Source organism: Meriones unguiculatus, chromosome 19 (genome assembly GCF_030254825.1).
Source record: "Meriones unguiculatus strain TT.TT164.6M chromosome 19, Bangor_MerUng_6.1, whole genome shotgun sequence".
Classification (NCBI taxonomy): domain Eukaryota; kingdom Metazoa; phylum Chordata; class Mammalia; order Rodentia; family Muridae; genus Meriones; species Meriones unguiculatus.
In genome coordinates this window covers 43,390,565-43,462,653 of record NC_083366.1, presented here as the reverse complement: position 1 = coordinate 43,462,653, position 72,089 = coordinate 43,390,565, and the positions used below count along the sequence as shown (strand labels likewise).

General features: G+C 38.0%; 1 long non-coding RNA gene across 1 annotated transcript; it reads right to left on the bottom strand.

The window, feature by feature from the left end:
• Positions 1–19,910: 19,910 nt before the first annotated feature.
• On the bottom strand, positions 19,911–53,743 carry LOC132649252 (uncharacterized). The gene is made up of 3 exons (XR_009587688.1): positions 53,557–53,743; positions 38,338–38,386; positions 19,911–21,444 (listed from the first exon to the last, which is right to left on the bottom strand). It is a non-coding gene; the product is annotated as an uncharacterized LOC132649252 (long non-coding RNA).
• Positions 53,744–72,089: the final 18,346 nt, after the last annotated feature.

Below are 72,089 nucleotides of genomic sequence, written 5' to 3'. Positions count from 1 at the left end.
CCTGAGAACAAGTTGATGTTTTTCCATGGCATTTGCCACAGCCAAGTAAGTGAGCTCTTTCTGGCAGTCCCTCTAAGTCTGTGCATGTGGTTCTTCATTGTGTTGAGTATTCCCTGAAAAGTTTAACCAATAGTTTGTTTTGAGTGTTCTTGACATACTAACATATGAAAATACAATCATTCTAAACTTTCTTTTAAAGCCATGTGTAACAATTTAAAATGATAAACCTTGATGTTTAATTAGCATATTTCTTCAAAAGCAAAATTTAAAGAATAGGTATATGTAAGAACAAAAAGAAAATGAGCAAAACCACAATAACTCCTTAAATTATCACTTGGTCCTATTTGGAAAAGCTTTGAAAAGAATGTATTTATTTTAGTTATTTTATGTTCTATGTGTGTGTGTGTAGCATAATTATGATTCAGGCACACATGTATTAAGATCAGAGGACAATTTATGAAAGTCAGTTCTCCCCACCACATGGGTCCAGAAGTTAACTCCAGCTGTCATGCTGAAGAAAAGTTTCTTTTACCTGCTGATCTGTCTCCCTGGATCATTGTCTTAGAATTTTAAAGTAGGTTTATATTTTAAAAAAATATATTTATTATATATATATGTGTGTGTATGTGTGTACCTGTGTTTATGTATGTACACATACACACACACACACACACACACACACACACACACACACACACACACATACACGGGCACTGGTACCTACAGAGGCCAGAGAAGGGTGTCAGTTACCCTGGAGCTGGAGTTACCTGCAGGTGTGAGTCTTCTGATATGGGTGCTGAGATACAAAGACAGGTTCTTTGCATGAACAGCATGCACTTTTAACTGTTGATCTTTTGTTCTATCCGGATTGGTCTGGCCCATGTGATGGTGTGTGATCTATGATTAAAGTTAGTGTTTATCTTCTGTGTAATTTTAGAGGTAAAGATAATATAACTGCAGTTAGCAGTTATATTATCCCTGGCCAAAGTACTGAAGAGAAGCTGGGCAGGAGAAGACTCTAAGCAGTTTCCTAACTTCTCATGCTCGCAGTGTTCACTGCATTCAGTGGAAGAAAAATTTCCTCACCATAAGTTAAGTGTGTAAATGTTAAAATATAAAATTGAGGAAAGGTCCATATGACAAACATAAAGAACCATTACTTTTCTGTTTTGCTCAGGCTAACATTTATAATAAAAATATTTCTGAGAAAAAAAAAAGCGTGAAGAAATTCTACAATACACATTCCATAAAAGGTTTCAGAGCATGTGAAATCTGTGCCTAATGTGATAAAAAAAAAACAAACCTTTAGTTTTGTGCCCAAATAATTTTTAGCATTTTAACTCAATGCAGCTTAGCTTACACAAAATGATTTTGTTTTATTTGTTAAAACAAGAAATAGAACAAAAAAAATAGTTCCCCTTTTAACTCTGAGGATAATTTGCTTTCTCTGAAAACCACATGGTAGCAGATGCACAAAATGTATTTTTATTTCCAAGTACAATGAAGAAAATGTGGTTGTTTAGACTAAGCAGGAGGAAGACCATTTCCTCAGAACAAAGTATGCAAGTTTTGGTTGGTGAATAACATGACATGTTTTTATTGGCTCATTGCTGTGTAGATCCTGAATTGACTAGTGATGAGAAAGAATAGATCTTAGTAATATAGTTATGTAGTTGGTAAACATTTTGTATTCATTTATGTATAGTACCTGGAATTCCATTCACTGTCTGCTGTGGTAGATATGTGAAGATCCATTTCACCTGAGGTGTCAATCTAGTTATTAGTGTCAGGAATGTAGAGTGTCTGTAAGTGCAAGCAGGAGATGAGGAGATTAGAATGTCTAGAAACCATGATTGAAGCACTGTCTTTGAAACTCTGATTTTGCACAGTCCTCATTATAGTCATGACTCTGACACAGGCAGATGACACGGGTTATGAAAATAGGCATCTAAGCTTAAATCCTATTTTCTTATGCCATCCTTTCTCATATAAGTTCTGAAATGTTGGGCACAATACTTGGCTACTCCAAATCATGTTAAATAAAACAGGAGTAGCTGTAGCTTTGGCACTTAGAGCTGTTCTAATAATAAAATGAAATTATATTTATAAACGTTTATATCAGTATCCTTTATAGACTAACAGTGGCTATCACTTTCTAGATGCCTAATATGTTTCTGTGCATAGATTATACAATGCATTTGTCTGTATATACTTATTCGGAAGTCTGTGTTCCCAAGGTTTATCTGGCCTGATCCTCTGTGATAATTATACTATGAGTTATTTATTTAAGGGGCATACTATAAATATTATCGGTTAAGTTTTGGTAAAGTCACACAAGGCTGAGCTATAGGGAAATACACATAACAATGTACTAACCAGAATATGCATTACATCTTATCAGGAAGTGGTTAGAGTAGACGGATGCTGGTGATAGACTTTCAGTGTAACTTTGGTATAATAAATAGTTGAGGGCTTCCTACAGGATGTTCCTTCCTGGTTTGGGCTACTGGAGACTACACGATTGTTTAGGAGCTTTGCCTAACTAGTCTTGTCCCTTGCCCAGTCACCACCAGGAGCTGGACCTGGTGGTGGTGGTAGTGTGAGTGAGCTGGTCCTAGGAGCATGAGTGAAGAAGAGCTGGCCTTACTGCTACACTGGCATGAGGTGACCTAGCTACCTGAGGGAACGAGGAAAGCTGAGCTGGGGGATAAGAGAGCAGGTGGGCTGTCCGCTTTCTCATGTGCAGCAGCACTCCGGAGAATGGGCCCTGTACTTCCCCTGAGCAGCACAGTAGGGGTGGCCCTGACCTAGGGTCACAGGTGAGCCAGCCTCTAGGGTAGGAGCACAGGAGAAATCTCCCTGCCAGTCATCTGATGTGAGGTGGCATGGATGTGGGGGCAATGTTTTCCTCTTTCCCCTACCCCCCACCCCTGCCACCTATAAAACTGGCCCTGGGATCATGAGAGGAGGAGCACTTGACAGACTCAGCCCTGTACCCTTGCCTGGGCAACATAGTGGACCTGGCTCTGATGGCGAAGGTACAGGTAAGCCAGTCCTAAGGGTATGGGAGCAAGAAAGCTGCCCCAGGCCCACACAGGCTGTAGCACTTGGGGGAGTGGGCTCTGAACCTTTGCTTGGCAGAAGTTAAGCCAGCCTACGGGCATGAGACCATGAGAATTGACCTGCCTCCTGCTGAAAGCAGCATTGGGTGGCCTAACCAGAGCAGTACTAGAGAGCTTGCTCTGGAGGTGCAGATAAGGGAGAGCTGGTGGGCTAACTGGGTCAGCTACCACCCAGGCCCATACCCAGACCTAGGGCTCTAAATTTGCCCATCCCCAAATCAATATTATCTACAAATGGTTGAGATGTTTGAAAAAACAAGTCCTGCTGTTCCAAAGGTATAGGTTCCCCATGACAAAAGGCAACAACAGAATAACCAAGAGGAGTCAGGACTCCTCTGTGATGGTGTCACAGAAGCCAGAGATCTTAAACCATGCCAATGACTCATTGCAATGAACATTTACAAGTGAAGATATATGGACAGATATACTGTGGGGTACACTGTGACATACTACAGCTTCCACAATGAGATATTTGCTTTCTTCCTTTCTTCCTCTCTTTCTTCTTTCTTTCTTTCTTTCTTTCTTTCTTTCTTTCTTTCTTTCTTTCTTGTTTGTTTTTGTTTTTGAGAAAGTGTTTTTCTGTATAGCCTTGGCTGGCTCATTTGTAGATCAGGCTGGCCTCCAACTCCACCTGTCTCTGCCTCCCCAAGTACTGGGATTACAGGCATGTGCTACCACACCCAGCTCTATGAGATTAGATGCTCTTTGTTCATTCATTCATTCATTCATTCATTCATTCATTTACTTATTCATTTATATATTTTTTACAATTTATTCATTTTATATCCTAAATATAGCCCATAGCCTCCTCCCTCATCTCCTCCTGTTCTCACCCTCCCTCTCTCCTCCCTCCTCTCTGCTTCCCCTAGTCCACGGAAAAGGGGAATCCTACTCCCCTGCCATCTGACCCTAGCTTATAAAGTCTTATCAGGACTGCTTGATTTGTTTGTACTTTGTGTTTTGTTTTGGAAGGAGGTTGTGAAGGCAAAGGGTGGATATGAGGGGAGGGGAAGATGAACGGGACTCTGTGCATTATTTGAAACCCACAAATAATAAATAAAAAATTTAAAAAGAGTTTTTATGAATTGCTTGTGACCAGCAAAATCTAAAAGAAACAAGATTAAGAAATTCCAATTAGCTTTAGTTTCTATGAAGATAGTATGTGATACAATAGACATAATTTTCCTGTATGTTAGACTCAGGTAAGCCTTTAATGATGTCAACTGATCTTGATAATAACCTTCTTATATGAGATATTTAAAGACCACACCAGGATCTTTCTGGTATCATGTATCATTTCAGAGAGAGTAACAAATTATTCATAATTTTCTTATTTTCTCTAATATTTGTGCAACATTAGACTTGATTTTTAAGAAAACAGCTAGGAAGACTATGTAAATATTACTAATGCGAGGACCAAGGAACTAATAAATTCACGTAAAATTACAATGCAATTTTTCCCAAACCAAAACTAAGTTGTGAAGCATTGTAGCAATACCCAAATTGTGTTCCCTTGACCGTAAAATGGAGTACACTGGCATTTATAACCCACAGCATAAGCTTCTTTGAATTCCACATTGTACTTGATCTACCTGATCAGTTTCCAAAACTACTTATTGAGGCCATTTCTGGCTATGACTGAAATAAAAAACACCGAAATACTGAAATAGAACTACATGTTATTTTCGCCAAACAGAGAATAGGAAATGTTGGCATGATTGTAAGAATCGTCTTGGATAGTTTCCTACTGGTTTCCAAAGAGAATGGATAAGCAGTAGATAAATGCCCAGACATTCAGATTTTCCTTTTCACAAAACTCATATACAAACTTTTGAAATACTGTCTACAACTTAGTCATCTACACAATGCATTTGAAAGCAATAAAGCAAAGTCAAAGATATATAGATTTGGTGTATAAAAGAACCTAGATTCAACCACTGGCTTTGAATATCTGTGCTGTTGAGACTTGGCCGGGAGATGAAAGCTGGAGAGGATGCGAGAACTTGAGCTACATGTTGTTTTTATGGGACTGGAGGGGCTTGATTTGTGGAGAAGAGTCTCCAGCCACAGATCAAGATGCGTTGTGACCCTAATCATCTGAGCTGATAAAATAGCTGTCACATGTGTGAAGGATGTCATATTCTGAGATGTATTCTCAGTACTCCACGGTACATGAAAAACAAATCAATTTAGATATAAACATCTCCTAAAGAAGAAAAGGTTCTGTAAGTTCATTATGCTTCTTCACTCAAGGGCAGTGAATGGGAGCAGTTAGAAATGGAAAGAGACTTCTATGTCTACAAATCTATACAATTCAGACAGCTCTTTAATTAGACATGCTATCAAATATTTAGATCTGAATCATATCACTAACTTCATTTTCAGGTCACCATTTACATACAATGAATGTTCTGCCTATAATTTTTTAAATTATAGGGTAATTTGCCAATATGAATTATAATGCTGTTAATGTTCATATGGTTTGAGTTTGTAGAATGAGTGTTGACATGATTGATTGTTATTGACTTAATTCTGAAAAAAAATCTTGTTGACTATACTCTATATTCTCACTAAGCTATATTGTAGTTACCATATGCTCTCCATAAAAATACCTTTTGGGATATGGTTTCAATTGTCTAAATGTCTGTCAACTTAGCGAGGGTAAATACAGGTTACTCAGTTAAATAGAAAACATTTAAATTATACCAATATGTTAAAGCACAAATGATATTTCTTCAGTGTTGGAATCATATTTGTAGAGTCTGCTTTCATACAGATTTATTAAAATAGTGTATTCTTGCTCTCTCTATATGTATATATATAATTTTATTTTTTACTTTTTATAATTTATTCACTTTATATCCCAGTTGTAGCCCCCTCTCTCATCTCCTTCAGGTCCATCCTCTCTCCTACCCTCCCCATCTACCTCCCCTAGTTCACTGGAAGGGGTAGTCTTCCTCCCCTACTATCTGACCCTAGTCTATCAAGTCTCAACAGGACTGCCTGTATCTTCTTCCTCTGTGGTCTGGCAAGGTAGCCCTTCCAAGAGGAAATGATCAAAGAGCAGGCAACTGAGTTCATGTGTGAGACAGCCCCTGTTCCCCTTACTAGGGATCTCATATTGAGAATCAGTTGCCTGTAGGCTACATCTGAGCAGGGGGTCTAGTTCCTCTCCATACATGTTCTTTGGTTGATGCATCAGTCTCTGCAGGAGGACCTGGGCCCAGATTTGTTGGCTTTGATGGTCTCCATGTGGAGCTCCTGTCCCAGCCAGGTCCTTCTATACCCTCCTTCTTCCATAAGACTCTCTGTGCTCTGCCCAAAGTTTGGCTATAAATCTCTGCATCAATGTAATCCACCATTTAACAAACTAAAAAAAAAAAAAAAAAAAAAAAAAGAAAAGAAAAAAAAATACTTGATTATCTCATTAGATACCTAAAAAGCATTTGACAAAATGCAACAACCATTTATGTTTAAAATCTTGGGGAGATCAGGGTACAAGACCTAAACATAGCAAAAGCAGTAAACAGCAAGTCAAACTAAATGGAGAGAAACTTGAATCAATTCCACTGAAATTAAGAAAAAGTCAAGGCTGCCCACTCTCTCCATATCTCTTCAACATAGTACTGGAAGTCCTAGCTAGAGCAATAACACAACTGAAGGATATCAACAGGATACAAATTGGAAAGGAAGAAGTCAAAGTATCAGTACTCTCAGATAATATGATAGTATACATGAGTGACCCCCAAAATTCTACCACCGAACTCCTACAGCTAATAAACACCTTTAGCAAATTGGCTGGATACAAAATTATCTAAAACAAACAAACCAACCAGTATCCCTCCTGTTGCTCTTAAACTCACAAGAATTATTTTATTTGCTCATTTAATAATTATTTATTGAGAAAATACAAATGCCATATAAAACAGAGATAATTCATTGACTTACAGAGGTTATATTTGGTGGCAGGAAAGAAATAACTGTGTCCACAGAGATATTAATTCATGACCAGCTAAGACTCAGGATAGGATGAACAGGGAATAATACACTAAAGACTATGGGTGATACAGAAAACAAGCAAAAAGGTAACAGGAGAGAAGGCATCTGAGATACTCTTATCAGTGTGAGAAGATACCTGATAAAAATGACTTCATTGAGGAAAGTTTGGTTTGGCTAATGGTTTCTGAGCTTTCTATCCACGATCAGGTGGATTTACTATTTCTTGTCTTGTGATGAGAAGAGAATCATTGAAAGCAGGAGTGTTTAAACATCTTTCTAACAGTACAAGTTCTTTTGTGAAGCACAGTAACAGTGACCCTATGTATTTTTCATCAAATACTAGCCTTTTAGAGTTCTATCTGCTAGGTATTGTTCTGCCCAGTACACGAACCCCAAAAGACCAGGAATAAACAGACTCCACTGTAAATACATGAGGTTCTTTTTATTATAAATTACAAGCTGCAGCTTGGGCCCACACCCCCCAGGGCCCACACCCCCTACCACCACCAAAGCGGTGAGAGCTGAGTGCGAAGTTCCCAGGTTAGTTGGGTGATATATAGATTCTGGTCCCTCCCAGCATGCCCAAGGCAGGGGCAATTCCTGCCTGGCAAGATCTTTTGGTCAAAATGCTACATTTTGAATTGATTGGCTATAGGAAGGTCCCCAGACCATAATGACCTGGTGTCCCTCCCTTGGGGGAATGGGCCAGTTTCCTAGCAACTGTTATCTCTAGTGGGTGGGGAAAGAATGCAGTAAGGTGGTCCTTCCCCTCAGGGCATTACTAGACTTTTCCACCCACATAGTTCAGGCCTTAATTAGTAATAGCTGCTAATTTTTAATCTTTTTGGTCTCTCAGTATCTCATCCAGTGTCCAGATTAGACCACCTGAGTCCCTTGGTTTGGTCCAAATCTCATCCCCTTCATGTCATCCCTGAGGCTGAGGTTGTGGAGGTAAATATCAAAACTTTGTTTACTTCCGGAGTGGATTGCATTTCCCAACTTCCACTATATCATTCACTATTCTGTAATTAATGCATATGCAAAGAATGTGAATGGCAGTGCTGTGTTGGGGGTTGGTCTGATGCTTGTATTTTAAAGCTAATTACTGGCCCATAACATCTGGTTACTGCCTAGATACACCTATCCTTGTTGTGTAAAACTGCCTAAGATATTATTCTTAACTGATTGATTAAAAGACATAGAACCTGGGCACGGCAGATTGGAGTAGGCATGGCTAAGGTTCCCAGGCTTTGAAAACAGGAGAATCACAAGAAACAGAGACAAAAAGGAAGAATGAAAGAAAGAATAAGCCAGGTTGGGTAAGCATAGAGAAGAACCATGTGGGCCAAAAGGAAGGACTCCAGAAATGTCATGGAAAGGTCCAGATGAAGAATACAAGCAAGTATTTGTAAGATTATGGATGGAAGATAGCCAGATAAAGATGGTTAAGCTACATGGCATTGGATGAGGGCTGGGAGGTGGATGGTGAGGTTATTGAGACAGTGTAGGTAAAATATCCTCCCAGCCCAAGATAAATAAGGCAATTATAATATGTAACAGATATCTGTGTCTTATTAACTGTGTTATTGGGTTAAATAATACTACTGTGATAATCATAAGGCTAATAATAAACACTACATTGCCTAACACCCATTTTATCATCAACAACAAATGGTGCTCAACTAATTTTTTGTATCTACATCCTTAGTATACTACTTTATCATAATTTGGCATGGGGGATAAATTACCAGCAAGACAATCCAAGCTTAGAACCTAAAAACTCCCCAGTCAAAAACTTTCTCCTTATGTCTCTAAGAAAAACTCTTAAATATTCCCACAAACAAAAGAAAGCCTAATGTGAGAAGACAGGAGACAAACTAAATGCTTGTAAAACATAATTGCTTGCTGTTAAGGTATACCGAGGAGACACAAGCCATTTTCAAACTTTAACTAAAAAAAAAAAATAAAGGAGGGGGAGGAGGGGAATGATTCCTTAGCAAAGATGGCTTTATTCCCCAAACCTTATGAGGTTGCAAGCACACAGATTAGCAAACATGCCGCTGTGGAGGGTATCACAGACACAACTGCTACCTGCAAACTTTTAATAAAAGGCACTTGCCACAGAGGAAGGATTTTCGACGAGCTTAAGAGAAATATTCCAATCAGCTCACACAAGGATACGGGGGACACTCAGGAACACCTGAGGACATCCTGGGACAGCCTAGTTTTGAGTCCACATGCGGAATAAAATGCAGGGAACTGAGAATAACACAAAAATGAATTATTCATCTATATTCTGAGTAGCCTAACAATTTTCTAATGTGGAGCTTCCATAAACCTACTAAAATCAGTATAACTAAAGAAACTAATCAAGAGAGAGGACCCTGACTAAAATGCTCAATCCCCATCCTGAAAGGCAAAGAGGAAGGACATCAGAAGAAGAAGAAAACAGGAAACAAGCTAGAAACCCTCCACGGAGGGCCTCTGAAAGGCTCTGCCCTGCAGACTATCAAAGCAGATGCTGAGACTTATGGCCAACTGTTGGGCAGAGTGCATGGAATCTTATGTAAGAAGTGAGAAATAGTAAGATCTGGAGAGGACAGAAACTCCACAAGGAGAGCAACAGAACCAGAAATTTGAACACAGGGTTCTTCCCAGAGACTCGTACTCTAACCAAGTACCATGCATGGAGATAACCTAAACCCCTGCACAGATGTAGCCCATGGCAGTTCAATGTCCAAGTGGGTTACATCGTAATGGGAAGAGGGACTGCCTCTGACATAATCTGATTGGCATGCTCTTTGATCACCTCCCCCTGAGGGGGGAGCAGCCTTACTAGGCCACAGAAGATGACAATGCAGCCACTCCTGATGAGATCTGATAGACTAAGATCAGAAGGAAGGAGAGGAGGACCTCTCCTATCAGTGGACTTGGGGAGGGGTATGCATGAAGAAGTGGGTGGGAGGGTGGGATCAGGAGGGGAGGAGGGAGGAGCTTATGGGGGGATACAAAATGAATCAAGTATAATTAATAAAATTAAAAAAAACTAAAGGTAATTTAATCAGCACTAAATAAATGGTACAAAAAATTAATTAATACTTAGAAAAACCCATATTTCACAAAAGCCAATAGGAACTCTAACTAACATAAAATAATTAACTAAAGCCTTTAACCCCACCCCTTGGGAAAGAGGCAGAGCCAGGGCTACACAGGAAAACCCTGTCTCCATAAAAATAATATCACCTCTATAAAACAGTATATTTGAACTCCTTACACTCCTATTCTAATTTATCAACATAAAGATGTTTATATATTCAATAATAATGTTATTTACCCTCTTTGGGAAAAATAAAAAAAAAACACACCTGAATAAAAATTGGACTGCTAAACTGGATCACTCTTTGCTTACAACAACTTCATACTGGAGGACAGAGGCTATATTATGTTAGAAGTAAAGCTTTATGTTTATGGTAACAGGAAAAAAAAAGGGCTTTGGACTCTACACAGAATAATAAGGATCAGCTATGACAGGGGAGAATTCCTGAATATCTAGCTACAAGAGCATCAAAACTTAATATGTTATTAAAATTGGTTTACAACCCATACTTGCTTATGAAAAAGTGCCTGCTTTCTGATCATACAAAGAGCAGAAAATGATCCTTAGTTTATGTGTGCATATGCACATCTCATACATTTGTAATTTTAGGACTGTTTAATGTTTGTGAGAAATTATATTTTTCAGAACAAAAGAACCAGACACCAGTGACACTGGATCAAACCTAATAGGATTCATCTTTCCAGCATGCTGAAATGCTGACACATCTATTCCAGAATCCTCAATCAAGCACTGATGCTGTTCCTCATTAAAGGATCAATGCCTGCTCCCAAAACACCCTCAAAAAAAGGTACTGATCTCAATGGTCCAGCATTTCAGACTGTTCCAAATCAGACTTCTGAAATTTCTCAACATTTAGAGACTGTACCACAAATGTTAATGATATCTTACTTAACCATTTTACCCAATTTCCTTTGGGCCCCAGATAAGATTCCTTCTCCCCAAAAATCAGTTAACAGAAACCCATGAGAACAATGGTTAAAGAGGGAGGATTGGTTCTTGGTTGTTTTCTTGGGGTATTTTCCTTGGCTTTTATTTTCATTGGGAGTTGGTTATAAGTTATTATTGGTCTTATTCAGAGAAAAGTAAGGTTAGACACAAGGATTTCTATTCTTTTTTTTCTTTTCTCTTTCTTTCTTACACAAGGAAAAAATGGTTGAAAAGAAAGAAAGGTGAAAATAGGGATAACTTATAGGAATGAGAAGACAAAAGGTAGATTTTTGAAACTACTCTTCAACTTAAGATATTGTTATATTTAAGTGAGGTTATTTAGTGACATTGGTATAAATTTTGTTATATTGATACAAATTTAAGGTTTACTTCCAATACTTTTAAAATTGTTATTATAAGCTATTTAGGATATTAGGTAATGCAAGTTAATTGTTAGTTAACCAACTCATGGTCATATCAGACACTAGTCTAATTTATCTTAGGAATATACATCCTAGGTTCAGCAGATAGATATGATTCTATAGATAGATTATGTAAAGTTAAAGAGGTATATAAGTCCTTTTAAATTTTTATTTTATTTATTTTATGTGCCTTGGTGTTGTATGTGCATGTATGCCTGTGTGACCTAGAACTAGGAGTTACAGACAGTTGTGACTGCTTTGTGAGTACTGGGAATTGAACCCAGGTCCTTTGGAAGAGCAACTGGTGCTCTTAACTGTGTAGCCATTTCTCCAGCCCCTGATAAATAAGTCTTCAAAACCCTCAGAGACCTACAGAATGTGGCATTAAAATATTTTTTATTATTATTTTAAGGATTCTTTGACAGAGACATATCATCTCTCAGCAGCACCCAGACTACCTCAAAGAAGATGATGAGCATCAAAGAACCTCCATATGGAAAATGGCTTCAAATTGGTAAACCAGCAACCTGAACGAAGAAAATGTCCTTGCTTCTATGACAGACAGAATTCTTCCTAAAATGGGAAAAGCTTACATGCAGGACAAGTCGACTGCCTAGCTCTTTCATAACAGGGCAAGCATGTCCTAAATTGTGCCTGCTTCACATATATGTGTCAAAGGTACTGGACCAAAAGGCTGAAGATGATGCTCCAACATTATTAGAATGTTTTGGATGGCTGTTTATGCAGCAAACTGTCATTTATGTGTTTATTTATTTATTTATTGGAAGCAGCCAGCATATACTTTCTATTTATTCAAATAACTAATTTTATGCCTTCTCAAGTTTCTGGGGTTGAAGACCAGATAGTCATAGTTCTACAATTATCTTAGTTGCTTAGGAATTAAAGATATGTTTTATGTATAGATAAATGTTTTAGGTTTTATATACAAACTATAATAAAAATAACTTAGATACAAAATTTTAGACCCTCATAGACAGGATATTTATTTTCTTCAAGACTGCCAAATACATTTAGTCTAGACATCACATATATGTCTTACCTATTGGTTTTTGCAACTGTTTCATAATTTTTCTTACTGTATAAAAAAGCCTTTTTATTTAAACAAAAAAAAGGTGAATTGGTGTGGGTTGGTCTGATGCTTGTATTTTTATACAGTTATTGCCTAGAGACACCTATTTCTTGTTGTGTAAACCTGACTAAGACATTATTCCTAATTGGTTGATTAAAAGACTTAAAACCTGGGCAGTGCTGAATGGAGTAGGTGTGGCTAAGGTTCCTAGGCTTTGGGAACATGAAAATAATGGGAAACAGACAGTTGGGAAAAGAGGAGGAAGGAGGATGCCAGGATGGGTTAGCATGGACAGGGAACCATGTGGGCTAGAGAAAAGACTCCAATAATGTTGTAGAAAGGCCCAGATAAAGAATACAAGCAAGTACTGTACAATTATGCGTGGAAGGTAGCCCAGATAAAAATGATTAAAGTAGATGGTATTGGATGTGGGCTAGGAGATGGACAGTGAGGTTATGAGAGAGTGTAGGTGAAATATTTGCCCAACTCAAGGTGAAGTGCAAGAAGACAATTACAAAATTTAGCAGTTGTCTATATCTTATTCATTTTGTTAGCGGCTTAGATAATACTGCTACAATAATTATAGGGCTAAATTATGGCAGCCATTTTGGAGTTAATGGGAAATTTGAAGTTAATGGCATCTGAGCAGTGGAATTCCACCTCTTGGTTCTGGCTACTTTCCAAAGTCCAGTCTCTCATAGACTGACCTTGGTGGTCCTACGTTCTACAGTGGATTGCTCTGACCCTGAGAAACTCTGTGCAACCATAGTAACCAGACAGCAGGCTCTGTGTAACCTTGAGTAAGCCCTCTTGTGTTTTGGCTAAGTAAAATTGCCTGCGTGAGAAACTGCTTGTACTTTTTTGTCTACTTACCTGTTAACCTGACATACATTAAATCAACACTTTGATCAGCATGTAGACTTGGTTTCCTTCTCTGTGTCGCCCTGTCCCTCTCTTTCCAGCCCTCTCTCAGGTGGTATTCAGGTGTTGCTGCTGGCCGGTGACAGATGGAGCTGAAACCCAGGGAACCTGGAAACGGAGGACCAACTGAGGCAAGTTATACGGATCACAGGAGCATGCGCAAAGCAACTGACTAAGGTAAAGTCAGATGGCCGGCAGTGGCAGGGAACTAGTAAGATGGGAATCGATCAGATCCCTTAAATAGGTGTTTAAGACACAAAGAATTAGAATAAAATTCCCTAATCCCTTTACTTTGTAAAACTAAAGGGTTGCTTGGAAAAATTAGAGCAGCCAAACAGGCAGATAAAAGTACTTCTAAGGTTATTTCAAATGTTCATAAAGGAGCTCAAACAGATTTGCGTAATTTGAGAGCAGAAAATAATTTAGGAGCTAGATAGTAAAGATGAAACGGAGTCAAAGAAAAAAGCTGCCAAGTCTCATTATTCAGACTGGCCTCCTATCCCTTCCTCCCATGGGTGCGGGTGGCATGGGAATCACTGCAGGAAGATATAACTGTTCTCTGAGAGAAAATCCAGTTAAAAAGAGAACAGGTTCAATTATTACATATTTATAATAATAATAGTAATAAATAATAACACTAATTTTAATGTAACACAAAAGGAGTATTCACTCAGAGCAAACTTCCTTTTGTGCAACAATTGGATTTTGAGAATGCTAATTCAGCCTGTAAAACAGCTATCAGACCCTATCAAACAAAAGCAAACTTAACTGGTTATACTCTTGACTATCATGCTTAAAATTACAGCTGAATCCAGTAAAAAGAGTTTTATTTGTCTGTTTAAATATATGGTCATCTTAAATGGTTAATATATATCTAGGTTATAAATCAAAAGTAATTAAATATATTTTAAAGTTATATTCGCACCGTTGTTTAGAATATATATGTGCATATATGTTCATAAGGTCTGTAAACACATATGTTTAAAAGGTAACCATATGATATATGATATGTCATCTTTGCTATATGATATGGTTTAAAAATTATAAAACCTCTTAGTTAACATAAATTTTGTTTCCTTTTAGACTAAAAAGACAAGTCTCATTTTAAATTGGTGTTGGTTTTAAAAATTGGATTGTTTGCACTGGTAAACTTTAAAGTTTGGTTTTGACTTTTAAAATTATAACTATGCTTTATGATTTCACTCCTAAAGAGGATGCTTTGTTTTAATATTGCAAAAACAGGTTTTAAAAAATATTTAAATGTTTAAAAAGCAGGTACTGAGGTTGTTTCTTGTCTTTGTCTCTGTGTTTTTTGTTTTTGTCTGCCGGCTGTATGTTTTGGTTTTTGGTTTCGGTTTGCTCCCGGGATCTGGGGAAGCTCAGAGAGATTCTGGAGGAAGCTCCAGTTCCCGGGGAGGGGGGCAAGAGAGGACCGGGACCTGGAAAGGCTCTACTTCTTTTGGGACCAGGAGAGAGCGTCGCTGGGACCCTGCTCTGGATGGAGAGAGGGCTACTGGAGCTCGCTCTCCATCTGAAAGCTGTGGAGAGGGCCATGGGGGCTCTGCCCCTTCTGGAATCTATGTGTGGAGGGGGCCCATGAGGGGGTCCACTCCTTCTGGACTCTGTGGGACTTGTGTCTGCTAGGAGTCAGTCAAGTCCTGGTATTTGGGTATTCTGGTTACTCCAAGATGGCAATGTAGGATTTCTATGTTCCTTATGCATGTGTATGTGTGTATGTTTATCAGTGTATGTTTGTTTATCTGTAGACGTGAACTAACGATATTGATATTTTTGGGCATGAGACAGTTTAAATCAGTTCCTCTGAGTTTGGTCCTGGACCATCGGAGTTAAATTCTATAAAACATTTTAAAATTTTAACAGGTATTGTACAATAATAACCCTTGGGCAGTCTAATAAAGAACCTGAAAAAGTTTCTCAACCCTTTGGGGGAGGTCAAAAGACCTTGGTATTTATTTTATAAATTTTGCAAAGTAAAACCAAGCCATGCTGTTTGAGCCAATTAAAAAACCTGCAGTTATTACAATGTATCATATCAGGAAAAAAACTATAACATATGTTGTTCTTCATTTAAAAAGGCTGGATATTCTTCAATGCAAAATGTTTGCTTATGCTCTTTTAAAGGAAAAAAAAAAAAAAAAGGACTGCAGTTCCATATTTGTCCAGGGTTATATTAAGATCATTGTTAACCATTATAGGGCATATAGTTCCCTCTAACTCACCATGAAACACGCCCATATTTATAATTAAAATGAGATCTAACAAATTTAGATTATTATAAGATTTTAGAAAAATGAGAATATAATAATTATGAAAACATTACAACCAAAACTCCCATCCTCCCATCACCTAGTGGGATTCCTCAAAACACTTACAAGATTATTTCAGATTTAAAAGACTGCTTTTTTTTTCACATTCCTTTACATCCTGAGGATTGCCATAGATTTGCTTTTAGTCTCCCTTCTATTAATTTTAAGTAACTTATGAGACGTTATCATTGGAGTATGCTGCTACAGGGCATGGCAAATAGTCCTACTTTAGGTCAACAATTTGTAGTTAATGTCATTAGTCCAGTACAAAAAAAATGACCTTCTATTTATATTATTCATTATATGGATGATATTTTATTAGCCTCTCCTATAGCTCAAGATGTTACGGCTTGCCACACAGATCTATCTAATGCTCTGTCCCAAGCAGGATTAAAAATTGCTCCAAAAAAGGTACAAAACAGAGATCCATATAGTGATTTATGTTTTAACTTATTTCCTCTGGCTATTAAACATCAAAAAGTACAAATTAAAAAAAATAATTTAAAGACTTTTTAATTTGTTCATTTTATTTTTTTTTCTTTATTAATTACACTTTATTCACTTTGTATCCCCCCCATGGTTCCCTCCCTCCTCCCATCCCAATCTCTCCCTTCCTCCACCCTCTGCATGCATGCCCCTCCCCAAGTCCATTGATAGGGGAAGACTTCTTTTCCTGCCTTCTGATCCTAGTCAGTTAGGTCTCATCAGGAGTGGCTGAGTTGTCTTCTTCTGTGGCCTGGTAATGCTGCTTCTCCCTCAGGGGGAGGTAATTAAAGAGCAGGCCAATCAGTTCATGTCAGAGACAGTCCCTCTTCCCATTGCAATGGAACCCTCTTGGATACTGAACTGCCATGGGCTACATCTGTGCAGGGGTCTTATAGAACAACAAGAAACCCAGAATTGCTAAAACAATTCTCTACAGTAAAAGATCTTCAGGAGGTATCTCCATCCCTGATCTCAAGCTGTACTATAGAGCAACAATACTAAAAACTGCATGGTACTGGCATAAAAACAGACTGGTGGATCAATGGAATCGAATAGAAGACCCTGACATAAATTCAAACACTTATGGACACCTGATTTTTGACAAAGATGCCAAATCTATTCAATGGAAAAAAGACAGCATCTTCAACAAATGTTGCTGGTCTAACTGGAAGTCTACATGTAGAAAAATGCAAATAGATCTATCTTATCACCCTGCACAAAACTAAAGTCCAAGTGGATCAAAGACCTCAACTAAACCGCTTAGAAGAAAAAGTGGGGAATACCCTTGAACTCATTGGCACAGGAGACAACTTCCTGAACAGAACACCAACAGCGCAGGCTCTAAGAGCAACAATCAATAAATGGGACCTCATGAAACTGAAAGGCTTCTGTAAAGCAAAGGACACTGTTGTCAGAACAGTGCCTACAGATTGGGAAAAGATCTTCACCAATCCAATATCTGACAGAAGGCTAATATCCAGTATATATAAGGAACTAAAGAAGTTAAACAGCAACAAACCAAGTAATGCAATTAAAAATTGGGGAACAGAGCTAAACAGAGAATTCTCTACAGAAGAATATCAAATGGCAGAGAAACACTTAAAGAAATGCTCAACCTCATTAACCATCAGGGAAATGCAAATGCAAATGCAAAACGACCCTAAGATTTCACCTTACACCTATTAGAATGGCTAAGATCAAAAACTCAAGAAACAACACATGCTGGACAGGTTGTGGAGAAAGGGGAACCCTCCTCCACTGCTGGTGGGAATGTAAACTTGTACAACCACTCTGGAAATCAATCTGGCGCTTTCTCAGACAACTAGGAATAGCGCTTCCTCAAGATCCAGCTATACCACTCCTAGGCATATATCCAAATGATTCTCAAGTACACAATAAGGACATTTGCTAAACCATGTTTGTAGCAGCCTTATTTGTAATAGCCAGAAGCTGGAAACAGATCAGATGCCCCTCAGTGGAGGAATGGATGTACAAATTGTGGTACATCTACACAATGGGATATTACTCAGCAATAAAAAACAAGGAAATCATGAAATTTGATATAAATGGTGGGATCTGAAAAAGATCATCCTGAGTGATCTATCCCAGAAGCAGAAAGATGCACACAGTATATACTGACTCATATAGACATATAATATAAGATAAACCTACTAAAATCTGTACACCCAAAGAAACTAATTATGAGGGAGGACTCTTGCTAAAATGCTCAATTCCTATCCAGAAAGGCAAAGAGGCTGGACATCAGAAGAAGGAGAAAAGAGGGAACAAGTCAGGAGCCTGACACAGAGGACCTCTGAAAAGCTCTACTCTGCAGACTATCAATGTAGATGCTGAGACTTATTGGCAATCTTTGGGCAGAGTGCAGGGAATCTTAAGAAAGAAGTGGGAAACAGTAAGATATGGAGAGGACAGGAACTCCACAAGGAGAGCAACAGAACCAAAAAACTAAGCACAGGGGTCTTTCCTGAGACTGATACTCCAACCAAGGACCATGCATGGAGATTACCTAAACCCCTGCACAGATGTAGCCCATGGCAGTTCAGTATCCAAGTGGGTTCCATTATAATAGGAACAGGGACTGTCTCTGACATGAACTGATTGGCCTGCTCTTTAATTATCTCCCCCTGAGGGGGAAGCAGCATTACTAGGCCAAAGACAAAGAAAATGCAGCCACTCCTGATGAGACCTAATTTGTAAACACATTTAATTTAATTTTCGGATCCAGATTGGTGGTTTTTATACTATAGACTACTTGTTTCTCTGTAGTTTTAGGGTCCATATCAATGGTTTTTATACTGTAAATTACTTGTTTTTCTTTTCAGAGAAAAAAAAGCAATAGGAAATAGGTTCACATAACAGTTAGAGGGACTCCAGCCAGACAGAGTGAAAACTGTCCTGGTATCCAGGACAGTCCAAACTACAGTGGGTCAATGTTGTGAAATGTTCTCTGTAAGTCTTTGGAAGCAGTTTAGATCAGTGGTTCTCAACCTTCCTGCAACCCTTTAATGCTGTCACCCCACCACCGCCCCTCTCTCTGCTGCTACCTAAGGCTGAACCCCTGCGTGATGAGCTACAAGCCATTAATGATTGCTGAGAGAGAGAATCAGTATTCTTTAAAGTCAAGCCTCCTGGTAGGTTATACAATTCCAAGCAATCAGCTAGAAGCATACATTCATCTGAGCAACCCTAAATGAACCCAGCAAGTGTATTTGTAAACATATTCACTTATGGAACAATAATAATTAAAGAATAAACCTACAAATTTTAAAGGGATTGAGGGGGCACAGAGGTAGTGGAGGAAAGAGAGAGTAGAGGGAACTGACCTAAGTATATCCATATATAAACTTCTCACAAAAACAGAAAGAGGAAAAGGTAGATAAATAATTGAAAAAGTGACCCAGTGCCACCATAAGGCTTCTACATGCATGTGCATTTGTACATGATCACCTATGTGCACACCAGCATGAACTGTAACTAGACTACAAAGTATATTACACATACCATGTGATTATTTAACCTTCCTTGTTACATTGTGCATCTTCCTTTCCTTTTCCTCTTTGTCCATCTGCTTTATTTCTAAATATTCTGTCATTACAGAAATGGAAGGAAAACGCACAGCGAGACATAAGTGTGGCCAGAATAGATAAAAAAAAAACTGAAAATAGCAAGCATTGGAATTAGATGTGTAAGCAGTGGGATCCTTAAGCCTTTGCTGACTGCAAAGTAAAATGGATAATAGCTCCAAAAATAGGCATGAAAATTTTTACAAAACCATATCTGTAACTACTATGAGACACAACAATTGCATCTATGAGCAATTTCACACTCATTGGTGAAACATTTGTTCACAAAAAAACCCTGTCTATGACTGCTAATAGTGACCTTATTCACAGTAGCTCCAACAATGGAAACAACAAGATTTGTTCTGCAGTAGGGTGAATGTTTAAATAAAGGACACTACATCCTTGCTTTGGAATTTTATTTAGAATAAAAAAAAATGAAGTATCAATGCACACAGTAATGTACATGCAACATGAAGTAGTTAAATTAGGCTGAGTGCAAAAGAATACAAAGATAAGTATGTGCATATAACAGTCACAAAATGACAGAAATCTCATGACAGAACAAAATACGGTAGGATGTTAGAAGGTAGCACTGTATGTTGCACAAGGACAACAGGATGTCTCAACATCTTCACTGAGGTGGTGCTCCCCTGGTTCTGAGTGCCAGAGATGCACAGGAGTGAGCACATATATACTTGAAATCGGTACATGAGAAACTTGTAAAGTCTGATGATAGATTTTTAAACATCGATTCATTTGTTAGCGGTGGGTATCACACCTTCCATGTGGAAGTTGAGACAACCTGCAAGAGTTGGCACTCTCTTTCCATCAGATGGGTTCTGGGACTCAACTCAGATCATCAGGCTTGGAAAAAAGGTGGCTTTACCTGTTGAGTTGCTTTTCAGGCCCTGGGTATAGTCATGAGACTGAGCCAATGTTGACTTCTTGGTTGGAAATATGATGCCTTAGACATAAAAATTAAAAAAAAAAATAATGTTGGGGAGGTAGGTACATGGTATGTCTTCATATTATTATTATAGCTGCCATTCCATTTAAAGGTGTTACAAAACAAGTATTAATTTAAATCGAACAAACTAGAAGTATATAGCATCATACCCATAACAAAACTATAAGACTACTCAGAAAAACAGGGCAAGCCTAATACACAAGGCGATATATCATATGCTTTTTTGTTTTTTTATTTATTTTTAATTAATTTTTTTATATTATACCATATTTATATTTTATTTTTTAATTTTTATTTTATTTTTAATCAATTACAGTTTATTCATTTGTATCCCAGCTTTAGCCCTCTTCCCCATCCCCTCCCAATCCTACTGTCCCTTCCTCTTCTTCTCCTATGCCCCTCCCCCAGTGTAATGATAGGAGAGGTCCTCCCCTTCCATCTGACCCTAGTCTATCAGGTCTCATCAGGACTGGCTTCATTGTCTTCCTCTGTGGACTGATAAGACTGCTCCACCCTCAGGTGGAGGTGATCAAAAAGCCAGCCACTGAGTTCATGTCAGAGATAGTCCCTGTTGCTATTACTGGGGACACTGAGCTACCATGGGCTACATCTATGCAGGGGTTCTAGGTTATCTTCATGCATTGTCCTTGGTTGGAGTATCAGTGTCACAAAAGACCCCTGTGCCCAGAATTTTTGGTTCTGTTGCTCTCCTTGTGGAGATCCTGTCCCCCCCCTTCTATATTCCCCTTTTCATAAGATTCCCTGCACTCTGCCCAAAGTTTGACAATGAGTCTCAGCATATGTTTTGATACTCTGCAGAGTAGTGCCTTTCAGAGGCCTTTTGTGGTAGGTTCCTGTCCTGTTCCCTGTTTTCTTCCTCTTCCAATGTCTGTCCCATTTACATTTCTGAATGAAGATTGAGTATCTTTCCCAGGTTCCTCCTTCTTGATTAGCTTCCTTAGGTGTACAGATCAAGGTAAATCTAAAATATAAGAATAAAGAGCAAAATTATAAAACTTGTTACAAAGTCTATTTTAAAAACTAACAAAATCAGCCTGGCATAATGCTTATGCCTCTAACACGAGCATGCCAGCATTAGGAAGAAGAGGCAAAACTGTAAATTTACACAAAGATATTACAGAAAGAGATTCTGTCTCAAAGAAACCAATAACAATAACAACAATAACAAAAGACCATCAAAAGAATCCTCAACAAAACCCAGAATTATTTGTGTCATTATCGGAGGGAAAAAAAGAAATCCTTTCCTGAAAAAAAAAAAAAATATATATATATAAATGGCACAATTTCTAAAATGAAGTTTGATGTGTGTGATCACAGTAAAACTGAACGTTTATATTTAGCAACACACACACACACATACACACACACATATTAGAAAGTACATAGGAGAGTAAACATTTCAATTTAATTAGACAAATCACCAGAGATTATTATCCTGGCATAGTAAACAGTAAAAGAGGAAGAAGACACAAACACCATAGAAAAAAAAATGTTAGCCACCTTTACTCCTACCTTAGGGAATAAGAGTCAGAACAAGGGAAGAAGTGCTGTCAAACATTGTCTGTGGACATTAGATAGTCATTGTACTGATGAACTTGCAGCAACTGTGGTTACCTGTACTATTCTTGCACAAACTTGGGCCCATAGGCATTCTATCAGAGATGGGGGATGGCCTTTAAGGTCCCACTCCTCCCTCGGTAACTAATGGATTTTAATGGCTGCCTGAGGGTGGGGAAGAATCATTTTCTTCAGTGGTGTAGCCATTGTTAAGTTGTCCATACTCCTGTAAATAATCACTAAATTGAAACGAGGGGGTCACTTTTAAAAGGAGTGGCACCTTTAAAATTGTGTATGTTGTAGTTTCTCTCTTAACCTGGTTAGCATCCAATTAATTGAGGCTGGACTATGATATTTGTTTAATCAGCTTTATGACACAATACTGAGCAGTTATTTCTCTATTCCTAACTTTAATCTGACTTCTGCCAGTGTAAATCACCAATATACTTGCATTTTTGGGTTTCTCTTTCCACCTTCTCTGTCTCCTCATATCTCCTGCCAGTGGTTCAATACCCTACTCCTCTCTCTCTTCTACTCTCCTGGGTGGCAGGAAGTCTAGCCCTATTCTCTCCTCTACTCAGTGATTGGCTGTTACCTTGCTTTATTGACATATCAGGGAATATTTGGGGAGCAAAATTTAGACAGGAGATTCTCAGAAAAAGGAATGCAGCCATATATGAGTGGGGGCACAGAAACTGGCATTTGAATCTTCACACAGTACACAACGACAATATGCCTACATTTACCAAAAGAAAAGACACGAAAGAAAGAAAGGAAATTGTTTGTAAGAAAAGTTTCAGTGTAAGAAGAAAGGAGATAAGAGAGGTCAAGTTGGAGGTAAAAAAAAAAAATTGATGAAAATGCTTTGTATACATGTCTAAAAATTTCAAGACATAAAAATAAAAAAAACATTTCACTATAAATTGACCAAACATGGTATGAAAGATTTGCATTACCTAGGCATGTGATCACTGATCACGTGCAGAAATTGTACCAGCTGCAAATATATATACCCCAAGAGTCCTGTCTGCCCATCGTCTGAAATGGAGAAAGTCAACTTGTGTGTGTGTGTGTGTGTGTGTGTGTGTGTGTGTGTAGGTGGACAGATGGATGAATGGATGAATAGACTGCAATTCTGAGCACAGACATCCATATCATTTGAAATAGTCATTCCTTTAGAAAATATGAAGCACAAATGGTGGTGGTAAGGCCTTAGCTGATGCTTCAGCGTTTTATAGGTTTGAAATGATCTAAGGCAAATAAGGCACACCATGCTAACATCTGCTAAATCTCGGCAATAGTGTCATGATTATCAGCTCCCATCATTTTTATGTATTGAAAAGGCTTAATAATTTGAGAAAAAAATTTCCAAGCAATTGGGAAAGAAAGAGGCATTTGACAGATAACAACTTTGCTAGTCATAAACCTGTGGGTTTCTTGTGGCAGTTTTATTTTATCCTTCCCATCTACTAAAGCAGGAATAATCTGGAGAATGAAATGTTCTTCTGGGAGGATTCAATGTTGGAGGTACAAGTGTTCCCACTGACAGTTTGAAGTGGGAATGACATCCTGCAAACAGCCTTCTTCATTGTGTATGTACCCCAGTGTCAGGAGAGCAGAAGGGTGCCAGGATTTTGAGTAGAAATGGACTTGGCACACTGCAGGGCAGATTTCTCTGGTTTGTAAACACACACAGCAGCATGCGACTGCTCAGGTCTTTTCCTTGTGGGCTCCTGAAGGTCAGCAGGACCTGTAATACAGCCTGTCTCATACCTGGCAGTTTGGACAAACATGAGGCCTCTAGCTGTCTTCAACATTTCCTTTAGAACACGCAGATCCTGAGAAAAAGAGTTTCCTTCCCCTCAGCTATGACTTTTGGGGAAAAATAAAAAAAACTAATTAAGTGCCTCAGTAATTTCCAGACTTCTATGAACTTCCATTCTTATGATCTTTTAAATTTTTATTTTCTTTCCAAATGTTCTTATTCTATTTTCCACTCCAATTATTACCAAACAATGAGATAAAACATTGTTTGGATAAAAAAATATCCCTTTTGAATATAAAAAGGAGGATTTTAAAGTCTGCAGGCACTTCTCTAAGGTTAGAAAGTCTTTATTGCACTACATCTAAAATCCATTTTCAAGTAGATCAGAAGTATAGATGTTGTCAATGAAGATGAAACATCAGCTCTTACTTGATATGGGTTCAAGTTTCCTTAGGGGAAGAAAGGGCTGATTTGACTCAAAATTCCAGGTCATAGCCAATATTCAGGGAAGTTAACGTAAAAACTCAAATAGGAATTTGAAGAAAAACAAAAGCAAAAACCGCATATGAACTTGGAGGAAAATGCTTTCTGGCTTGCTCCAGGCTGGTCCTTAGCGTCTTTATGCCAGTATTAACCACTGCCCATGGGATGATGCCTCCCAGGTTCATTAGATCTTCCTATATCAATGAGCAGCTTTAAAAATTTCCCCCAAAGACATAACCATGGCTTAATCTGATTTAGGCAAGTCCTCATTACAGGCTTTCCTCTCAGATGACACTAGTAAAGGAGGATCAGTGGAACCTGAGCTATCTAGAAAACCAGGGATGACCCCATTTAGAAGGGCTTCATCTTGCTTCTGAGGTTGTGTCCTCCGCCACTTTCTGAGGACATTTCAACTTTTACACATTTCAGCCATTAAATGTCATAAATTGTTAAAGGCTGGCTCTTAGGACCAATCAGAGAGAAGGAGAGAAAGTCTGGAAGGGACATACTCAGTACACGAAGTCTGACAAGAGCTCTTGTGTGGACTTTCACCTTTGTGACCCTTCCCATTCACTTGATGGGAGCTGCTTGTTCAAATAAAGTTTGTCACTTTTCTTCTCTATTCTTTCTGTGGCTTTTGTTTCTCTGTTTCCAGATATCATCATCTATAACTGTTACTTTCACTCTCTGACAGAGAAATTTTGAGTTATCTGAGTTTTTAGTCACATGATGGCCAACTATCTCTTTCAGTTGATCATCTTTCTTCAACTGTCACTATACTTTTCTGTGACTTTTGACTTCTCTTTATGTGTTCTTTTCACAGGTTGTACAATCTTTCTCCACCCAATGGAATAAAATCAGCAATACCTTTAGATGACTGCTCTGTACCCAAACTCCTTGTAACACTAGACTGTGTCAGGTTGGCAAAGAAATATAACTGACAATATAAAATAAGTGTATTTTCTGAGTTGCAACAATGGCTCTCTTTGTGAGGATTATCATAGTAGCCTTATAGAAAAATAGCACATCCAGCAAAAAATTAAGAATATATACTGGAATATGAGAAATTGTCATAATAAAAGAAATTTTCATTTTGTTTTGAACAACACTAAACATTTCAGACTTTAAATCACTTTGAAAAATGAAAATTAGTGTAGTCCCGGTTCCAGACCAAAGGGCAAAAGTACAAGCTCAGTTTATCTTTTTTACCCCATGCTTCAATTGCTGCAGAATTGCTAATGAGATTTAATTGAATAAATACATAAAGTTCTCACAAGATTTCCTGGTACACAAATGGTGCCATGGTCTTTTAGATGTGTTTTCATTGTATAGTTACAGTGTCCAATCATTCAACTAAACACCAGTCTGAGCTTTGATATGGAGGTTCTTTGAAAGCTTAACTGTCCCTCATCAGTGGGTTGTCAACAACAGAGATAATCCGATAATCCTAGGTTCTTCTAGTGGTCCTGATAATAAGTGAAACAGGCTTCCATGAAAAACAGGTTATTTGTCCATAAAAGGCAAGGGCTGGAAATGGATGGAAGATGGGTTGGTATTGGTAAAAGAGGACAAAGTTTAAGTTAGACAGAGGAATGGTAACTGGCTGCTCAAAATGATACTTGCAATGCATCATAATGCTTTCTGTGGTTCAAAATTGCCAGAAGAGTAGATTCTAAATGTTCTACCACATTGTTAAAAAGTTGTAAAAATAAGGAATGAAGAGATGTCTGAGTAGACCATGGGCTGTCCCTTCAGTGGACCTATGATACATTCCTAGAACTCACGTGGTGACTCACAACTCTCTGCAACTGCAAATCTAAGTGATGTAATGCCCTTCTCTGGCCTCTAGGGCACTAAGCACACAAGTTGTGCACAGGTAAACGTGTAGGCAGAACTAACCATACATATAAAAATGATAAACAGAGCGAGAAACAGAGAACACCACAATTGAAATTAAAGAAATTCAGAATACTATAAAGGGTTGATATAACAACCTGTAGTACTCCATTAAACTGAAGAGCAAAAAGAAACTAACAAACTTCTGGGTGCAACATAATAACATAACATGCCACTAAAGTTAAATCAAGAACAGATTAATTATCTGAGCATCCCCAAAACAAATGTGGAAATTGGAACAGTAATTAAAAAGGGTTCCAACTATAAACAAAGTTCAGGCCCAGATGGATGCAAAGTGGATACAGACATACGTCAAAAAGATTAACCTCCATGACCGAGTTGGTTTGATCACAGAGATACATGAATAGCTCAACATACACAAATCAATAAATATAATAAATCATGTAATGGATTTATAGACAACAGTAACATGATCACCTCAAAAGATACAGAGAATCCAACATTTTTTCATAGTAAAAGTCCAATAATTAATATGGCAGGGGAGAATATAGCTCAACACAATAAAGGCTCTATGAAAAATCTACAACTAACCTTGTTCTAAATGGAGAAAAACTGGAGGTAGCCTCCTTGAAGTTGGGAATGATATAGACTATACACTAACACTCCTTCTCAATATTGTACATGAAGCACTAGCTGGAGCAATAAAAAAAAGAGAAATAAGTTAAAGAGATACACATAGGAAAAGATGTCAAATTACCCCTTTGTCTAGATTATATTATATATGAAATGTCAAAAATTATACCAGAAAAGTTCAAAAATCAATCCACATTTTCAGCAAAGAGCTGGACACAGTACAAAACTTATAAAAACAATAGCTATTTGTATGGCAACTATAAACACATAGAGGAAGAAATCATGAGCAAGTACATACTCACAACAGCTTGAAAGAAAATGAAATATCTAGGAATAAACCTAGTCATGGAGGCAAAAGATTGAAAGGCCTACATAATTGTCTAAAGAAAGATAGGAAGACAGTAGAAAATGTAGAAATTCCATGCTTGTATATTATCACATTTCATATTGTTAAAAATAAAAATTTTACCAAAAGCCATTTATAAATTCAAATCAATACCTGTTCAATCAAAACACCCATTTCATTCTTCACAGAAATAGAAAAGCAATCCATATGGAATCACAAACACTGCAGATATACAAAACAATCCTGAACAATTTTAACTAAGAAATGCAAATCAAAACTACACTGAGATTCCATCTCACACCCATCAGAATGTCTAAAATAAAAAACTCAGTTGACAGGACATGCTGGAGAGGATGTGGAAAAAGGGGAACCCTCTTCCTTTGCTGTTGGGAAAGTAAACTTATACACTACATTGAGAATCAATCTCAGAAAACTGGGAATAGCGTTACCTCAAGACCCAGCTATACCACTCCAGAGCCTATAACCAAAAAATGCTCAACCATACAACAAGGGCATTTGCTCAACTATGCTCATATCAGCTTTATTAATAATAAACAGAGTCTAGAAACAACCTACTTGTCTCTCAACTGAAGAATGGATACAGAAATTGTGGTATATTTTCACAATGGAACACTACTCTGCTATTAAAAACAAGGAAATCATGAAATTTGCAGGCAAATGGAAGAAACTAGAAAAGATCATCCTGGTGTATCCCAGAAACAGAAAGACACATAGGGTATATAATCACTTATAAGTGGGTATTAGCCCTATAACATAGGATAAACATACTAAAATCTACTGACCTAAAGGAGCTAAACACCAAGAAAGACTCCAGGGAAGATGCTTAATTATTATTCAGAAGAAAAACAGGATAGGCACAGGAAACATTAAAAGAGAGGAAACGGGATGGGAGCCTACCACGGATGTCCGTTAAATGACTCTACCCAGTAGGGGATCAAAGTAAATGCAGAGATTCACAACCAAACTTTGGACAGAGTGCAGGGAGTCTTACGGGAGAAGAGGGATATAAAAGGCTCTGGAGGGTATGGTAGCCACACAAGGAGATCAACACAGCCAAAAAACTCAGGGCCCAGGGGGAACTGCAGAGACTGATGCATCAGTCAAAGACCATGGATAGAGAGGACCTAGAACTTCTTCTCAGATGTAGCCCATAGACAGCTCAGTTTCCATGTGAGTTCCATAGTAAGGGGAGCAGGGGCTGTCTCTGACATGAACTCAGTTGCCTTCTCCTTGATGCTTCTCCCTGATGGGTCAACCTAGCTAGCCCACAGAGGAAGAGGATCCAGGCATTCCTGATGGGACCTGATAGGCTCGGTCAGACAGTAGTCCCCTATCAGTGGACTAGGGAAGAGGGAGATGGGAAGAAGAGCGAGAGGATGGGACAGGGAGGACATTAGGGAGCAGGCTTCAACTGAGATACAAAGTGAATAAATTGAAATTAATAATAATGATAATAATAAGGAAATAAAATACTCACAAAAATAATAAGTAATTCTCAACTTCATTCTGAAAATTTATCCTTATGCTCACAGATAAGTATAGTTTTCAGACCTTAACAAACAAAATTCTCTTTGCAACAGGCTGAGATCATTACAGAAAACCTCAACTGATCAAAAACACGTGGAACATGTGATCTGATCCTGTGGTGCCCAGCTCCAATTGATATATCCTGCACCTAAGGCCAAGGGCAGAACTCGTGTAAGAGCCAGAAGAACAGATGTCTGTTGTAAGATCATGTCTTCTAGAAACGGCAGGGAAGCTATACCCATGAAGTTTCAGCAATCTGGCTGCCTAAACAAGACCTGAACACGGATGATATCAGTAAACAGTCCAACATAGAAGGGAACAATCTCACAGGGCTGCAAACCTAGACAAATTACTACAGATGACTAAAAAATGCTAAGAGAGGGGAAAATAGTCTTCCTCTAAAAAGAGTCCCCCAGTTACTTACCTAATACTAAGTGGTCAGCCCTAAAGTCATAGACTTTTATCACCATACACACTGAAAAGATTGCACTTACATACAAAATGATAAAATAGCAAAGAAAAAAGAGACCAGAGGCCATGAATTTGAGAGAGAGAAAGAAGAAGTATATAGCTGGAGTCTGAGTGGTGGGAGGGAAAGGAAGAAATGATGTAATTATATTTTAATTTCAAATAATAAAAAAATTAAAGGTAGAAATAGCGGGTAATGAATTTGTTAATTAAATTGATCTAATTATCCCACATTGTAAGCATGTATCAAAACAACTCACTGTACCCCTTAGATAGATGCGTGCATTATTTACTAATCAATATAAAATAATGAAATAAAAGTTTAAAAACATAAGCTTTTCTGATAACTTTGAGTGTATATTTCAGACTTCCGAGCTAGAATCCCGCCATTGCACAGGATAATTATTCAGCACACAACTGTTACCATGTTGTTCCTTTGGTTGAACACTGGCTAACACTGGCACAACACTGTAAAATGGACACATAGAAACCATGCTTCTTTCAGGTAAGAATTCCAACTGTTCTGCAGAGGAGCATTGAAAGCCTGTGCTTGCTTAGCATGGGAAGGGCACACAAATCAGACTGTGCACAGGAATCACAGCATCTCACAGTCATCATCAGAGATGTGATTCAGTGCAAGAGATGACAGTTAAGACAGAGACTTACAAATGGTCAGACTGTAGTAAACAGAATCTTGTGAGGTTTTCAGCCCTAAATTGGATATTCATATCACACCATTCACCCCAAGGCTCAGGGATCTTTGCAGAAGATGGGGCAGAAAACTTGTTAAGAGCCAGAGAGGTAAATAACTTCAAGGAAACTGTTTTGCAGGCACAACATGGAAGATGCAGCTATGAACTGACGGTGATTGTGACAGCGCACACAAGTCCGTGAAAGCTCCAGCCAGACCAAGTCCCATCATGGAGGTGAAGAGGTCAGCATGTAAACCCACCACTAACAGAGGACCTATTATCATTTGATAGCTGCTAGAAGAGGGAGAATTAGTTTTTTTTCATGATGTAACCCCTTCTAGGCTGACCACATAACAGAGGAAGCCACAATCCCAAGATTAGCTTGACAACACAAACTGGACTCAGTAGGAAAAGGGGTAGGGGAGTAACTCTAAGTTGGGTGGGAAGTAGTGGGAGGGTTCTGAAGATGATAAGACAGGAGCTGAGAAGGACAGAATATAGGTTCAAAATACATTGTTTAAAATTTGCAATTAAGAAAATTAATTTTAAAAGAAATAATCAAATATTAAAATGTGTCTACATGCTTGCTCTATGGAGGTAAACCGAAATTTTTAAATTATCACTTGCTTTAAAGTTCATTGTAATTTGTCATCTTCCTATAGTTTGTCTCTGCAAACACATTGGCCCTCCCTCCCAGCTCCCTTCTGTTTTCCGTTCAAAGCCTCCTCTCCTAAGGCTAAAAACAAGCTGATGCACTCCTTCTTTACCATGTTACATTCTCACATTTAAATCTAGCAACTCATTTAATCAACATAAGGAATAGGTAAGTAAAATTCTCATGAGCAGACATATTTTTCAGAAAGGGAAGGGAAGCAGGGCAGGATCTGGAACTTCCACACACAGCTGTAAAGTGTGGTGTAGAAGGAACCTAGAGAACAACCTAAGACCCGAGAGCAACGCCTAAGAACCCTTTTCTCCCAGAGAGGGAGTGAATTGTACACAGAGAGTGTTTAATTCTCCTGTCAGAGTTATTCTACTATACTGCAGAAAATATGAAAACTATGGTAGGCCTGGTAGGACGGACCTATAATCCCATCCCTGGTATTAATATCCAGTATGATGGAACAGAAAGATAGAGTCAGGGAGAGGAAAAGAAGGAAGGAAGGAATCAAGGGACAAAGGAAAAAAGGAAAGAAGGAAGGAAGAAAGGAAAGAAAGAAAAAAGAAAGGAAGGAACAAAGAAGGAAGGAAAGGAAGGTACATGTACTTACTTACTGATCACAAAGTCTCACTGAAATGACCACAATAATCACTGTGCCTACACTTGCTGAATCTGCCCTGTTACCTTTTCAACTTTGCATGCAAATCAGCTGTGTTTGAAGGAGAAGAAGGCAAGAGATACAGGAAAGAAATGAGAGTAAATGAGTGGACCCTTCAATTTTATCTTAAATTATTTAAGATGTTCATTTAACATAATTTGAAATGTATTTTATTTTATATACGTATGTGTGTCTGAGTGTATGTTTGTGCAACTGATGTGTGTAGGAATCTACAGAGGTCAGAAAAGGGATTTGAATACTCTGGAACCAGAGGTATAGACTGCTGTGAGGCACCACGTGAGTTCTGTGAACTAAACCCATGTCTTCTGCAAGAAAATGTTCTTAATGGGTGAGCCATCTTCCTAGCCCCTGAAATAATTTTGTATGAGCAGACACTTATAATACTGTCTGATAGTTGTGCTACATGCAATACTTTAACTTAATACTTTACATGTTGATTTTTCTGTGTTATCACATATGACTCCTTATGCAAGGTCCATATTTTATATCCTAGGTATATTCAGGAGCAGAAACTTAATAGGAAGTGAAAGATTCCCAAATTACAACAAGGGTATGGAAAAGGTCTCTGAACCTAAGGATAATTAGTATCATTGTTCCTCTTTTCTGGCCTACCAGCCTTCTGCCTGAAGTATACATGAGAATCCTATTATCCTCTTTATTAAAATGTCATTATATCATAAAGCTTGAATAAAATTCCAGTAACACAGATCAGTGAAAATAAAAATCGAAAGGCCTCTGCTAGCTCTCTCGTGCTCCCCAGTGAATTGATTGCTGTCAGTCTTGGGCATGTGAAAAGTCATGCTTTCCACGAGCTCTTGCAAATATATCCACTTCTTCAAATATGTGGTTCTGTTGTTACTCAAGTGTTCTGATAGGCACAAATACTGTCATAGGCTCTTGTTATCACAGCAGTCCTATGAATACTGCTGTTGAAAAACTAGTAGGGATGTGAAAAAAAGGGGCTTAGCAGACGGAAGCCTACTTTTTTGAAGAGCAAATTTTTACAAGTTTCCTTTTTCAGCTTTGTACAGAGTAACACAGTAATGAGAATGATGAGGAGCATTCATTAGTAGATCAGGTATACTTACCTGAAATGGAAAAGGTGACTGAAGACACCATTTGCAAATACAAAGGAAAGTAAGTTTCTCTTAGAAATTTTAAGCGAGTCAGCTATGACCAGTGAAGATAAAGGAGTACTTTGAGTATCTTTACTTTAAAATAACCATCTTCAAGTTGATAGAGAGCAGGGTTTCAGAAGGGAACAAAACATCCACTTAAATTTGAATTTTAAATAAACAGTAAAAAATGTCTAATTATGTCTAATGGAGTATTTTTTCTTAAAAGTAACCACAGTAAAGGGTTAATTATTTAAAAATTTCACCTTATCCAAGGCAGATATGTAACAATTCCCCAGAAAGATGCTCTGGGTCAGATGAAATCTTATGACGCTCAGTTTCTTAGGAACAAGTGGGTCCAATGACCTGTATTTAACTTTGGCAGATGTAGAAGCAAACACTGAGCTAACAAGTCCCGTGAACATTCATGAGGGTTTGCTGTGGAGCACCTGACGGAAGCAAACCACGTATTTGCAAACAGGAGCCTCCCTGTCCCCAGCATCTTATTCTTCCACTGAGGAGCAACCGAATAGTTTGCCACAGGAAAGACAAACTGGCACTTTGCCTCTATTCAGTGAACTCTGGGGACCAAATCAGGAAGCATTTTTGGATTTTCGGTAGGACTACCGTGCCCCAGGGCAGGGCTTATACCCAAATGTACTTGGGCACCACAAATTAGACTTAAAGGGTTTTTATACAAATAAAAAGCCATCAAAAATTTGGGTAGGTTGGAAAGAGGTATGGATGTAAGAGGATATGGGGCAAGGTAATGAATATGATCAAAATACAGTGTATGAAATTGTCAAAGAATTAATTAAATAGTTTTCCAAAATTTGTATTAGTGCTGTGCATATTTACATATTCTAATGTAGGCTCATAGCTGAAAGTTGAATGAGAAAATGGCACACAGTATATGACCTAATTATATGTTTACTGGATTTAAGAAAAATCACTAATTTTGATAATTTAATTTAAAAATAATTTATTCTAATCACATTGGTCACTTAAATTACAGGCCTTAAATTACACTGAGTTTGATTTGAGTATATTTTCAATAACGTTATTTATAGAAGTAAAAATAAAAATAAATTTGCTTGTCTCCACATACTGATGGTTAGATCCTGTTGCCGAAGACAATACCTGTAGAACTCACTGAACAAAGAGAGGTTGAGCTCTTGCCTACCTACAGTCTTCACTCCCCACTGGCTAGTATTCAAGATCCTACGTACTACCAGAGCAGAAAGGTAAAATACCAACCCAGCTACAGAACTTTCAATCCACTATGGTGAAATGTCTGCCTGACACTCTGGTGCAACAGTGATACAAAAGTTGTAGGAGTTGTCAACCACTATCTGATTGAATTTAAGATCCACTCCATGAGATGTAGCCCATGTGTGATACTACTCGGGTGACCAAGAACTGAGACTAGGTAGGCCAAGGTCCTATAGGAAAATCGAATACTACTGTACTGCTAAAAGATTGTAGCAATAAAATGACTCCTACTGAAATTTGACTGTATTCATAGATCACTACCTCACTCAGTGAGCATTAGATAAGCTTCCTTCTGCAGTAGATGGGAACAAATACAGAGACCCATAACTGGACAAGGGAGAACCTTGGAATAATCAGTCCTAAATGGGATATCTCCATCAAACCCCTTCCCTCAGGGTTCAGAGAATTTTGTAGAAGAGGAAATGGAAAGATTTTAAGAGCCAGATGTAATAGATTACGCCAAGGAAACAATTTCTTCCAGACACAACAGCACTGAAAGACACACATACGGACTCAGAAAGACTGTGGCAGCATGCAGAAAGCCTACATGGGTTTCAAACCAGATTGGGTCCCAGTGTTGAGACAGGGAAGAAAAGATGAGTTTTCATCTGTAACCAGGGAGCTACCTCCAACTGACATCTGCTTGCAAAATAAAACTCATTTTTCTACAATGGAGCTTCACTGGGTGTATGAACCTCACTTAAGGATGGCCCCATATCAAGCAGTAGATTGTCAACACAAAACAAGCTCAAGACTGTTTCAGAGAGGTTTTTGTTTTAGAGTGGCAGAGGAGTAGTTTTCATCCTGTCAGTCTTTGACTTGTATATTATGGCTTCCAATTTTGTGTTTTCATGAGATTTCTGTATGATATGTGTGTCTCTAAATCTATGTGTTTCCTGTGCTTTTTGAGGAGGGGGAGGGCTTTTAAAATTTCTGTTTGCTAATTTGTTTTGGCCTATTCTGGTCTCTTTTGTTGTTGTTGCCTATATGTTTTGTAATAAGAGAGAGCAAAAAAAAGTGTGGATTTGGATGGGTGGTAAGTTGGGGAAGGTCTTGAAATAGTTGGAAGAGGAGAACCCTAATCAGAATATAGTGTATGAAAAATGTATTTTGATAATATGTAAGTTATTAAAAGTTAAAAATAAAAATTATTTTCTGTCTACTCCAAGGTTTTTTCTAAATAAATAAAAATTATTCTCATCTAAGAATTTCAAACCTGTAAATATTTTAAAAAAGCAGCATTGCTGCCATATGTACCACTCTAGGAAGCCATTAGTAGAAGCATTGAGTCGATGGACTGGAAGTTTGGGTCAGAGTGGTTCCTGAAAGCCTGGGAGCCCTGCTGAGTCCATGTGAACTATCACTGGCAGGACGCATCAGCAAAACAAACCTACAGGGTCTAAAGAAAGCTTAGATGAAGGGAAAAGTAAAAACTAGTCAATACAGAATTCAAATAGACAGCAATATGATATTAGAATCCAAGGTAGCAGCATTTCTGTTTACAGGGTGAAGGACTTGCTCCATGAAGCAAGTCACTCCAGATAAGCACTGTGATTTTAAGCTGTCTCCATAATGTTTTTCCTTCCAGTTATTGTTTAAGAAACTACAGAGGTCTTCGGGAAATTAGGGAAAACTATAGCTTAATCTGGATTAACCTTTGTACTCAAAGATTTTATTTGTCAGGTGAAACTAATCCTCCTTTTTATATTCTCTGTCACATCACTGTGAAAATTAAATACAAATTTATATGTGGTACTGAATATAGGAATGAATCTGTGTCAAATGATCTAAATAAAGTGACATAAAGAAGTATTTAGCACAATGTCTGGAACCGTCATAAATATTATTTCACTTTCTATGACCATTTATATACTTGACTCAAAATTAGAATCCGTTATATTCGGTGAAATCGAGTGTATCTGGCTTATAAAACTTATTATCCAAGGCATAATTAATCAAGCATATCAAATTAACACACGGGCATTTGCTGAGCTTGTACAGCACAGGAGGATCTGAGTTAGATGTTTAATCGAATCATCTGTTTGAAAAACTCTGTATGGATAATCCCAGGTCAGATTTCTAGGATGATGGTGAAGTGCTTCTGTAGTCAAAGCATAAATGAAGATGTGTGTTAGTTATTGTTTGCATTTGAGGGTAGATAACTATTGACCATTGGTGTATCAAATCAAACATTTCCCTGTTGTGGATATTATACACAGAAATACATGGATAATAATGTTTATCAACCATTTCAAATTGAAGTTGAAACAGGGAACCAAGTTTTATTTTGTTTCCAACATGAATTTTATTGCCTTTTAAAATTTATTGCCTTTTTAAAAATTTTTATTAATTGCACTTTATTCACTTTGTATCCCCCCTGTAGCTCCCTTCCTTCTCCCCTCCCAATCTCTTCCTTCCTCCCTCCCCTTTCTTCATGCATGCCCCTCCCAAGTCCACTGATAGGGGAGGTCTTCCTTTCCTTTCTTCTGAAACCAACTTTTTATGTTGGATTCTTGTTAATTCAGTATTCTTCACTCTGTAATCTATCATATGTACTTTAAAAGCTAATTTTGAAAAGGATATGGTCATGGAAGGTAGGGTACTGTGATAGTTAATATTGACTGTCTTCCTGACAGGACATAGAATCCCTTAGGTGACAGAACTCTGGGTATATCTATGAGGGACTTCATAAATTGAGTTACTTGATATGGAAAGACCCAATTTAGATATAGGTGGCAATATCTCATAAACAGGGTTTTACAGTAAATCAAAAGGGGAAAGTTGGCTGGGTAGCTTTCATCTTCTTATTTCCCGATTGTTTATGCAAGGTGACCAACTGCATCACCTTCAGGGCCCCTATGATAAAGTAAATTCACTCCAATTAAAAAAAAAATCAACCTTGCCTCCATTAAGTTGTTTTGTCAGGTATTTGATCGCAGAAACAATAGAAATAACTGATATGGATGATATAAATGCGAGTTTTTAAAACATTGTTTAATGGACTAGATACCATAATATTGCATTAGATACCATAATATTCTGTATTAGTTTGCAAGCATTTCCTTAACAAAATATTTGAGAGATGATTTAGCAACAGACATTTATTTCTCATTTTTTCTGAAACCGTAATTCTAAGACCAATGTAGTTGACAGGTATGATTTTTCATAAGGCCCGTCTTCAACTTGATAGTGGCCACCTTCCCACTGAATCTTCTTTAGGTCTTGTAGCTGTGAACCAGTATACCTACAGTGTTTCTCTGTATGTATCAATTTTCCTGTTTTGAAGTGTCACCTGTTTGTGTTTGTCAGTTCTGCTGGGAACCAAAGCTATTTACTGAAGCCAAAGCTAAATAGTGAGCAAAGGTCATTTAGTGGAGACCTAAAGCCAATTAGTGGAAGAGTTATCTAGGAACCTAGGTCATGGGTGATAAATTTGTGAGGACATCCATTTGTTAGTCTTAGAGCATCCTTGAGATATCTTAAGAAAACATCCTTACAGTATCTTGCAGGTACAATATTCAAGCCATGAAAGCACTCTTGCTATCTTCTGCAGCAGTAAATTAGCCTTCCCCCTTTCCTGCCTTCTCCCTATATAAGTTGGGTAAAAATTTCTAATAAATGAGGCTTTGATCGGACAAACTGACTTGGCCTCCTTCTTTGCATCTCGTCCCACCATTCCTCTCACACACCCCCCTTCGGAACCTGTTGAAATCCCTCTGGACAGGACAAGTTCGACTAGGCCCATTCTGACAACCTTGCTTTAATATCAAGCTCCTTTCTGAATGCCCCAACCTCACATACAATCACATCCTGAAGCTCTAGGGTTAACGTTTTAATACAAGAATTTGGATACAGGACCAGCACACAACTCAGGCCATAAAAATTTCATTACATTTATTTTTTGCAACAGTACAATAGATAACCTCTTTATACCATCATTAAAAACACATTATATATCCTTTTATAAATCTCTAAACATTTTATACTCATCAGTTTGATTATAGTTATCATTGTTCTTTAATATTTATGTACTGATCACTGCCTGCCTGCTGTGGCACTAAATACTTTATATGAATTAAGCCATCTAAAGGTTGCAGTAATCGTGTGAGCTAGCTACTGCTATAGCTCCTGTCCTGCTGAGGAAAGAGATTAAGATTTGTCCACTGTCTTGAAAAGTGACATATTTGATGGGTTGGTAGAGGAAACTAGGGTGCAGTCCAACTTGGTTTGCTGAACAGCACACTCCTTGTCATTGGAAGTCCTACATATTATGCTAAGAGTGGGAGAAGGCATTCCTCCCTTCCTGTCCTTTGAGTTCAGACACAGCCAGGGCCATGCATACATCTTGTTCCTACCATTATTGCTCTTTGTCAGAGATCTGGAAGGCACTTAAGAGATGGATGACTTGAAACTTGCCCATTTTTAATGTTTTTTTGAGTTGAAAAATAAGGGGCTATTATAAATATATTTGTGGTGTATTTATTAAACAACATTCCAAAGTATTTAGAGGAAACATGTAACCTACCAGTAACAGTTTTTTTGTACTTGAAATCAGAGTACTTTAGACACATTTGAGTCAAACTGAATTAAGAGAGTGAACACAGTTCTTAAAGTCCTTGGTTAACAGAGGATAAATTTAAAAGCAAAATAAGCAACTAAGAAAATGAGGAGTGTGTTTCATTTCTGGTCTAGTTACTTTGATATATGTCTGATTCAGCTGGAGAGAAATGACAGACAGAAGTTTACATAGTATTTCATATTGCCTTAAAAATACTTACGGAGAACTTTTCTTTTCTGGCAGTCAGAGATTTATTCAATAATAGCCAGCTGAAAAGCAACAGAGATTATTTCAGAAAGGCCACAGCAAGATTTTTTCTTGTAAGAAGAGCAGTTGACTGAGCTGGCTGCTCATCTGCTATCCTAGGTCCAGGTGCTGTAGCGGAGAGCACTGTGAAAGATAATGCCTAGCACTCACTCTTAACATCTTGACCTCTAGCAGACCTAGCTCCCCATGAAAAGCCCTAAGGTCTTGGTGTGCTTCCTGTTACAATCCAATCCATCTTTGCATCTTTCTTTCAGCCATCTGGTTATAACGGTACATAAATGAGAACCTTGATGCTTTCTTTATTAAAGCACAGACTGAAGCAATCTTGGGAATCTTAGACTGTCTCTGGTTTTACCACTCAGAAATCAGATGCAGCCTAGTCAGTCTTTTTTCCCCTTCTTTATTATAGCCGTGTTACATGTTGAGTTAACAGTCTTTCCTTCCATCTTTGCAAAAATAGGTGAGAGATTTTTTTTGTAGTTTTTTAGATCATTTCCATATGATAATAGCCAAAGAAATTTTGCTCCTAGCTCTCAGTGGGTATTTTCAAAATGTGTATGTCATTAGATTTATGCTTTTACTTTCTGTTATAATTTTCTATCTAGACTACTCAGTCTGTTATTCTATATATCGTTATATATGCATTAATAAGTATTTGATTTTGTTATCAACAACATAAAGAAAGTAATTTTGAATTATTTCAATGGTTGCCAAAAAATACATTAGTTTGGAAAGAAGTCTGAGGCTTTCTACTGAAAGATTTTATAACTGATATTGTTTTTGTTTCCAGCCACAGACTACCAAAAAGAAAAATTAAAGAGTAATGTGCTTTACTCCTCAAGTATAATTGTGTTTCTAGGAATGTGCCTCTACTTCAGTCCTATATGTGAAAGAATCTGCAAAAGAATGAGCTTCTCTTGTCTAAGGTCAAAATAACCAATTATGAGCATCTTTTCAGCCTTAAAATTGGGTAATGTGGAAACCCTGGAGAGATATTATGTGATGGCAGACTGGTTGATAGAATGTGCATATGCTCAATGGGTCCCTAAAGGCAAGGTGAGCAGTTAGATGCCAGGGCAGCATGCCCTCCATTCTTATGGAAGCCGCTGCTCTCCATTATGACTTTTGCTTTATAGTCTGAAAGGTTACAATAGTATGTGTGTTCATCACTGTGCTAAAAGGATGAAAAGCTTTTCCCATTTTTTATAAGAGAACATCCACGGAATCTCATCTTTCAATTTCATGTTTCTCTGATGATGAAGTCCAGGAAAATGTTCATTGCTATTCTGTGCTACCATTTCATTCAGGCAATGTCTCCTCTTGTCCAGTCTGAGTAGATAATACAGTTTGCACTATCAGTGGGAACTTTTGTAGATATAATTAGGTAAAGAAATACTTGCCACCCTAAAGCAAGGCATTGAACAATATCTGTTAATTAACAACGTCTGTTAGCAGACACTGAAAATTTTCCCTGCAAACAAATTGGATACTAAGCTGCCATATTCTTTTCAGCAGAGTCCTTGCAGTAATAGCTATTCCTCTCCCTAACTTGTGACAAAAGTAGATGGCTATTAAGGGATATTACTGTTCAAAATTGTATGACTATATAGAAGAGTGATCAAATAGTACTTATCCATACTATAAAGATCCTTGTCGTAGAGATTTTCAGAAGAAATTACCTTCCATAAGAACTAAACTCAGAAAGTAAAGTAAAAAGTTGGACAGAATTAAAAAGCTCTGGGATATTTCAGGTTATTATTATAATTATTATTAGTGTGTCACTGAGGATTGGTCACAGGTTTTGTACATGCTAGACAAATGCTCTCATTGGACTATGTCCTTAGCCCAAAAACTTTTTAACCGTGAAGAAAAAGATCAAGAAATGAGACAGAATTTTAGTAATTACTTATGGTGTTTGATGTGTGTGTGTGTGTGTGTGTGTGTGTGTGTGTGTTTACGAATGTGTGCATCAATGTGCATGTGTGTATATAGCCCTTCCTACTCCCAAAGCCTGTTTCACTGTGTATAATACAAACTGAAACTTAAAGCAGAATAGATAATTTTAATGCATAGGCCAAACCCCAACACATCAATTCTTAAAGATATCATCTGTATTATGAGCTTCACGTTCCCTCTGGCAAAATAAGCATAATTATTTCATTTGTCTTAATACCCAAATTTCCTTGTGGCTTGGCAGTCACACTGATGAAGGCGTAATTACTAACTGGGACAGTCACGGTACTGATACAGTTGTCCCATGAAGATACAGTTAAACTGCCCTGTGAACCACTCCCTTCTCAGCACTGCCTCCCATGCAGGCCCTCTGCAGAACATTAAAAAGAAAATAAACATCAAAAATTTAAAAACTATTTTTCCTTGGAATGGATGTTTTTTCATTTTGTCTATTACCTCTTCCAAGGATTCTCTCTCTACATTTATAAAGCAAGCCCTGATTTATAACCATTCACAAGAATCAGATACAATTCCTACTTTATAAAATCTGATATAGAAACTCGTAATGCATGTGGACAAAAACTGAATATTAGTGCATTGCAATTATTATTAAATTTTACACATACACATTTTGTTACACAAAAAACAAACAATGGTTTTCCTTCAAATCATTTAAATTGGCAAATAATTATATATGTAATTAAACTACAGGACTGAGTATGAAAATTAAAAAGATAAATTAACCAAGCAACAGACCTTCTACACAGAAAGATTAGAGCATTTACCCCTATCACAGAGCTCCCTGGAGTTCAAGTCTGCTCAGGTTTTGTTCTAGTTGCTCAGTAAAGGCTGCACCCTTCTATCATTGTCTGAGGTTGAACTCTAAGAATGGAAAGGAGGGAATACCAAATAAAATGCTCCCACAGGAATGAGTTTTCTAGTGCTTTAGCCGTGTGACCCAAGGTATTGATTTACAGTCCACTGTAGTACCCCAGAGCAAAAGGGAACCCTGGTAATTAAGCCAATAGCAGCACATCCTAAAATAGTGCTGACTGGCTAAAAAGGAGGCCCCCGTTTTTTCTCTGTCTCCACACAAATGCAGATGCAGACATTGACCTCTGACCTTTCTCCAAAGTTTTTAGCTGCAGCTGTTATTTTTCTTTCTCTGGCCCTTTAGCTGCTGATGGAGTGATAAGGTTCATTAAATGGTGTGTGCAACTTTCTTTTAAACAAACATGAAATGATTTATACCTCAAGCATTACTTATAAAATGTTTTATTGAGTCCAGAGTGAAAGGAAATGTTCTCATTAGGGCCTTCCTAGTAAGGACCTAGGCCAATTGACCACATTAATAAGACAGAGCCATGTTTTTGAAGCATTTTGTATTTAAATATAGAATTTTTCCATTGTGCAACTCTCAAGATTATAAGCAAGTTGAATCAGAAATCTCCTCTTTGTATTCCATTAGAGTCATTACTGAAATAGGGCCACAAAAGGTAATAGCAATAAAACCAAATACCTTGAGGAGCATATGCAAATTATATGCTAATATATGGTAATCCAAGTACTATGTTCAGTGGCTATAAAAATACTAAATACAGCTAATTAAGGGTAGGTAAGTTGCTGTGCTTTCTACTTCAGAGCTATATGTGAGAGGTAGTGTATTACTATAATTACAACAGTCCTGCCTTCGGCAGCACATTCAACATCTTAACAGAATTCCTCATTCTGTCATTATTTGTCCATTTCACCAAATATAATCACTTCTTCTCTTCTCCACTTCAGGCCCTGGGTCCGTGAAGTTACTGAGAAACTAAAAGACAAATTAAATCCTTAGCCTCAAGGAAAACAAACACTTTCCTCTCTAAAAACCTTAGATGTGTCGTGCCCACTTAAAACTCCTCTTAGCATAAGTGCCCCCCACAAGGGGAATAGAGCTCAGCAATCAGCCATATTGAAAACCACACTGCTAAAGAAGCCAGGAATAACCTACAAAATGCATTGACTACTTTCCGAAATGCAGCTCAGTGCAGAGATTCACTATTTGAACGCAACATTTGCATAAGAGCACTATAGAAGTCTATCTGGCTAAAAACATAGTTGCTATTCCTTTTCTAAGGAAAGTTACATATTCACCTTTGGGATACTTTACTATCTATATATTTTTTTAGCCATTATAATATTGGCATCCCTTATGAGTCTTAAAATATAATTTAGTTAGGCTGAAAGTCACACTCAAGCCACTCTGTAGTTTTGCTCTTGTTCATAAACTAGCTTGAGTCCCTTTCTGTTGCTGCTTTAACAAACTGCCACAAAGTTAGTATTTTCATGTAACCAAGATTTCTTGCCTCATAGCTCTCATGGTTGTAAGTACAACATAGTCCTCAATGACAAGTATCAAGGTAGTAAAGAGCTACCTTCCTCATAGAGCTCCTGTGTCTTCTAATTCTCTACTTCTAGATCCCACCTACTATCCTGGACCTCTGATGCTTTCTTCCCTGTTCCAAGTTAGCAAGAGCAAACTCAGTCTTTTCCATATGACATTACTTTAACCTTAACTTCTCCATACCTCTACTATTAAGGACATTAGGATTGTTCTACGTATACCACATAATGCTGCAGAATCTTCCCTCCCTTACAGTCATGTGATGGACAAGCTTAATTGCCTCAGCAACTTTAATTAGCTTTGCTGAAGCATACCACAGACATATATTGTAGTAATGAGGATGTGGGTAGTTTTACAAGAATATAACTTTGATCTGCCTATTTTTTCTGGCACAAGTACTGGGAGGACAGATTTAGATATTAACAAACCATAAGCATACCTTGCTAGCTTGTCCTAAGAGATGAATATTTGACATAGGGTTAAATAAGTGGTAAAATAAAAACATCTTCATGAACCATTTGTAGCCCAAAGGGAAGGGAACCAAATGAAACTATGAATGTTATACATGAAGAGCAATTTTTTAATTTATTTATTTAGTTTTATTAATTACAGTTTATTCACTTTGTATCCCCCCCATAAGCCCCTCCCTCCTCCCATCCCAGTCCTACCCTCCCTTCCCCTTCTTCTCGCAGTACCATGCATGGAGATAATCTAGAACCCCTGCACAGATGTTAGTCCATGGCAGTGTAGTGTCCAAGTGGGTTACATAGTAATGGGAAGAGGGACTGCCTCTGACATCATCTGATAGGCTTGTTCTTTGATCACCTTTCCCTGAGGGAAGAGCAGCCTTACCAGGCCACAGAAGATGACAATGCAGCCACTCCTGATGTGATCTAATAGATTAAGATCAGAAAGAAGGAGAGGAGGACCTCCCCTATCAGTGGACTTGGGGAGGGGCATGCGCTTTTAGGTATTTTTGCACCCTTCATAAGACATGGTCTTCAAATTGAAAATGATCACTACAAGACTACAAATAAGGTAAAGAACTGCTCAGAACCAGAAAGATCAGGTTAAAGTACTTGCCACTAAGCCTAACAACCTCAGTTCAATCCCTTTATCCCATATGGTGGATGGGGATAACACATTCCTTTCAGCTTTCCTGTGACTTTCTTAAGCATGTCAGATGTAACATTCCTCACCATGTGTGGTCTCATATACACACAGACATACACACAGATAGACAGATAGATGGATAGATAGACAGATAGATGATAAAAAGAATGTCTCAGTGTAAAAGACAGGTGAAAGTGCGGTTTGAATACTGTCCTTACATTAAATGTATTTTACCTTTCCAGGACAATGTTAATTGCCAGGTCATGTTACAGAACCATTTGTCTCTCAGGAGTTGAGAAGAGCTGGAAAAGTATTGGAAGAATGGCATCTAAGTGTCAAAGGATGACCATTCATTATCTTCTGTTTGATTCCTGACAAATTCGAGAATGTGTTACTCAAATCATTTGGCAATTGAATATTGAGAAAATACACACATGGGAGAAAGGAGGGACAGGGGCAGGGAAAGAGAGAGAATAACAAGGTGAAGCTGCTGCTGGAATGACAACATAGATTTCTAATCTGCAACAAATGTTTATTAATAATTAGTTGTTCACTCTAAAGAAACAATAAAATGTGTAGTAGAGTACATAAGGAGTAACACCGTCACTTATCATCATTATTAGCTATCACATGTTATGCATAATTGTAGGTGCTTTATTTCTATTCAGCTGTCAATACAGTTCATTTACTTCCATCAGCATACAAGAAACACATGAGCAACAGGTCACACTACAATATTATGATGATAGTACGATCACTAGATAATAGGAACTTTTCAATTCTATTTTAATTTTATGGGATCACTATTGCTGTTCTTTATTGTCTGTAATCCCATTATGGTACATAGGACCCCCCGCAGAGAAAGAGAGAGCAAGAGGGGGGGGAGAGTATGGATTTTTAAAATTCCAGACATTACATGACTCTCTCATCTCTATTTTAGAGTAGAGATAATTGAGTAGCTATGTTTTTAAATGAGGACAAAGGGTGATGACAGCTGGCTGTATAGTGATGGTGATGGAGCTGTTAACAATTTCTAGTAGGACAAGGGGAAAGAAAAGGAAAATACAGGACTTTGCATCAATGATTTTAGTCATTACTCTCCTCTCTCCCAATAAAGCAACAACTGATATTGGGAGGTCTGTCTGTCTGTCCATTTGTCTGTGTGTTTGTCTGACTGTCTGTCTGTCTCTCTCTCTCTGTGTGTGTATAAAATAGAAGGTTAGCTGAAACTGGGGCAGGTTCTATGAAGTCATCTTTTATGAAGGGGTTAGATTTTTTCAAGACACAGATGTTTGGGGTCATCCATGTTCCTGTAACTATTTCATCTGTGCTCTATAAGTAAACCTAATAAACTCCAAGTCAGACTTGGGTGGAACTTTTGCTTTGATATGTCTTGGTGCTTTATCTCTGATAAATAGACATTTGTTCATACCTCCCTAGGAAAAGCTAAACATAAACCCAAATGCACATACTGATTTCCTCTCAGGCACCATTCTCTCCAGCCATAAGACCCTGGATGTTTAAGCAAAGATTATTAGAAAATATAGGAAGAGAAACGTTAACTGGACATTGCAACTCCTCCGTAGGTCTGCAAATAAGAGCTTAGGAGTTCCATCCTTTACACATGACCTCTGCTTCCAAGGTCTCCTTCAAACCACAGACAGGCATCATTCTACACAGCCTTCCATTTATCTACTTAAGCTGAATTACCCCACTGGAAATCGAACATTGCTGCAGATATTGATCCAGACACATAGACACTGGTAAGGCTTTCTTTGTGTGAAATTTACAGAAGAGGCCTGTTAGATGAAGCTCTGAAGTGCAGACATATCCACAGAGCTGCTGTTTTCCTCAGTGGGATGGGAGAAAAAAACTTGGGCCACTTGTGTCCAGTGCAAAGGAACAATATTACTGTGATGCCTCAGAAATCATTGCACTGGGCATGGTTCTTTGCTGCAAAATTCCCTGTCTTGCTCTGACCTTCCATAAAATTTGACCAGTTATTCATGACCTTCACATGCTGTGCTGGGGCTCTGTTCTCCCACTGCTCTGCCTCTCTGGCTTTAAGCTGTACTAAACTCACTAAGCATGGGACTCTTCTTTAGAAAAAAAAAATCGAACTGAATGGACTGTTGTTTCCTTTCTGGCCTTCAAACACCAAGGCACTGTTGAACTCTTTAAAATTGTAAATTATGTCTGTTTAAGAAAATATCAGTGTTTTCTAAAACAGAATAACAGAGCTAGAAAAGGGTGGGCTGAGCTATTTGCTGCCAAAATTTCAGGCAGGAAAATGATGTATTCATCATCATAGGCACAAGCAAAGGTTCTAGCGACTTGGGCACAATGCTTGCTCAGTTCTTCTGAAGAGAGTGATAGCATTTATTTATTTATTTATTTATTTATTTTTATCGTCAGCAAATTATCTGAATAATGTAAAAGTACATAAACTTTTGCTCAGGGAGACTTCATCACCAACATTTAAAATGTAAAACAAATCTCTAAGAATTCAACTGATTTTTTTCTCACCAGTAACTTTATTTCAGATAACAGTTGTATTGTCTGTCTAAAATTATATTTCTTGGGGAAAGGAGAGAAGATGTCTGTTGTTAATGTTCAGGTGCCACTTCATGTATCTTCAAGATTTAACTCATAAATGGGCTGGTTGGATGATACTGAGTAGAGGAGGTTAAATGTCTGTGTATGATGAGTTAAGTCAGAGAAGCATCACTGCACTGGCAAATACACTACTTAGACACCTAGAATTTCTTCTCTGCAGGACCCAGAAGGTGTTGAAAGGCAAGGATGAGGTTCTTGCTGAGAGCAAGCTTCTGATTTTCACTGGCTTCCTGTCTGGCCAGGTAGCTTAATTTAGTCATGTGTTTTTAGTAAAATGCAAGCAGAAAATCAAAACTTTTTTGATCCAAGAGTAAAGTGAAGTCTGTAAAACAAGAAGTTTCAGTTTTTAATATTGAATTCACTTTTTAATATTAAAGTGCTTTTCAAGAATAACTTGAAAGCGCATCTCTTCTTAGGAATGCACACACTATGTGTGTCCTCTGACTAACCATTCTAGGTGGGGATACCTGCCTGAACTTCCCTTCCTTGGACTCCATTCACATTAAGCAGCTGTTGGCATAAATACTAGGAAACCTGCCTGACTTTCTAGTACTAACTTTGATATTTTCTCCTCTGAGAGTTTAAAAGCATTACTTGGTGAATTCTGTTTTATCATTTCCAGAACTTGGAATGGGCATTTCTTTTTCTCAACCATTACGGCTTTCAGTGGGCTAGAAATGTTAAGGGTAATGTTAGCCACACAGAACTTTGAAAAGACTGAATAAGAAGGAAGAAAGAGAGTAAGACATTTGCTTGTGTTTTTACTTAATCTTTTCAAAGGTAGAAATACCCTGAGCTTGCCAAGTTCTATTGCAGTGTGTGTAACACACTGTCTAGGAGACATGATGGAGTCCTTACTGAACAACTTTTCTGGGAAAAAACAAAAAACTATCCCTGCTCTCTAAAGTGCTTCTCACTCATAGCAGTTGGTTTCTTTCATGTCGTGTCTCTGCACCTGGCAGGAAAACTTACTACTTTCTTTAGAAATGTGGTCCCCAGACTGCCCAGCTGCTTTCATTCTGCTAGGCAAAACGCCTGGCAGATATACTCCACTTACAGGCACAGCAGGTGAGAAGAAGGTCTTATTTCTTTCAGATCATTTCTGAACAAAGGTCTAAGGTGAGCAGAAGAAATAATATTTTAATAGGGAGTTATCTTGTCCAAAATTGACTGTGGATTCATGGTTTATTGCAATTAATTAAACTGCTTTTGACCAAATTAACCAAACTTGTTTATTTTGCTCTATGTTAAACCAAAAGCTTGTTAGTAATGGCATACCCTGCCTTCTGGGACATTAATAAAGATTGTAATAGAATTAAGTATTAAGGAAAGTAGCCTCCTGTAGCCTGCTAATGGTAGAATTGGAAAGTACTTCAAACAGAGGCATACAAACATACAAGGACAAAACAAGGAATTTGTTAAGTCCACAGATGTAAACAGAGTATCATACACCAGAAGGTCAAACTTACGGTGCTCGAGTTTAGGGTCTAGTTTTGCAGACCTGAATAAACGCCTGCTTACCCCAATGAAAACCAAAGCCTAACTCCCCTGTAATGTAGTTCGCTGAAATAATTACTTTAATTTGAATTACTTATAGTACATGACAACCTACTGGAAACTGAACCCCAGGAAAAGCTCTCCCACAGCACCCATTTGGGGACCGATAGAGCCTTCCTTGCTCCTCACTGTTAACTAGTTGGCCAGCTGGCAACCATAAACTGCCTGTATATCATGAGTCCTCCTCCACTGCATGACAGAAAGCTAATGGTCCCAATGCTGTGGCGTTCACCTTCAGGTAATCACAGCTGCTGAGAGTTCAAGAGGGCAGAGGCCAAGTCCAACCTAGAGGGCAGTGGCCTTGTCAAACCGAGAGAATAAGACTCCACTAATGAAATTCCTATACAGAATTAGGGAATTTTTCCCAGGGCTGTAGTGTACTTTATCCACCATTGCAATTGATCAGGCTAAGGTAAGAGATTGTTTTTCTCTAGTTATCACAGCTGTCCCATCCAAAGAACTGATTGCTTCCCAGATTTCCCTTAGGTACGCATATTTCTGGGATGTCAGGCCTCTTGAAGAAAGTGGTATAGTATTTAAACTATGATTATCTTCTTATACTTATTAAATTAATTTATAAATTATTTATTGTATCTAATAAAATGAAAAAGCTGTATAAATAGTTATTACATTGTGCTGTTAATTACCTTCATGCCAAGAAAAGCTAGAATCTGTAAGAGCTTAATACTGACTCAGTGTTTGCTACTAATATGCGTGATACACTGATAGGTGTCTTCATATGTAGGGAAACAGTGGATGAGCAAGGACAACTGTTTAACAGGTTATAACTTCTTACTTTGAAAGGCTTGAAGTTATGTTTCTATGTTTCCATGTTCGTGTGTGTGTGTGTGTGTGTGTGTGTGTGTGTGTGTGTCTGTGTGTTTGAGTTTGAGGTTAAGCGAGAAGTGTTTTCTACTTAAATCGTAGTTTCTTTTCTGGTTGCTGTGATAAAATACTCTGACAAAACAACTTAAGACAGAAAGATAGCTGGCAATGGTGGCACATGCTTTTAATCCCAACACTCATGAGGCGAAGGCAAGGAGAGACAGCCTGATCTACAGAGTGAGCTCTAGGACAGTCAAGGCTACACAGAGAAACCCTGTCTCAAAAATAGAAAGAGGGGCAGAGATAGAGACAGGGAAACAGGGAGAAATAGAGAGGAAGACAGACATAGAGGAATGGAGAGAAAGGGAGAAGAGAGAGAGAAAAAAAATTATTTTATCCCATACATCAAGGCACAGTGGGAAACTCAGGGCACCAAGAACTAGAAAACAAAGCCTTTCATTCTTTCTGGTGCTCCTCTGGCTTTCTTCATTTCATATAATCCAGGATCTTCTGCCATGGGAATGTTCTTACCCACATTCAAGATATGTCCTTTCATATCAGTGAAATCAAGAATATACTCAGCAGACATGCCAAGATACCCTTCCTTTGGTAATTCTATATTCTGTCACATTGGTAATAGCAATCATCACACATACGCACACACACACACACACACACACACACACACACGAGCTCTATAAGTGAGCACTGCGACAAGATAGCCCTCTGTAATAGTATATGACTTAAGGTGTGCCTCAGTGTCAATAAACTCATCTGGAACAATGGATAGAATACAAATATCAACAAAACAGATTCATTTAGTCAGAAATAGTTATTGGTATCCACTATATGACAGAAAGCTGACTTTTAAGAAACAGATCCTTGGAAGGATGTACTGGTTTGGTATGATGCCAACTTTCTAGGGTTGGATCATTTATCATATGCCTTTCTGCATATACACCATGGGAAAAGATTTCTGAATTTTCTGTTGTTATCACCGATTATTGTATTACCTGGAGCTTGGAGATACAGATCAGTGGTTAGGAAAACTTACTGTTCTTGCAGAGGACCCAGGTTGAGTTTACACACACACACACACGCACACACAGACACACACACGACACACACACGACACACACACACATCATAGCAACTTACAAACAACTCTTTCTCTAGTTCCTGGGTTTTTAGGCTTTCTTCTGTCCTCCATAGGCACTTACACACAAACTCATGTAGGTGTTTGAACATATGTGTGTATGCTCATGCTTACCAATCACTTTTTGCCCTGATAACTCTAAACATACTCAAACAATGTGATAACGCTTATCATTTTATCAGCCGAATACATGTTGAAATTCTGATGATTTTGTTTTATTGGTCTAGGAACTCTATTCTGGGAAACTTTATTTGTGTACTCATGGAAACCATACTGTCTAAAGCCCAGGGATGACACTGAGCCAAGATCCTTCTCATTCTTCAGATTTATAAAAAAAAAATGTAATAAAATGTTTTTAGTATTTTAAACATTTCTACTCTGATTTTGCACAGTGGAATAATCCATACCAGAGTGATGCTTTGTCAATCAGCCAGTAAGAGTGAGCATATTATGCACTGCTTCCAAGAGTCTAAGAAAAATAAGTGACTATTCAGACCCATCACGGCACTAGCTGATCAGAGCTGGTTATTCTGACTATTGCCACTTCCACAAGCTTTTTAGCCATTTGGATATATGTACATATATCCAACTATGTATGCAAAAATGAATTAATTAATCTAGGTAAATAGAGAAATTCCATTTCACACTATGGAAACACATTTGTGCAATAAATTCATCTACACACAAGTGAACATACACATGTATATTATTTTTAAGAAGTTCATTTTTCTGTTGTTTGAAAGGAAAAACGTTTAACAGACTGTTGTGTAAAAAAGCTTAACTGTAGCCTTTTTATGTTTTTTTTTCTAGAGAAAAAGAATTGCATACATATATATACATATATATATGACAATTCAAGAAATATAAATTAAAATTTGCACGTGAAATTTCACTTTAAATCTTCAAACTAGACTATAAGGCCTCTTCTTGTGCTTCACCTAAACATATATACCAAGTGGCAATAGAAACATGCCAGTTACGACCTTCCAAGAATGTGCAGCTTCCCTGGATGCCGGAAAATATTAAAAACAGATTATACTTTCCCTCTGTGTTTCAGTTTCATCATTACTCAGACAATTCCATGTTTGATTTGCTGTATTCCCAGATAGCAAATATTCTCATTAGATTATCAAATTTTATCCAGAATAGAAATGAAATAGACCTGAGAGTTTTTTGATTCTAGTTTCCTTTGCTTGAAACATCAAAATGATGCTTAGCAAACAGTTACTGTGTTAGGATGGCTCCATAAGTGCTGTTTCTAGAGATGGGCCATTCAAACCTGTGCTTTCAAGAGTATTTATACCATTCATAAGCTATTACATCTAAAAATCATCTCTCAGGTGTAAGATATTTTCAAAATTCCAAAATAAAACTGTGCTCTGGAAAAGAGAGGTGAAAAACTAGAGTCTCATAATGCCAACTCCCCTGTTCTTTTAATCTATGTGATCTGATCACCCCTGCTGGGCTACCCCATACAATCAACCCAATGAAATTGCTTCTGAGTGGAAAAATCGCTTATATTTACATGAAAGTTACAGGGCTTTTTAACTATCCCTGGGAAATACATGAAATACCCTGAGTTTAACATAACCAACATCTCTTTTCTCAGGGCAATTTGACACTGTTTTATTTTATTTGGAGTTTCACTGTTTATCCCAGGATGTCCTGGATCTTGTTATGTAGACAAGGTTAGTCTCAAATTCTTGGAAGCTCACCTGCTTTTGTATCCCCGTGAAATAATTAAAGACCTGCATTGTCGTGCCCACTTAGACCCAGTATATTTTTTAAGTATAAAAATCTTATTTTTCCTCATTCTGATTCATCCAAAGCCTAATAATATTAATCACAGAATCACTATGAATATGATAAGTAAAGGCTAAAAGACTGACTAGAACTGAAGATCCCTTTTAGAATTACTGAGGGAAAGGACATTTCAAAAAAATTAGAATGTAATGTATATGGATCTGCTCAAAACAATAGGAAATAGTTCTTATTTTATTCTTGAATTTTGTTATATCTAGTAAAACTGCCTTTAACTTTTTAAAATTTAAATCATACTTTATTGTATGTGTGGCAATATTGGCTTGGCAGTATAATAGAATGTATAAATACAGTTTTAAACAAAAGGGTGGTTTCAGATTTCAAAATATGTCCCCTCCCCAAAAAAAACCCCACAAGATTTTAAAGAAACCACTTTTTCTAAGTGTGTCACTGTGACATGTGTTCAGTGACTAGTTATACCTAAATCCTACTGACAATGGCAATGGGATTAAAAAGCAAGCCTGATTTTTGCAAAACAGTCTCAAAGGCACAACCGTGTTGTATTCTTTTGGAATGCAAACGTGGTTCTTGCTACTACTTCAGTACACAGAAAGTAGAACTCACACGTTAATTATGGAAGGCAGAGACTGTGACTGGAAAAGAAGTTAGCTGTATATCCTCCTCGGTAGCCCACGTGTGCTCCTGCACATGGGAGAACCCATAAAATATTCATGTATATATATAAACACGTGTTCGAGCCTAAAATGTATTCATATATACTCATAATACATGGGAGAGCCAATGATGTATTCATGTATATTCATAAACAGGTGGAAGTATGGTTATAGTCTAAAACTTAGAAATGAGACCACGGGAGGATATTATTAGGTGCTAGGGCAGGATGTAATCTAGGCAATATTTCTGGATTCCAAATATTAGGTTGCACATACGTATGCGGGGTCATGCCATTCTCATCTCACATGAGCTTGCAGCTTTTGTAAGCACAGCAGCATTGTGTTTGTGTTCTAGCTTAATTACAACTCAGTCTTTAGTCTTCGTGTAGGATACACCATCAGCTTCCATTTGAAAACACCTCAAAAAGGGAGACTGGCTGAAAGTACATTGACCACATATATGTGATCTGACCTATTCTTTAGATAGAATAAGTTAATCTTTAATGAATGAGACTTTTCCAGAAAGTAATAAAGTTAACCCAGTTGACACACAATAATTTACACAGTTTTCTTTTCTAAAGTGCAGTCGCTTTGAAACATTTGGTAAAGGATGTAAAGGCTGGAGTCAGCTTTTACTACCTTGCTCGAGTACTACCTTGCTCTAGGTTAACAGGTGTTGCTTTCAGAGCCTGCTCAGGTAAGGCTTTATTGGCCCTCTTATCTCAAGGTTGTTGACAGTGGAAGAGTTCAAAAATATTCTAGAAATTCACTCAGTCCTGAAACATCTGCTATAAAGTAGGTTCTGAGGCAAAGTTTTTTTCTCAAATTATTTTCAGATACCCAACAAAGCAAATTCTCAATAGCAAAATAACCCCACATTTCTAAAATGACCATGTGTGTTTAGCCTAAAGTACTTTCAAAAATTAAATACGTAAATGTTGTTAACATGGGCAGATACAAGTCTATTACCTGTTTCCCATTTTCTTTTTATGGTATATTAAGGAAGGAGGAAAAGAAGGGCAAGAGAGGGAGAAAGAAGAAAGAAAAGGAAAGAGAACACTTGAGGAGTTCCCTTCTAAAAGTTATTCAAGTATACTTATTAGAACAAAATGAAAGTCCAAATTGACTCACATTTACATAAATTAGCATGCTGCTCTTTGTCCATTTGGTAGTTCTGATGCTCACTCTGCCAGGAATTCACTAAGAGCTGGAAAAATGACAGCAATGACTCCTGCATTACAAAGCAATGGTGTGAAACCAACAAAGAGCCCCCACTCTTAATACTTGACACTCAAAAAGTGAGCACTGCTAAGGGCCATCCAATTCCCATTATCCATACAGTTGTCTTGATGTTTCCTTCTGCATATAACAGTGATAAATTGGTTAAATGTTTCAGGCTATGGTCTACACGGTAGTAGATGGTTCAAAGCATGAAAGAGGGTAGTCAGATTCAGAGAGAAAAGCAAAGAAAAAAGACTCAACAGAGCTGTCATTATTTTCTGTCGCCAGTGGCTTTCAGAAACTGCTGACATCCCGGGTCAGATGCTGAGCATGTGACGTGGAATAGCATTGGCTGGCACCCTTGACAGAAGGGAGCATCGTGAGCCTCCACTGTGCAGGTGCTCCTGTTCCCAAGGCTCTTCCAAGAAGCAAGCTCCTCTCTGAAGGGATTACACACTGTGGCCTCTTAGTTTAAATGGGACACTTAGGAAAACACAGGGTGCCTTGTGGCTAAACTTAGTAACTCTCATTACAGCCCGTCCCCTGGCTTACAAACAGAGAAGCAGATGCAAGTGATGCATGCTTTCCAGTTCTTGTTCTTTTGCTTATTTAAATTGATGCCCACAGGTTTGACTTTCTGGGAACGCAAGAAGGATGGGGGAAAGAAAAGGAACAATATCATCTTGAATGCCCGGATCACAAATATTACCGCCATGGATTACATAGCAAATGATGTTAATCTCCCCTCCGCCCCAAGACATAAACTAATTAATGACAGGTCACACCAACGAACAGATAAAAAAGTCCAGTGTTTACAGGCATCATGTACTTTGGCTATTCTTAAGCCGAACCCTTCCTTCCAAATTCATCCACCATCCATCCAAACCGTTTTCTTCCCTATCATTCATCTTCTTGATGTTTGCATTTCTTGGTTTTTGCGTTCACATGCGCCCTTCCAATTTAAAGCTTTTATTTGTACAAACCGTTTTCTACCATTTGGCTATAAGTTTCCTTGTGTTTAGTATTTTCTTAGCAAACAAGAGTGGGAGATGATGATGATGTGTTTATGAAATTTAATTGTTTTTTTACAAATAGAGATAAAGCAGGAGGTAGAACCTGGAAGCGGCACCATCCAGGGTACTGGTCCCTATTCTCTCACAAAGCAAAGCTGTACTCTGTCCCAACAATTATGACTACTAACCAGTTATCTCCTAGGTAACACTGGAAAAGATCACAGTCCTAACATGACAGCTTGTAAACCAGTGTTCATGCTTCCCTGCATGACTCTGGCTGAACTAAGCCATTCTGCCCTTCTGTGTTTTGGGGAGGGAGAGCTTGTTTTTCTTTTCCCAGTGGTAAAACTGGAACAATTTTTCTTCAGAGATGTCTGTTAATCAAATGAGATGAAATGAGCTTAAGACCTTTAAAAAGGAAGTGAGCATTCATGGTCTTCTCAGAGGCCACAGCTTTGGTTTTATTTGCATAATCTATAAAGCATATTCTTTTAATGCCTTTAGACTTCATGCTGTTGACATTCAGTCAGAGTTTCAAAGTGAGAATCTAAAATCCTGCTCAAGGATCCATTTTCCCCTGCAGTTTGATCAGGGACTCTGCATCCAGTTGGTCTCAGTCCTCATCTTAATTTTGCTATTTTTTCATTTTTAAAACATGATCATGAATACTGTTTTGACCGCAAGGTTGATCTGAGGAGTCTGTTATAATTGCATGTGCCTTAAGATTTTACTAAATAGGAGAAACTTTTTAAAAATTGAAAGCAAGGTAAAATGCCAAGTGTCAAGGCTTCTACTGCCACAATGATCCTCATTAATATTCTAATTGAGTGTCTGGGTTTTAAATAGCATTTGGTCTTAGAACTCTTGCCTGGGAATCTGTAATGCATGTTTCTTACAGTCTTAATATGACTGGAACCCTTTCTATTTTTACCTTCCTGTTCCTAGAAAACCACTTCGCATGATTCATTTTTATTGCTATCAAACAAGTGCTGTACTAATGGAATGCAGAACTTAATCAATTAATGGAGTTCAATAGGCCATTTCCACTTGCAATGTTTTGAGAGGTTAATTTTGCAAACTACACAGCAACTGAAATTCCAGCATATCCTTAACCTTGGAAGACTGAATAAGGAAAAGTTGATAAAGATGGAATCTTTGCTCTATCCACTATTCTTGGACACACTGATAATTCTCTATTAACTTGGAATCTTCGTCTTAGATTTATATTCTCAGCTATTTTTCAAAACATTTGTTTCTGAAAAAAAGTTCATACTATGGCACTATTGCGGATGCCTTCTCCTTTTATTTTTAAACTATGCCTACTGCCCCTTTTATATCCTTGAGAATAAACTATTTATGACAAAATTATCCAAAGATAAAATATTAATGCAACTATAAAAATAACAAAAGGGCAAGTGAGAAAAGTTAGTCTCTCTCTCTCATCTAGAAAGATCTCTCTCTCTCTCTCTCTCTCTCTCTCTCTCTCTCTGTGTGTGTGTGTGTGTCTGTGTGTGCGTGTGTGTGTGTGCATGCATGTGTGTGTTTGTTGAGAGAAGAAAGGGGATTATCATCAATTCTCAGAGACTGCTCATTCTTCATGAGTGTGGATGCAGGAGAAAATACCCACTGTAGGCCCATCTCCCATATAGATTTCCCATGGGAGACATGGGTGAAAGTCAATGAAAGTCTTGACCCATTTATAACAATGATGGGAGGAGTTAGCTGGTTGAAGGAAGAAATATTAGTGTTCAAGCAACATGAGACATCAACATGAAGGAGCCAGGGACATACATGGTCATACACAAATCTGTTCCTACTTCATAGATGTCACAACTGTTACTCAAAGTAAGAATGCCCTGAGGACAAATAACAAATCAGGTCACAGACTGTGAAACATACCACTTTACTTAATGTCAGGTTTTAAACCTGTTGAACAGTCCTTCGAAATATTTTAGTTGTTGCTTCTTGATGTTTCCTGACTCTTAAGGTTTTTAATAATCTGAGGAGCATGCTTCTTTAAACGTCTCACCTAGTAAAAAGGACTTCCAAGAGTCTCAAGTCTTGTCTCTGATACTTTGGTGGAGATTATCTATTTTATCTATTTCATTTTAAATTGTTTGAATGTAGTATCACAGGAGTCATTTTCAGAGTAATTACATCATTAGAAACACTCTCTGTTAAAATGGAAGAGGATACAGTTCAAACTGAACTGAAGCTTTTAGACCCCCAAGACTTCTGCTGAGAGGAAAGAGTCTAACACAGCTGAGCATTGGTAAGTGTGGGTGAATTGTTATAGAAAAGGAAGGTGATTTCAGAAAGCAGAGTTCATGGGCAATGCAGAGCATTTCTAGGCAGCAAGCCTGAACCCTAATCTAGGAACTATTTCCATGTCCTCTAAGTGACTCAAGAAATGCTTTGGAGCACTGATTAGTACATGCCTCTCGCAGTCTCTCTTTTTAAAAATAAATTACACTCGTTTATTGGGGTGTGTGTGTGTGTGTATGTGTTTTTTTTGTGTGTGTGAGTGTTTGCATGTTCATGTATGTGTGCACATGACATGTTGTTTGTGGAGGTAAGAGGACAACTTGTGGACATTGATTCTTTTTTTTTTTGCATGGAAATGTTTTGTAGCTTTCTTTTTTTTTTAATTTTTCATCAATTACACTTTATTCATTCTGCATCCCCCCATAAGCCCCTCCCTCCTCCCCTCCCGATCCCACCCTCCCTCTCCTTTCTGCATGCATGCCACTCCCCAAGTCCACTGATAGGGGAGGTTCTCCTCTCCTTTCTGATCTTAGTCTATCAGTTCACATCAAAAGTGGCTGCATTGTCCTCTACTATGGCCTGGTAAGGCTGCTCCCTTCCAGGGGGAGGTGATCAAAGAGCAGGCCAATCAGATTATGTCAGAGGCAGTCCCTCTTCACATTACTATGTAACCCAATTGGACTCTGAACTGCCCTGGGCTACATCTGTGCAGGGGTTCTGGGTTATCTCTATGAATAGTCCTTGGTTGGAGTATGAGTCTCTGGGAAGTTCCCTGTGTTCAAATTTTCTTGTTCTGTTGCTCTCCTTGTGGAGACCCTGTCCTCTCCAGCTCTTACTATTTCCCAGTTCTTACCTAAAATTCCATTCACTCTGCCCAACAGTTGCCCATCAGGCTCAGCATCTGCTTTGATAGTCTGTAGGGCAGAGGCTTTCAGAGGCCCTCTGTGGTAGGTTCCTAGGTTGTTTCCTGTTTTCTTCTTCTTCTGAAGTCCATCCTCTTTGCCTTTCCGGATGGAGATTGGACATTTTAGTTAGGGTCCTCTCTCTTGCTTAGTTTATTTAGATGCAGAGGTTATAGTGGGTTTGTCCTATGTTGAATGTCTATATGAGTGAGTATATACCATGTGTGTCTTTTTGCTTCTGGGACAACTCACTCAGGATGATCCTTTCCAGATCCCACCATTTACCTGCAAATTTCATGATTTCCTTATTTTTCATTGATGAGTAATATTCCATTGTGTAGATGTACCACAATTTCTGCATCCATTCTTCAGTTGAGGGGCATCTGGGTTGTTTCCAGCTTCTGGCTATTACAAATAAAGCTGCTACAAACATGGTTGAGCAAATGTCCTTTTTGGGTACTTGAGCCTCTTTTGGATATATGCCCAGGAGTGGTATGGCTGGATCTTGAGGAAGCGCTATTCCTAGTTGTCTGAGAAAGCGCCAGATAGATTTCCAGAGTGGTTGTACAAGTTTACATTCCCACCAGCAGTGGAGGAGGGTTCCCCTTTCTCCACAATCTCTCCAGCATGTGTTGTCACTTGAGTTTTTGATCTTGGCCATTCTCATGGGTGTAAGGTGAAATCTCAGGGTTGTTTTGATTTGCATTTCCCTAATGGCTAGTGAGGTTGAGCATTTCTTTAAGTGTTTCTCTGCCATTCGGTATTCCTCTACAGAGAATTCTTTGTTTAGCTCTGTTCCCCATTTTTTTAAGTGGATTACTTGGTTTGCTGCTTTTCAGCTTCTTTAGTTCTTTATATATACTGGATATGAGTCCTCTGTCAGATAAAGGGTTGGTGAAGATTCTTTCCCAATCTGTAGGTGATCGCTTTGTTTTGATGACGGTGTCCTTTGCTTTGCAGAAGCTTTTCAGTTTCATGAGGTCCCATTTATTGAATGTTGCTCTTAGAGCCTGTGCTGTTGGTGTTCTGTTCAGGAAGTTTTCTCCTGTACCAATGAGTTCTAGGGTATTTCCCACTTTTTTTCAAGCCGATTTAATGTGTCTGGTTTTATGTTGAGGTCTTTGATCCACTTGGACTTCAGTTTTGTGCAGGGTGATAAGTATGGATCTATTTTCATTTTTCTACATGTAGACATCCAGTTGGACCAGCACCATTTGTTGAAGATGCTATCTTTTTCCCATTGAATGGTTTTGGCGTCTTTGTCAAAGATCAGGTGTCCATAAGTGTGTGGGTTTATTTCTGGGTCCTCTGTTCGGTTCCATTGATCCACCATTCTGTTTCTATGCATTGATTCTTTTATTCCATCAAGTATGTCCTGGAGATTGAGCCCAGATGTATTGGCTTCCTGGCAAGGGACATAAAGCCCCTGAATGATGTTATCAGCCCATACTATGGTTTGGATATTATTTATTGGAGATATAAAGGACAGATTGTCTCACTAGCTCAGTTATTTGGATCGAATGGACTTACAAAATGAAGAAGCTCATCGGGAAGAGCAAGAAACCTAGCATATGAATTAGCTATTTTTCTCATTGTTGTGATCAGCAAAGCTATATGACATGAAACTCAAGGGAAGAAGTAGGGGTTGTTTAAGAAGTTTATGGGTTGAGAGAGTGAAGCCTTCATGGCATGGAAGGCCTGCTCCATGGTAACAGGAGCACATAAGGCTTCTTCCTTCTCACATCTTTCTTTGATGGAAAGCAGAATGGTAAGGGTGAGCAGGACCAGGATATTGTTAGCTTCAAGTCTCATCCTCAGGCACTCACTCTCTCTAAGGAAGCTCAACCTTCTAAAGGTTCCACAACCTCCCAATACAGCGTGACCAGCTGGAAACCATGTGTTCTAACACTCTAGCTTGTGGGGAATTTTGTACCTTTAAATCACAACAGGCGTGGAGACCCTAGACTTCCAGCCTTGAGAAACAATGCTCAAAGGAGAAGAGTATATGGAACCAAGAAGAAAGAAATGAAGATCATTGATGGACAGAGATTGAATAGCCTCCCCACAGGAAAGGGCCATGCAGGGCTTTAGCAGGCAACCCTCAAACTTTTGTTTACCGCAGGCATGACATGAACATGTCAGCCAAAAGAAGGAGCCATTACTTCAGTAGACACTCCAGCACCATCTGGGATGGCCACCTGACACCACACGAGAGCCAAGTTCAGCTCAGATTGTACTCTTATGAGCAAACAAGCTGTTCTTTAACCTGCTAATTTTCAAGGTAGCCTGTTACATAGAAAGAGAAAAAGACTTTCTCACAAAAACTATACTCCAAACTACCATTCCCATTTTATTTATGCAGCAGACGAAGTTATCTCTTCAGATTCTTATTGTTACGCTTTTATTTGTGTGTTTTTCTACGCTATGCTGCTCAAGTTTTCTTTCAATATCATCCCTATTCCCCTAACTTCCTGTTTCTCATCGGTGACATTAATTAGTAGATACAGCTGCATCCATTAATTCCTTTCTGTCTTTTTATAATGTTTCTAGCATTCTGTTTTATAATCTTCTCCTCACCGACATCATTAAAATGGATTGTACTGGAAAATGTTAGAATCTTCCTGGTAAGGTTGAGGCTGAGCAAGCATCTCAGGCTACTGAGGATCTTGTACTTACTTCTCTAGACCAAGAGGATGCTAGGATAGTACCAAGGGGTGATTATGCCTTTCTATAAACATGCAGAGTGGAAGTTCCTCTGGAATCTGCCCAATTCCTTCCTCAGACAACTGTGGCCTTATGTTTTTCTATGGCTTTATTCTAAAACCAACTGAAACTTGCAGTTTTTCTTTTAAGACTATATCATTATCATGTTATTTTAAGGCACTAAATTCAACACTCAGGCAAGATTTATTTTTCAATAAATTATAAGCTGCTCAAGGGAACAAGAGAAATTCTTTCCCTTTAAAAAGAATTCCAGACTAAGTAAGTACTCTTCTGGCCTTGTCTTCATAATCTGACTTTGTTTTATTGTCTACTGAGAATTCTGAATAAGTCATATAGAGTGTACCACACTGCAGAAACTTCCTGTGCTCTTCAGTTCCACATCATTTATTCATACATTCATATATTCACTTACATAACCATCCATTCATTACTTTTTATCCTCTTTCTTTCTAAATAACTCTATAGTAAATGCTGGAATAAATGCAAAGAATAGAGAACAATGCCCCAACAATCTTGAATATTTAAAGATTGAATCCACTACAAGGATCTCAAAGTAGATGGTTTTGAACTGAAATGCTTTGTATTTGAAGTGTATCTTAGGTTAAAATAAACAAAATGCATATTTTGAGAAGTAGCTACTATTTTGAAAGATTTAAGAATTAATAAATAAAACAAACAAGTGAAATGCAATCTGAACGCAGAATCCAAGCCCAGGAAGATCACAGAACTCCAGGGAATTCTGTCATGAACTGAAATATGTTTTTCTAAGTTCACATATTTCTATTTTCTCTTTTATTAAAGATAGATTCTTTTCTCATACAATATAATCTAACTATAGTTTCTATTCCCTATACTTCTCCAAGTTCCTCCCCACCTTTTCTCCTACCCAGAACCCCTCCCTTTCTCTCACTAGAGAAGAACAGGCTTCTAAGAGATAACAAGCAAACATAACTAAATAACATATAATTAAAAATCATCATATCAAAATTGGACAAGACAAGCCAACACAAAAATGAAAGATTCCAAGATAAGGTACAAAAGCCAGAGACTCATATTCAGGAGTTTCATAAGAGTACTAACTTGGAAGCCCTGTAATTGTGGCTTTGGTCGCTGTGAGATCATATAAGCTTCTATTCCTTATTTTAGAGGATCTTGTTCTCTGGGGTCCTTTGTCTCTCCTCTCTACCTGACTCTTTCTGTCTCCTTTTCTATTGGATTACCTGGGCTCTTAGGGGAGAAATTTGATAGAGACATTCCATTTAACACTGTGTGTTCCAAGGTCTCCCTCTCTGCATATGTCTAGTTGTGGGTCTTTCTATTTGTTCCCATCTGCTGCAGAAAGAAACCCCTCTGGTGATGGCTGAATAAGGATATACTCTAGAAGTAGAGCAGAATGTCATTAGAAATCATTTTATGATTACTTTTTGGTTTGTTTGCTTTTAGAGCAGTAGTATTTGGCTTTACTGTAGGTTTCTGGGCTAGGCTATCTACTCTCTGGTCCTTGGTCATCCTAATAAGTCAGGTATGAGTTCCATCTTATGGAATGGGCCTTACATCAAATCAGGCATCAGTTGGTTACTGCTGCAAGGAGCGACTATTCTCTTAACATATTTTACAGGCAGGACAAATTGTAGCTCAAAGGTTTCATGGCTGGTTTGGGTTTTACATTTCCCCTTTGGCAGTCTGTGGAGTACCTTTCTGTACTAGAAAGGTACTAGAACATAGGAGTGTATGTTCTATGTAGGCACAGTCTTTATCTCCTCATGTTGCAACTCCAATGACTTGTTTGGGTTTTGTCTTCAGCAATAGAGCCTTGTAGTCATCTTGTGAAGAATAACCTATTGTCTTGACAACAGCTTGGGTTATTTGGGGATTTCCATCAGACTCTTTTGGCCAACAACACAATTGAATGAAACACAGTCCTGGTACTTTGGTGGCAAGAGGTGGCCAGTTGAAATTCCTTCTCCCTCATTATTTGACTTCATAATATAATAATTTGACATCATTATATAAGACTTCATTAGCATCACCTTCATGTATTATAGAAAGTATTCACTTCAGTCTGGAAAACAGAACAAAGGTCAGGCCTGTGAGAGTGAAGCAGCAACTCAGTGTGCTATTGTTGGAAAGAAAAATTAATTCTTAAAAGTAAAGGCTGTCAAAGGAATAGAAATATTTTGGTTTTGTGTGGTGTGTGGTGTATAGTAATCTACAGGAAAATAAAGTTTTTTTAATTATCATTCTATTGATTTTGAGATAATAATAAAATCACATTTCTTTCTTCCTTTTTCTCTTTCCAAATCCTCCTATATATCCCACCCACAGCATACTCCTTTAAATTCATAGCTTCTTTTTTCCCACTAATCGTTAATGCATGCATATATATTTGTTATGATTATATATATATATATACACACACACACACACACATTTATATATTCTTAAAGACAACTTACTCAGTCTATATAATGTTACTTATGTAAATGTTTTCAAGGCGTACTGTTTGGCACCATAAAACAGCTTGGTGTGTTCATCCCTGGAGAAGAACACCTCTCTTACTCTCAGTTTTTCTCAGTTGTTGTGAAGAGACACCATGACCATAGAAAATATTTTAAAGAAAAGCATTTCATTGGGCTGTCTTGACAATTACATAGGCTTATTCTATTATCACTGTGGCTGGAAGCATGATAGGCACACATGATGTTCGCAAAAGAGCTTAGAGTTCCATATCTGATCTGCAGGCAGCAGGAGGAGAACTTCATGCCACTGAACTGGGCTTAAGCATCTGAGAGATCCAAGCACCTGCCCCCTTCATGATACACTTCTGACAACAAAGCTACACCTACTTCAACATGGCCGCACTTCCTGAAAGTGCTCCTCCCCGTGAACCTATGGGAGCCATTCCTATTCAAACTACCACAGTTGCCTATAGTTCTTTGTGTAAAACTTGAGAGGCTTTTTCTCATCCTTTTTTGTCCACTGGTATCTGCCTTGTTTAGTTCATGTTTATACACATCATTTTTGTTGTTGTTGTTATTTTTCACAACATAAAGGTAATCTTTATGAGGCTTGATTGGCTAGTAGCTCTTTTGTTCACATGGTTTAGATAGGAATGTGGCTGACAGTGACTCTGGAGTGCTTTGATGGTTAGTCTTAATTGTCAACTGGATGACCTCTAGAGTTACTTTGAAGTTTGTCCCCTGGCCATAGATGTGGGGGATTATCTTTATTAGATTAATTGTGGTGGGAAGACTGGACCACTATGAGACCATCCATGAGCTTGGATTTTGGACTATGTAAAAAGCAGAAAACATTGTCACCATTCTCTCCTTCCAGAATAGAGTTGCAATGTGATCAACCACTTTCCTGCAACTGATTCCATGCAATAAGAAAGTCGGTAAGACAGTTGATATGGATAGAACCCCTATGCTGTCTCTTAGTTGGCCTTGTAGGTTTTCTTACAGTAATCAGTTTCAGGGATTCAGCTTTTCTATTTGTTAATTCCTCATGGCCATAGCACAAGATTTATCATTTGGGTTGTACTGTGTCTTATATGGAAGTCTAAGCTCCCAGGAATGTAAAGTCAGAAGCTTCCAGTACTTCTTAGAGCTTAGTTCTGAGTTTGAGACAGCAGCACTTTCATCATATTTGATTAACCAAAACAACATTCAGGCTAACCCCTATTTACAGAGGAGGGTATCCAAAGGGTGTGCAGATTAGAATGCATGCACAATGTGGGACAGAACACTCAAATGCCATGCAAAGTTTAGGCTTGTCAACTAGAGCCCCAAGTTTACAAGCAAAGTTGCGAAACTCAATTATCTCCTAAAAATTTTACCAGTGCACAAGTGAAGATCACCATGGACTGATCAAAGCAAGCTGAGTCTCCCAAGGATAGACTCTAAATGGAAAGAAAAGCACCTTTGAGGAGAAAAGGCTCTTTCTGCTGTCATCTTAAAAACCATGTGTTTTTATTGAAGTCACTCTTTTGGGCATCAGAGAAGAAAGCAAATATTCTATAGGGATGTCAACTCCATTGTACAGTACAGCAGTCTCTCGATCTAAAGAATGTGTGTATTTCTGCAAGGTCACTATTATTCATCTTGGTTTACTAAAATAAAAACAAGTAAAGATATGATGTCCTGGAAGAGTCTTGTGGATCTTAGCAGAGATCAACTGCTTTATACAAGGTGACAAGTCTCTGAAGCAATCTCTTGCCTCAGAATTCCTCCATTCCCTCTTCAGTTCCCCTGTTTCCTAGGCATTGCAATAAACTCCTTGAAAGTGAATGAAAGGACCACACTCATGTTGATATTTCGTAAGTAACCGTTAAGGCACAGCTTTGGGATGTGAAAATGTTACTGTTTTAATGTACGGTGTGTGCAATATCTGCATTACCTGGTTAATTTATATAATTCCACTGTGGACTAGAAAAGAGAAGCAGAACAGTTCAGCCTTCTTGTGCATTTTACTCTCACCGGCTCCTGGCTCAGGAAGGCATTTGGTGTTTCTCACAGTGTGGGTGTAAGAGGAAGAAAAGTGAATGCTGTAAATAAGCACAAACAAATAAATAAAAACGTGAACCTTCACAAGTTCTTAAATTTACATCTTAAGTTGTATATTTCTTAAGCTCTTTAATGAGCTAAAGAAAATCTTCTCTGATTTCCATGCAGCACTCCTGTTAGGTTCACTCTACTTATAATCCCGGTATCTATCTTTCTGTCACATCAAATGCTGTGTAGTCCACGTGCCAGTGTGTGCATGTATGCAGTGCAGCCACAGAGTCTGAGACATCACATCTGAAGGGCAGCTGATGCTGTCAGTGTCAGAGATTGATTTCAAGGAAGCCTGATGGCCTGCTTGTCTTCCAGGCTTTCGGTAGTCATACATCCATCTTTGGTTGTGGCTTTGTTTTAACCTTTGGATATAAGAATTGTAATCATAAACAAGTATGCGTTGTTTTCATCTTATAAACGGTTAAAGGAGAAACAAGATGAAGAGTATAGAAGCAATTCTTAATGTTATTATCTCCTGGTATGAAGAAATTACATGTAAAATGTCCAAATTAGAACATGAACATGTGTGATTTTGTGTATTTGTGTGTGTGTGTATGTATGAAGAAATTACATGAAAATGTTCAAAATAGCAGACATGCATGAGTGTGTGTGTGTGTGTGTGTGTGTGTGTGTGTGTAGGAATATCTTTCTTGTTTTGATTCATAATATTGTTAGAATAACTTATGGGCAGGAATACTCTTCCAGTTCATTGTATAACCTGGGAGAGTTATTTTGAATTTTCAGCTGTGGTCTATGTGATCATGTTTCTTTATTAACAAGGTTGCTCTCCTGCTTGCCTGAAAACTTTGAGATAGGTCAAGACCTCATTTCTCTCCGTTCTTGCCACGATTTTATTAACTGCCTTGTTAATCATCTCAAGCCCTATTCAGGTGGCAGCCAGATGCAGACAATCATGTCTTCATACAGGGTGCAAATAATACCGACCCAGTCCATTACTCTTAAACCAGAGCTCTACCCTTGATAGGGGCTGGGGGCTGCTCTGGCTTGTGTAACTTGTACATGAGAGGATCAGATAGGCACACACACACACACAAAAAAAAAAACAGAAATCAAAAGTATTTGGATTTCAAGGTAGCTCTGGACTTCTCCCAGAAGTCTGGTTTCAAGTAAAGTGAGGTCAAAGGTCACAGTTCAGTCTGAAGATCTAAGTGGGCTAATGCATTTGGCAGACCTACACTTTTAAAGAAAACAAAAATAAAGTGAGGAGGGCAAGAAGCCCATGTGAAAATCTCAATGACCGTTTGCTTTCATTTCGTCAAGCATTCAGAACACTCACCTCCAGCTAAAACTGTTTACAGCACATGATGTTGTAGAAAATCGTGCCCTGACATGCGGCCTTGTTTTAACCAGACACACTGCAATGAACTGAGAAGTCTGAGCGGGAAAAGTTCTACTCCCTTCCCATGCTTCTGTGTCTAATGAGTGTGGTCAGACAAAGGCGAGGAACCAACGTTGTGCTTCCCATGTAGAGCAAGCCACCCTATAACTCCAGACAGTGCTGACTGCCTTTTGTTTCTGCTGTGTGCATCATTCCCTAAGACTTCTGTCCTATGTCAGTTGTGATTGTTCCTTCCTCCAGGACGGCTAGTCCTCGCTATGAGGAAGAACGGTATATCTCTTCTGTGGAGAAGGCCCTTGCTGAGTTAATGCTTAAGTCCAACAGGTAAAAATCAGGAAAGCAGGTAGTTTCCCATATCTTCATTGTCTCTGTTCATTTACTTTTACATTTCTCTCAGATGTTGCTTCTTGCCCAGAGTGAGATTGTCTTAAAAATCTTTAGTGTTGAACTATTTTTTTCCCAGGGGGAAATATGAAATGATTGCACATGGCCTATAAGTCACGGTCAATATTAGCCAAGCAGCTCACGGATGAGAAAAGCATTGAGGGGCACAGAATTCACATTGGATTATGTATATATAAACCACAGTTTCTAGGAAAGCAGAGTCACCTCTGTAGAGTAATTCCAGTTGAATTATTTTATATGAATACATACATACATACATATGAAGCTTATAAAATATTAGGTTTGTACTGGCTTTCTCAGTAGCGTTAGTCACCCCTCCTCCTCCCTCCTCTGTCGTATTCTAATCCCTCTTTTTACTTGACTTCCTTCTCAACATTTCCCTTTCCCCTTGTTCTCTACTATGAACCCCCTCTTAAGCTACTTTTTCCTCATCCTCCAGTGATGATCCTTTCCTAGTTTCCTTGAGTCTCACACTATGGCCCTCACAGAAGACTTGGCATATGTAAAAATATACAAAATGCACAGAAATCTACAGTGATTAAACATTATCTAGAATGGAAGGTCAGAATAGAAGTAAAACAATATCATATTTCAAAATAATAATAAAAAAATTCTTCATATTGACCTTAGCCTACCTAAACACTTGTGGTTGTGATGTGGTCTGAGTATGACTGGTGGCCCTAGCGAGGCCTTATGCAAGAGATTGTCCTTTCATTTCTGTTGCTTTGAGAAAATACCTTGACCAAATTTAACTTCTAACAGAAAGGGTTAATTTACAGTCCATCATCGGAGGAAAGTCAAGGTGGAAGGACCTTAAAACAGCTAACCTCATTCCATACATCGTCAAAAGCAGAGAGAAACAAATGCATTCATGCTTTTTGTCTCCACTCTCATACAGTCCTGGACACAAACATTGAAAATGCCAGCCCCTTCCCACCCAACCATGGACTGACTCTTCCCGTATCAATTAATACAATCAAGACAATCTTCTCCAAATACACCCACAATCCAACCTGATCTAGATAAGCCCTCATCGAGACTCTTTTCCCAAATGATTCCATATTGTGACAAATTATCAATTAAAAATAGCCATCGCCCTCCCCTTTAATCTAGCTTGGTCCCTTAACTCTTAGTAGTGTGAGCAGAATGGTCCCTACTTGTCTCACCAAGGATAAACCACTGGAATGAGCTTCCTTGCAAGGAAGGAGGTTGAGTTGTTCTTACTCCAAATGCTTGATACTAGACACATTTTATATTATGGATTGTCTTTTTATTCATATCCTGTAATTTTTCGTGGACATTAACAGTTGAGTAGCCCCATGTTCTAAGTTCTGAAGTCTAAAATGCTCCAAATTCCAAATGATTTGAAATTCATACTTGATTTCAGAAGGTTCAAGTATAAGAACATTTTGGTTTTTAGCTTTGTGGGTTTCAGATTCTCAGTATGAAATAGATCTCTCAAGAAAATCAACTTGGTTAACGAACTTTTGCAGATGAATAAGTTTACCAAAATAAAGTAATATGTGTGTGTGTGTGTATACGTATATGACATTGTACATGAATATGTTGAATAACCACACATGTATAAAACTAATATTTTTTTTATTTATTAACCTACTTATAAATTTTGAAGTATAAAACACTAATATTTTTATTTGTTAACTTACAAATTTCAAGGTACATAGATCATAAAAGCAAAACTTGCTGAATCTTTATGTATTGCATAAGCCATTTTATGCCACACATAGATTAAGGTGTAGAAGATTCTTAGCTGACTTGAAGGTAGCAGGCACCCCAAGCCAAACCATTCTTGTGGTTTTACTTGTTTTCAAATTTCTCACAAGTAAAGTATATGGGGAATGCCACCCTTGAGGATCTCACTCCATCTACTCATCATATCTATGATACTCATTCTTGCTGCCATCTGTGTTCGTCCTTCATTCTCTTATTGCTGTATAGTTTATGTTGTAGCGCTATGCTAGAGTGTATCCATTCTCTTTAAGATTATGGAATGTTCATGTATTTTGTTCAATGTGAGATTACTATAAATGAAGCTAACACAAACACTGTCCTATGAATGGATTTGTTGGAGAACAAGGCTATCCTGTGGGGTGGCATGCACCCAGCACAGCTCTTTAAAAGCCAGAATCAATCATCTTTCTCAAGTTCTTGTGCCAACTAATCAACAATTAATTGAGGCAATTAATCCAACCAGCAAGTCAAGAAATGTCAGTTGCCTTACCTTTGGCCAAATACTCTGAACTGTTTATTTGTATATTCTTCTGGCTTTTAGTATATTCCCCTTAACTTGTGTTTTAGGGGTAATAAAGAACATAGTGTCATATATTTATTATTTGCAAAATACAAGTTTTGAGCATTCAGTTTCAAAATTTTCCCCAGGAGACATGGTTATAATGTCATTTTCTTGGCTGGGGAAGGTAAAAAAAAAAGACAAATAATTTTGCTTAGCTCCATTATGTTTGGATGACTTACATATGCTATCATTATTACTTCTTTCAAAAACCATTTGTAGTGGGTGTTTTCCAGTGTCTTCAGAGTTCACATACCTATGAGTAGTTGGCTTGATTTTGTAAGTCTTCTTATTCCTTTCCTATCCAACATCTTCTTTTCTTTTGCTTTCATATAAATTGAAGGTTTGCACATGTCCTTGCTTATAAAAAATAGGAGAATAATAATTACTCTTAATACTTCTTGATCACAGTTGCAAAACCATTTTTAATCTTACTTGCAGTGGAATATTCTTTGGCATGCCCTTTGGTTTCTGAATTTTATCTTTGAAATTGAAAGCATTGTGCCTTTTCCTTTTGAAGTGAACAAACACTCAGCTACTTCTTCCAGGCTAAGTGAGAAGCTAGGTCCTTGGCTTTTCAGATTGCATTGTGTGCAGGTAATCAATGACCTGTTTGCTTCATGACTTACTTCCAAAGCCCTCTCAGCTTCCAGCTCTAAATTAATGAATACCCTTGTTCCAACTCATAGGGAATCAAATATTTACACTCTTCTTTTTTGCCTCGGCAATCCTCCCTTATCTAGGATTTTCATTTAAAAAAAAGTCTCATGTTTACACTACCATCCATTGACATGTTTAGACAATTTAAGAGCCAAGCCATTGAATGTAGAGTAACTTGAGAGTTAAAACAAGCGTTCTTAGTCGCTGGAGCAAGTTCATATGGCACCTGAGAAGAAACTGCCTCTATTTAATAAAAGTCTTCACTTACTCTGTACAGGGTAAAATGTTGTCTACGCTCCCATTATCTGTTCCTCTTCCATACCAATATAACCCAAATAAATTAAAATACAAAGTTAAAAAAAAAAGCTAACGTTGACTGGAAGTGCAGTGTTCACTTATTTAAAAAATTTAAAATATACCCTGAAAGTAGCCACATTTTCCAGTGTAACAGTAAAAAGAGTGAGAGGGATACAGTCCAGCATGGTAAATTCAGTTCACGAAGTTTCATAAGCTTGAGTACTCAATAGAGAAACAGTTTTTTTCCTATTTGATTCCTTATTTTTTTGTTATGAAGATACACTTAAATGTGACAATTGTCTCAAAATGTTTGCTTACCTTGTGTCAAAACAAAAGCCCATTCATTTCCTTATGAATTCCTTTCACCGCAAGACCAAAGCCACTTCCTTGCAGCAGATAAATAATTATTTCAGTGTTTGAAATGTAGACAGACTGTAATGTGTTCGTTACAAGTGAATGTTTCACCTATGTGTCAGCAGAGCACAGACATGAACTTCTGAGCTATCCCAGATAATGTCTGACATTATGAAAGAACTCTACCAAATTAGTAATAAGCCTTCAAATTCTGTGTTTTCTTGCCATTATTTGTATATTTATTTAATATACAAATTGTGTAAATATTTATTGTATAATATTTAATATCATGAGACATTCACAAAAATATAAAATCTACTCATTTGCCACATTTGTGAGATTAACACAACTCTGAGTCAGTTGAAAAAGCACCCACAGATTTGATGTTAATAATGGAATTCTGTGGTTGGTGCTATCATATATAGCTTTGGACAGATGAAACAGCCAGTTCCCAGCTCTTAATGAAGTTTGATTTTCATTTTGATCTTACAGTAACTTTGTGTAAAGAGTCGCTTGGAAAACCCCTAGTCTAGAAATCAAAATACACAGGTCTTTCTTGGGAAAAACAATGCTTCTAGAAATTCAGCTCAACTGTTCTTAGTCCACTCTCATGTGAACTAATAGGATAGAATGGGACAACTAGGAAGATGGCTCATGAACAACAGTGCTTGGTGAGCAAGCATGAGGACCTGAGTTCAAATGCTTGCATTCAAGTGAAAACTGAGCATGGCCACATTTGTAATCCTTTCCACACTGCTGTGGCAGGACTACAGAGACAGGAAGATAGCTGGGGCTTGCTGGCTATTAGCTAGCACCAGGCTCAGTAAGAGACCCTGTTTCAAAGACTAAAAGAGAGACTGACAGAGCAGAGGACCTTGCCTCCTTCTCTAGCCTCCTCACTAACCTCTCATGTGCATGCAAATAAAAATAACTTATACAAATTTATACAAATGTATGTGGAACCAGGGAAGAGGAAAACAAAACTAAACTCAGAGGTGTGGGGGAGATACTTTTAACCTTATTTTAGATGCACATAGTAGATATTCTGATATCTATGCTTTAGCTGAACAAGTTATGGCTGGGTGTGTCAAAGTTATGATTTCCTAGAAGAAGTGATTAAGGGCAGGGGGGGTGAGGATGAGACCATTTCAGAAAAGAAAAGGTCCTGTATCCTTGTAGAGTTGGTGTATTAGTTTATAAAAAAAGTTGAGGAATTGAAGTGTGACTTCTCTACTATCTCCTATTTAACTTTGAGTTCATTATGATGTGAAATGTGATCTAGTTCATCAAAGAAGAAACTCTCATGTAGGTATGCTTACATATGTAACATTGGGCTGCAGATATCATATGGTAGGAACAAAAGATGAAATACCAATCAAAATTGAGAATAGTTGGTAAGAGTATCATCAGGCCTCATATCTCTGTAACATGATCTAAGGTTTTTAAACTAAATCACTGTCTATGGTAAATTGGACTTGGTCAATGAAGACAAGAATCTTTTCCCCAGGCTTACTAAAATTGCCTTAATTCATATCAGTTCATATTACAATAGTTTTAGAAACTTATCTCATAATACTTTTCCATCTTTACTTATTT